Source organism: Centroberyx gerrardi, chromosome 21 (assembly GCF_048128805.1).
Source record: "Centroberyx gerrardi isolate f3 chromosome 21, fCenGer3.hap1.cur.20231027, whole genome shotgun sequence".
Classification (NCBI taxonomy): Eukaryota; Metazoa; Chordata; class Actinopteri; order Beryciformes; family Berycidae; genus Centroberyx; species Centroberyx gerrardi.
In genome coordinates this window covers 3165129-3237217 of record NC_136017.1, presented here as the reverse complement: position 1 = coordinate 3237217, position 72089 = coordinate 3165129, and positions in this window count along the sequence as shown.

The window sequence follows — 72089 nt, the reverse complement described above, 5'->3', positions numbered from 1 at the left end:
GGGATGATTTGACCCCAAACAAATCTGTCTGTTTATCTGCAATGTGTATATTCACTGGAAAAAACTGACAAACGTGTTGAATCACTTTATCTTGCATCCAGACTTATCAAGCTTATTTTAGAATTTCTTTTTTAGTGAAATCATCCTACTGATGGCAGATAATTTCACCGGTTTCAACAAATTTGACTTTTTCTCAGGACATTTACTTGTTACCGTTGGAGAAAGTTTCTTGTTTCCAGATTTTCTTCATTGTTTTATGATGATTTCTTGAAAGAAGAAGTCATATTGGCATGAATCAAGTGAAATTTACTGAAACCAGCAGATTATCTGCCAGTGCAGTGAGAGAATTTGACTGAAAATATCATGAAATAAGCTGATAGGTCTGGAAACAAGAGAAAATCACTGGACAGCTTGACATTTTTTGCAGTGTTCTTGTTTGCTCTTTGCCTTGACAGGCTTCCTCTGCTCTACTTTACTTTATTCTACTGTACTGGAAAAGCAGAGTTTGCCCTGCTATTAAACACCAATAACTGTGGATGAAGCCTGTTGTGGGAGATTTCCTCGACTCGATCTGACTCTACTGTAAACATTGTGTTTGCCCTCCAATTACTCACTGAACGAGGATGCTGTGAGGGTGAAATGTGTATTCGTCCCATCTTCTCTACTCTACTCTACTCGACTCTACTCTAAAGCCTCAGTGTAATGTTTGCCTTGCAATTAGTCAGCAACAGTGAAAATGAAGCTGTATGCGTGCGTGCTATCAGTTCTGAAAGCTGCACCGGGGCGACTTCGCACGTTGGCGGCCCCAAGTGGCAGCGAGAGGTAACTGGTTTGAATTTTGAGGACTTCAAAATCCCAGAAATCTTGTGCGGTGACGTCAGCAAATTAAATGTCTTCTTCTTGTTAGTTTGTAGAGGAGGTGGAGGCGGTGAGGAGGTTCGGGCATCGCTGGACGGACGGACCCTTTTGGATTTGGGACGCTCTTCTCTGTTTCAGCCCCTATTTGTTATTTAGACTGGTGAGACGGGTGCATTTTTACATTAAAAATCTCGCTTTAGTGCAGCTTTAAACTCTCTTAAATATGAAAACACAAGCAGCGAGCAGCAGGAATAAAACACAAGTGGGCCTGCTCCACCTTTTGGGAGGGCGAGCGTCAAGCCCTCGCTTTTAAAACGGCGCTCGTACACGTGTTAACAGATTTATGTAAAAGGTTAACGTCCTTGTGCTATTCTGCTCAGGCGCTGCCATTTTACCCCCCCCCCTCGTTGAAAAAAGGGGAACAGGCGCCCATTTCCCTGCCACCATTATGCTCATTTGTCCTGTCAAGAGAATGACAGGCCGGTTGACTCTTCCCCAGATACGACCATTAGGTAACGCTCTGTCATCTGACAGCGAGGCATTCTGCCGCTCCCTAAAAACCCCCTAATTATTTCCTTCGCCAGAGACAGGCGGCGGCGGGTAGGTAATTTTTAACCTTTCACGTGCACCTGGGGAACCCTCCTCCGGGGAGCCAAGGTGCCTGTGTGGCATTCAGTCATCAAAACATGACCTTTTATGGCCGTTCGGAGAGCAGTTGGCACCGGGTGCCACGCGCCGGCTAATGCTAATGTTGATGACTAATTTATGCATCAGCCGACCGCATCTGCAGCAAGTTTAGGGTAGCAACAATGTGTGATAGAGCAGGGAGATGGGAAGAGGGGAGGGGCGGGGGAGGAAGGGGGGGGCATCACCACAGAGCAAGCAGAGGTGAAAGGCATTTTGGGGGAAGGGGGTGGGGTTTTGAGACACCCGGTAGCCTGGCACGACAGGGAATTGAGGGGGCTAATTATGTTGCAGGGAATACATTCGGCGTGACCAGCGAGCCTTTTTAGAATTTGTCGAGCGCAATCTGACTAACGTGGCTGACCTTTACTTTTTTGCCCAAATTGCGGGAGACCAGAGAGCATGCAAGATGTGTGCATATTCTGTGACCTAATTGCCTTTTTTCTTGCGAGGGGGCGAATGTGGCGGCACCTTCTCTCTTTTTTTTTTTTTTTTTTCTTTTCTCCCCTGTCCGTGAATCTTTCAAAGTGGGAATCGGCAATTTAGTTCTCGTGTCAAAACGGCCTGCCCCTCTTATCGCGGAGACGTTTTAAGCGTACAGTAGGTGCAGCAGGACGTTTACAGTATATTTACACTCAGGCTTTACCGCTCGCCTCCAGGCAAATGTGTTTTCATCCAACTGGCCTTGTTAAATGAGGATTAAGAGCATTGTGAAATCCAGCCTTCATGAAACGGCAGCTTGTGTCCCTTCACACACACACACACACAGAAAAACACAGCTTTAACATATTCAAAGCCATATTCAAGCCTTTATTATGTATCCTAATGATATTTTTTTAAAGAATATAACACTATTATTCATCTATTTTTGGATAAAGTGCACAATTCCCCGCAGGAATCAATACAGCATCAGCCTGTCTATCCATCTATCTATTTATTAAAAAAGAAAATATTTTTATATTTCATCTCTCTGACCTTTGACCTCCTTACTATTTGCTGCTTGTGATGTTGGTGATCTAGAAATTGAAGCTTATTCTACTGATGCACTCATTGGAAGTCTGTGTGGATAAGAGCATAAGCTAAATGCCAGTCAATCAATCAATCAATCAATCAATTAAACATGATAGTTAACAATGGCATCAGCAGGTAAACATGTTCATCTCTCATTATCATATTTAGGTTTTAATTGTTCGCAGGATGAGGGAATAAACTTGATTAACGGGGGAAAAAAATGATTAAATCGTACATTTGTAAGACTTCATTCATCTGTCTTTGGAATCAAAACAAACATTACAATAAGCAATATGCGTCGTAAACACGTCTTTCCCCCCCATGATGCCGTTTTCTCCTCCCTGTCCAGAGCGAGGAATACGAATGGGCGAGAAGAGCGAACGCCTTCTGCTCCGTCAGGCTGCGGGAGAGCGATGGGCGAGCGACGACACAGACGTTTATGAGGAGGGAGCGTTGAAAAAAAAAAAAAAAAAAAAAAAGGAAGGCATGGCCCGGGGCTTTCTTTACAGTGAGCCGACAAAAACACTGTATGCACTCATAATCTCCCCCCCCCCCAAAAAAAAAAAAATATTCCCGCGGCCCCATAAATTGTTATTTACGGTGAGATGTTTCCTCGCGAGCAGACAAATCGAGGTGTTGCTTTTTGCAATCTGCGTAACGATGAGATGAATTTCACACGCGAGTCGAGCGAAAAAGAGGAAAATCAAGCTAATCAAATCAAAAGTAAGTGATGGTGCGATGCTGTTTGAGCAGCATAATCTGTATGAATCAAGCCGTATTCATGTTTGCAAATGTGTCAGACCAATCTTACTTCCCCCCCCCCCCCCCCCCCTTCCTTGCATTTGTATATTTATTGTCAGCCGGGGATGAGAGATGCTGATGAACACTTTGTTTAGACAAATCAGAAAATTACACCGTTTTATTTTGCCTGGAAAACATTAGTATTTTTTCTTTTTTCTCCCCCCCCACCTCTTCCCCCCCCCCCTCCCGGTTGTGTTTGATTTCTCAAGTTGCTCAGACACATGGAAAAAGGTCAACGCAAAGTGTTTCCCTCGGAGCAACGCGGCGCAATAAAACACAAAGTAAACACAAAGCAAGACGGATTCAAGCTGCTGTATGTTCATGCGGCCATTAGTGATTTATATTCTGTTTCCTAATCCCTCGTCCAGCCCCCCCATCCCCCCCCATCCTGCCATCCCCCCCCCCCTCCCATCGCCATTAAGCTTCGAAATTACACGTTCTATCACGACCGGGCTGCTCTCACCTGAGTATTGGATTACTGAAATAAAATATGAATAATTAATACTGAGAAATAGGTTCCTGGCAACAGCACTGGTTGCAATTTAATAATGAGCATTATGTTTCTTGTGTTTTTTTTTTCTCTTCTCTCTCTCCCTCCTTTCTCTCCTCCTCCTCCTCCGGTGTTGTTTGATCTTCTCGGGTGTCTCTACCAGGGGAGACGGTGGCGAGAGGCGGCAGGTATCATCTTCATCATCTTCTTCTTCTTCTTCGTTGGTTCTTGCTTCCTTGACTCCCTCCCTCCCTCTCCCCCCCTCTGGCCGCCGGGGCGAGAGACCTGCCTGTTTCTTTTTTTTCCTTCCTCCTCCTCTTCTTCTTCTTTTTTTTTTTTTTTAATAAGCTACCGTTAAATAAATTAGAAAATACCCACCCAGGGGTGATCAGACGACCACAAACCCTTGTCATCTGTCTCCCAGCGCTGCCAGGCAAAAGAGAGAGAGAGAGAGAGAGAGAGAGGGAGGGAGAGAGAGAGAGAGCCAGGGCTTCTTCTTCTTCTTCTTCTTCTTCCCTGGCTTGGTATTCTGTCAGAGGTGAGGGAGAGAAGAGCGAGAGACCTAGAGAGAGAGAAGAAGAGAGAGAGAGAGAGGCTCATTTTCAACCGAAGGCAACGTCGCCATCCCCTCCAAATTCCATACATCCATATTTATTTAATGCGGCGAGATGAATACATAAGGAAGGAGAGGAAGGAAGGAAGGGAAGGAGACGAGGAGAGGGAGGGAGAAGGGAGAGGGAAAAAAAAAAAAACTTTGCTACATATGGAGTGCTTCTTACAACTAATCAGCAGACTGTTGGTGATTGGGGCCGCGGGCGCCAGGTTGGCTCGAGCCGGAGTTAGCACGGTGCCCAGGTCTTTGCTGCAGGCTGCACAGGTTGGCCTCAACTCTGCTGGGGAGCAGATGGCGAGCCAAAGCTTGTAGTCACACTTACCTTCCCCACTAAATCCCTAATCCCTCCGTGGACGCTCCTCCAAGGCAGGTTTTTGGAGGCAGAAATAGGGGTTACAATCTGGACCGGCGCGGCGCCTGCCAAAACACTCACAACACAGAAATGCAAATTAACTTATTTGTGTTGTCCGCCGGCCAAGAGGCGCCGCTTCTTTTGCGAGTAATTAAGATACCTTGAAAAATATTTGTAAAAGATCAATAATTTTTCTGAAACGGACAAATAACAATGCAGGGGAGAGAGAGAGAGAGAGAGAGAGAGTGGGAGAATAGGATGGATGTGGGAGCGTTGTGGCTCTCGCGGCGTTGCGGTTTTTTTTGTGTGTTTGTTTGTACCTCCTGACCCCCCCCTCCCCCTCCCCCTCCCTCTCTCTCTCTCTCTCTCTCTCTCTCTCTCTCTCTCACCTACAGATATGAAAATTCGTCCCTCGGGCGCCGGCGTCGTCAACCCCCCTTCTGAAGCCGTTTGATTACTTTTAATAACTCGCCCATTAGCGGCGGCGGCTGAATGGGACCGGACGGCACATGACAAGAGGCGAGCGGCTGGATGTCCGACACATGAAGCGTTTGTGGCGAATATTGTTCCTTTAAAGCCAGCAGCTTGAAGCCGGAAAAAAAACAAAACAACAAAAAAAAACAAAAAAAAACAAGCCCCCCCCCCCCCCCGTCCCCCCCCCTCCTCCTGAATCAATAACTGTTAGAGGAGGCGTAGGAGCCTCGGTGACACCTTTCAGCTGTGCTTGTTGGCTGGTGCTTAAGCTGCGCGCTCACACACACACACACACACACACACACACACACTGTTATTAGCCTGGTGTCAGCAGCACTAAATGGGCTGCAGATGTTAATGCGCTGTTTTAGATACAGTGGCAGGAAAAGGAGGCAGAGACGGACCGATTTAGACGCAGAATCACAGAATCACAGAATAACAGAATCACAGAATAACTGTGACAGAAACATATTCATTAGTGATGAACACACACTAGAAATAATTCAGAGGTGGTATATTACAAACAGCACCAGTGAAACATAACGGATATATTTAAACCCATTTCAAAGAACCGTACACGTAGGTTTCACTTTTTTTTTAATACCGATGACGTTTCAAAGTTTTGTACATTCACAGCTGAAAACAGTCGAGTAATTTGTGTAATTTCATAGTTTAACACAGTTTGTGCACATGCATCTAATATCTACCACTTGTATTGCACATGATTTAGATTTAATATACAACTGTGAATACATTGGGTGTTAAAAAAAATCTTAAAGTTTATTGGAATAACAAAATGTGTTGAGTAATTCTGATTTGTTGACCTTTGACCTTTGTGGACCTTTGATTCTATTTTAGGATTTTTAATGTCATTTTGCACACTGATGACACCACTGAATGTCTCCTGGGTCTTTTTACCTTCTCCCCTCATTTAAATTATATAGCAAATTTAAATTTGCACTCTCCGCCTATGTGATTTTGATTGTATTGATGCTTATGTACATTATCTTATGTTGTTTGTGTGCAACTTTCATGATTTTAATCTCAATTGGACTACCTGGTTAAATAAAGGTTAAATAAAATAAATCAACTTGATATAACTGGATTGAGTTTCAATCTTATTTTTCTTAAAAAAGTGGGAAAAAATGGCCACTGTAATTCCACTTGTTTCCAATGCATCACCTCACAAGTATCAAGGTAATGTCTCTCCTACTCAAGAAGAAGAAGAAGAAGTAGGCCTACTGTTACCGTTAAATTTTACTTGAGTAGAAGTACAATTACTGATGTAAAATTATGCTAAAGTACAAATAAAATTACCTCATTTAAAATGTAGACTACTCAGAGTTAAATAGACATTGTTGAGCTTTTCCAAAGCAAAGGACAGAATTGAATATGTGATACTGCACGTTTTAGACTAGTTTGACATAAAGATGATTCTGAAATTCATGTCATCCAATCTGCGATTAACAAAAAACTAAAATGTTTCTTTGGTATTAGCTATCCAGCTAGCTAGACAACAACCAGGCTAACACAAAACCAAGAATACTGTGGCTGATGGATGTTAACGAAGCTATCAAGGATAAATTAGAGTTAGATTTGAGTTAGTTACAGTTAGTCAGTTTCCTCCTCATGCTTTAACAGATTTGATGCAGGTGTGATTTACAATCAGCCAGTTTCTGATGCAATTGGCCTAATTATGAGGAAACTACTAAATTTGTACTCTGTAAACAAGGATGGAAGCAAGTGATTACTTTACTCACGTTACTGTAATTGAGTAACATTTTATGTACTTGAACTCTTTTGGGTAATTTGGGTAAAAGTCAGTAATTTTACTTTTACATTAGTATGTTTTCACTTCACTCCATTTTAAATCCCATCCATCACAGAACAGATTTTGTGTCTCTCCATCAGCAACAGAAACTGGGCCAACAAATATTGGCCAACTGTGGATCCATTCACAGTGAACAACCAGTCAGCAAAGAAGAGAAGAGGAATCTGACTTTACTTTGTTTCTGCGCTTTATTTTGTCGTTTCTAATGTTTCCAGTTAAAAGAATCTAGTTGAACTCTGTCCTCTCTCCTTTTAGAATCACATGGAAAAGATTTTCCATCGTTCTCTTTTCTAAAAAAAAGTAACTTTTGCTCTGAGGACATTTTAAATGAGACACTTTTTACTTTTACTGAAGTGGATTTTTACACTGGTAAATTTACTTCTACTTAAGCAAAATATCAGCAATGTAACAGCACTTGTACTTCAGTAAGAGTAGTTTTAGTACTATTTCTACCCCATCTGTAAAATGGAGTGAATTACAAAACTTCAGTCAAAAAAATACTTAAGTAAAAGTAAAACCGCAGACTTTAAATGAAAGCAGAAGTAAACAAAAACAAAAAACGCTGCTCAGCTACAGTACGGAGAGTGGATGTTCCCCCTCCCTCGGTCAGCCTGTCATCTCCATCCCCAGCAGTTTTACAGTAAGCGTGCGCGGGTCTGAAAGGCCTCGGGGACCAGCGAGGCGGATCAAACAACCTCCCCGGTATCCGACCAGATGTCCTTACTGGGACGGGTTCAGATGGTCCCAGCGAGCGGCGAGGGAAAGGTCAGAGTCACACAGTGGGTTAAACTGGACCCATCATGAAACTGGCTCCGGGTCTCTGTTCCCCGGCGCCGCCCCGCACATCGGCAGGGATTATTTCAATTAAGACTCACGCTGGCTGAACGTGGGATTACAAGACGGGTCAGAGTGGCAGGACTCTTCTGCTGCTCAGTCAGGTGATATGACAAACCCCAGGGAGCGTATGGATTAAATATAACAGACACTGAGTGGTTATTATTGCTAATATAGACACACAGAAGTCGTCGGTCCAGAAATTATTATTATTATTATGTTTGTACAATGTAGACCATCAGAGGATAAGTTGTCTGAAAATGTATAATTATTATAATTTTTTATTATTATTGTTATTATTATAGACACTCAGAGGATAGATTGTTGGTCTGAAAATGTATTATTATTATCATTATCATTATTATTATTATAGACAGAGGTGAAGACATTGGTCTGAAAATGTTTTATAATTATTATTATTACACTTAGTATTAGTAGTATTAGCAGTACTAGTAGTAGCAGTAGTAGTAATAGTAGTAATAGTAGCAGTAGTATTAGTATTAGTAATAATAGCCTAATAGTAGTAATAGTAGTAGTAGCAGTAGTAGTAGTATTAGTAATAACAATAGTAGTAATAGTAGTAGTAGTAGTGGTAATAGTAGTGCAGTAACAGCAGTAGTAGTAGCAGTAGTAATAGCAGTAGTAGTAGTAGCATACACACAATTTGGTCTGAAAATGTATTTCTAGCAGGAATAGTTACAACACAGTTTCATCCATCATAAAAAGTGTGGTGATCTGTAATATTTCAACATATAGCCGCTTGTTTCTAGAAAATTCCTGAAACTTCACTGGAAACAAGTGAGTCTTCTTGAGTCTCAATTATCATATTTTTATTCAAATTGTTGAAAAAATAGCTTCCAATGCAAATCAGTAACAAACTGTTTCAAGAATTTACTCAAATCAAGAGACACTGTCCTGATACTTGCAGGCTGATATCAAACAAATACAATATGCAAAGGAAATTTAATTAAATTGCAGGTTTTACTGTGTTTTATGTAGCTGTGGTCAAGGAGGAACCTCCATTATATATTGGTATATTGCTGATATATTGGTCTAACCATAATAGATATAGATAGATGGGTAGATAGATAGAAGCCTCCATGTTGACAAGAAAGAGAAAAGAGAATTCACCTACGGGGATCAATAAAATATTACATCATTGTTAGGAAAGATATACTGTGTCAGTCATCGTCTATTACATCTTAAAAGCCATATAACGAGGGAGGAGGGAACAATCCCTGAGGGGAAATTACCTCACCGGCTCCCTGCTTTGATATGCAGAAATGTTCAGCCGCTGTTACTGGTGGAAATTAATAAGGGAGGCAGATGTGGAAAGTAACTTAAGTACATTTACTCAAGTACTGCACTTAAGTGCAATTTTGAGGTACTTGAGTATTCCCATTCTGAGACTTTCTACTTTTCCTCCACTACATCTCAGAGGGAAATCTTGTTGTTTTTCCTCCACTACATTTATCAGCTGGAGTTACTAGTTACTTTGCAGAATAAGTATAATAATTTACACGCAAAACATACGATAAGCTCATAAAATATGTTGCATTGTTAGAGTTGAAACTCCCCAACAGTATATGGAGCAGTTAGACCGACAACATTAAAATACTTCTAAACTACTAATTTAACTCTCTGACAGAATGAGGACTTTTACTTTGATACTTTAGTTCATTTTACTGCTAATATTTCTAGACTTTTGAGAGCAGAACTTTTACTTTTTTGGGTATTTTTCCATTATAGTATTGCTACTTGTACTTTTCCACCACTGAAGCGAGGTAAAAGGTATTGAAACACACTGAGCGAAGAACCTGTTTCTGCTCAGTCGATGATGTTTTGCAGGCAGAGGATCATGAAAGATAAAACCGGCCGACGAGACTATTAGCCTCTGCCCTCTCTGCTGTATGCATCGCATGATTTCGGACATGAATAGCATTACGGCCCCGGCCCGCCTTAGCATTCACGAGGGGCGAGCGGCGAGCGGCGGCGACTCGCGTCTGGCATTTCACCTGCGGACGGCTCGGATTGATTGAGATGCGTCGGAGGAGCCGGCGCAGACGGGGGGGGGGCGAAGACTCACCTAATTGGCCCGGGAGTCGGCCTAATTCCTGATTCTCGATGAGGCCCACATTTCAAAGTAGCACCCGGATCAATTAATGGACCGGTAATGTGTCTCATTTTCATACAAGGCGAGAGTCTTAGGTTGGAAAAATCAGATATCGGCCACCTTCGACTCGTACGGCGGGCATCGCTCGGACTGATGTGGAGGAGAATTCGATACGATGCTCAGCTGTCGGGAGCCGAGCTGGAGGATGAATATTTTCTGTCTGGCTCTTATTTCTTTACCCAACATGTCTATCATACATGATCATGCTGGGGACACGGGAACATCTGTCACATCTATTATCATCTATTATCTTTGACTTTGAGCCCACTGTTTGCTTCTAATCTAGGAATTTATCATTCTACTCTATTAGGAATTTAAGCAGTCACTATGTTGTTGTTGATAAACACCAATAGAAGGCTTTTAGGTGGTGTAACGCACCTTCTGGCGGCCATATTGGAGGTCTTCAGCTTTTGGGAAACAACTTCTGTGAACAGCAGTTTGTGTTCCCAAACGCACAACTAGTCCGTCTCAACAGAATTGAACAGACGGTTAATTTCTGTCTGTTTCTGACTGAACTGATCATTTCATCACTGATCCATCTGATTGATTTAGTGTTTAAATAATGTCAGCTTGTTAGCTAGTATCTGGTCACCATCACTGTCTTCTTGTTAACACATCTGATTAGCACACTAGCTAACGTAGCTAGTAGCAGCTAGCGTTAGCATGTTAACATCATATACCGATTTCCTACCCTGCAAAAAACGAACTGCTAGATAACTAAAACTACCAGCTAACGTATCTAGTAGCAGCTAGCGTTAGCATGCTCACATTAACATCAGTGTGTCTGCTGGCTAGTTAGCTAGCTAACAGTTTGTTCAGGTTAACTGAGCTGACTCTTCTCAAGCTACAACTCAGAGTGTTTTGGAGTAGAGACTAGGGCTAAAGACAAGACAGTTTACTGTGTCACAGTAACCAAATCCACCTTATCACACTATTCACTTTTACTGAGAACGTTACTGAATGGATCTACAGCCACACCACAACAAGCTGACTCAGCTAGCTCTCTGTTTCTAGCTGCTTGGTACAGATTTAGACTTTATTAACTAACACACTATTCTACAGTGTTCCTCCATGTTGGCACCAGACGTGATTGATGGGAGAAAGCCTCTACCTAAAGACCTGAAGTGTAAATGTAATGGACACAGATGCGAGCAGCGACAGGCCGAGCCTCGGCACACATCCAGACAGCCGTAACCACGCAGCACTTAAGGTAGAGCAAGGTACAACCCTCCTGTTTTCTCACCGGCAGGCCGCTTGAAATATGGATGAGCAGCCAGTCTATACATCATGTTAGCTGACATGTTATATTAAAATTTATGAACGACTTCATCAAAAAGCACTTTCTCCAAGACAGATTTGTCCTGACATCAGAGTTACATGGCTGGTTGAAGCCTCAGATAAATGTGTGTGTGTGTGTGAGTTCTCCTGTGTGTGCATGTGAGCCTCTGTACCTCTGTGTATTTGTGTGTGTTTGAATATAAACTTGTGCCATGTGTGTATTGCTTTTGCCTATAAATTCAGGGTATCTGCAGGTTTCAGAAAGTGAAATTTCAGACCTTTTTAATGCTATCTTTAATTAAATTTAAGACCAAAAAAACAAAATAATGGAAAAAAAAATGAAAGTTGTGAAACTACAAATGGGCAGAATAAGAAAAAGTAATAAAGGACATGAAATCCAACTGTGTTTAGTAAATTAACCCAGTTCTAATACTTCTAACAATTGTATTTAAGACATTTTAATATTTTTAATGCTTTAAATTGAGATGATTTAAAACTTTATCAGACTTTTTAAGGATCCACAGACGCCCTACTGCATGTGCACATGTGTTTTTATGTATTTTTATGAGTGTGTGCTCATTCCATTTAGATAGGATATAAGGATATAATGTGTGTGTCCTGATTTTTCACACTTTATGTAAGTGTGTGCATATGAGAGTGTGCGTTCTCTCTTACATTTTGGGTTGCTGCGTAATAAATGTGTGCATGCATTTGTTTGAGTCCGTGTGTGTGTGTTTGTGAGTTTGTGTGTGTGTGATTTTTGATTTGGGAAATGCATGATAAACAACAATGCCTGTATATTTGACCCCAGAGGATAGCATTAAAAAAGTGTTGCTTTAAAACTGTAATTTTCCAGTTTGCTCTTAGATGGAAGGCAAAATAACTTGAAAAATAAAAACACAGGTTCATCTCCAGTCCATGCATAATCAGTGACAACTCTCCAAGCAGAAAACCCACTAAGGAATAATAAAAATGTGATATTATTAAGAGGCGTTTGAATCTTCAGGAATAAAATGTTATCCAAAACATTTAAGTAAAGTAAAAATTCTGGTCCTAAAACGGCTAAAAACACGTGATTTCATGAACAAAAATCAGAGGAAATCACTCAGCAACCAGTTAGCGATTCAGTCCAAACTGATGTCAAAAGTGTGTGTGTTTGTGAGTGTGTGTGTGTGTGTGTGTGAGTGTCTCCCCCGCCCACACACACACACACACACACACACACACACACACCATCAGCACCAACCCCTCTTAGTCTTTGGGTTATGAAATAATACCTGTCATCTGCCGACTGCTGAACCCTGAAAAGGGGGCAGGTTTTCCAGGTCAGCCCGCCATCTGTCAGCGCAGCCCTCTCCTGTTCCCGCACATTAGCACCTGATTGGCTGGAACCGGCCCGGGGTGGGCGGGGCCATCCACAGCCCCGCTGGGACCCAGCAGAGGCAGTCACATACGAACACACTCACACTCGCACTCACAGACGACACACACACACCCATACTCATACTGTGTACGCCCATACACAAGTGGGACACACACACACACACACACACACACACACACACACAAATGTAAACAGTGGATATTAAAACACTATACACACTTTAAAATGTTCTAGTTTTATCACTTCGTTTGCAAGGAAAATCCATTAATTCAAACTATGTTCACCTAAATTTGTCATACAGTAAGAGGCAAAATCAATGTAAAAACAACAGGCTGCTCGTTTCTGACGATGTATTGAGGCGTTTTAGTTTTTAATGCATGGTCAATTTAAAAAAAAATTAAGAAATAATGGTTATGATATTCAAATTAAAGTGGAAAACGTCTCATTTAATGGATTTTCATTCCGTCAAATCAATAAAAACTAAGAAATTTGAGCGGGAATGTAGATTTTTCATGTCCAGTTTACTGAATATACACATGACTACATATGTACACACACACACACACACACACAGATACACACATCAAATATACATAACTACACAAGTGCATGGACACAAGTGCAGATATACATACTGTAAATATACATGCATGCACACAGACTTTCAAATACACACAAAAGCACACAAATGCATGCGTATATACTGTACACTTGAGCATGTGCACGGACACACACACACACACACACACACACACACACACCACCTGGGAGTGTCAGATATGATTATGGCTGTAAATGAAGCAGACTGGGAGGCTGCTGATCTCTCCCTGATCATGTGATCCAGCCTCAAATCACAACAACAGGAAGATTAAGGATTCACTTCAAAACACATTATAGCCATTTTGAAACCAAAAAAATAAAATGTTTGAATGTCTGATATTCAATGTGAAATACCGACAAAAACAGATGATTACACCCTCGAACATGTTGCTGTTTTGGAAGTAAAGGGGCTCAAAATAGTGAATAACTTCAATAATAGTGAATTATGAGTTTTGTTTTCATGCAACAATTCAATTTGAAAGGAGTCAAATTTTTCAACTCACTGGACAAGCAACAGGATATAATATGATATACAGAGTGATAGTGTAACAGTATTTTTCAAAACTTTTCAGGAGTTAAGAAAAGCCTTTTTTGAGTTTATCCAATGGCATCTGAAATGTTCTCAGCCCACAGAGGAGCATCTAATCCTTCATCTGAAGTGAAAAATCATCAGAATTGGAGTTTTAATAACACCTTCAGCTGAGGTGAAGACATGAAAATCACGAGGTTTTCACATGATCAAGTTAATTACAACTTCCTGCTGTCCTCAACTTTTATTTTAGCTTTAGTGAGCGTTTCTTCTGCAGTGCCTTTGATTTTTATTGATTTAATCTTATTTTTTTATTGTATGTTTGAAGAATGTAGGCTACAGTAAGTCAGACATATTGGGTGAGAATGAATTACATAAGATATCAGTTATTATTACTTACAATTATTATTATTATATAAACAAAATTCATTATTTCAGTACACATACTATACTATATGTAGTATATATAGTATAAACTACAAATATATGTGTATACATATGTAATGGCTGGGGAAATGGTGCCAAAGGTCATATGTTTAAAGTTTGAAGAGCTCGAAAATATAAATAAATACATTTAAAAAAAAAAAAAAATTTGAATAATAAAATAAAATGAAATTGATGAAAGTCATGTCAGCTAATTATTTTTTGGCAGTTTTATATATATTTATACGTATATATATGAAGTGTTTTTAAATAAATAAAATAAAAATAAGTCAACTGTTGCATCATTCCTACCACTTTTCCCACTTTCATGTAAATTGTAGTTGCAGTGTTTTTTTTATCCAGCCAGCCAGCTAGCCAGTGATTATATATAGGTATATATATATATATATATACATATATATGATTATATGATTAGAGAGAGCATCATTAAGGTTTATAGGTTGGAAGTGCTCTAAAATAATAATAATAATACTGAAACAAGTCACTAAAATCACAAAATCTGGATGCATGATGCAAAGAAAGATACTGTTCTGTTTTGGGCAAGAGTTTCAGAATCAGAGCTGCAGTTAAATGGATCAGCTGTGAAACTTTCTGTCATTTCTTCTGTCATTATGGCATTTCTATCAATTTTCACGCTTTCAGGTAAGATCTCTCTGCCTTAAAGAGCTGCTGACACTAAAAGAATTTCATCAGTCTGGTTTCAGTGGAGAGTTTTAGTGTCCCATGATGCTCTGAATGCTGCTTCAGAGGCTTTTACATCCTGAAGAGAAGGAAATTCCAGAAGAAACACTGCATCCTTTGATTTTTTTGACATGAAAATGGTCAGATTTAAAGATATTGAAGGTATTGTATATTCAAATATACATGAATTGTGTTTTTTTTTTCTATTTCCCAAATTAAACACACAGAGACTCGCAAACACACATGACACACACAGACATTATTATAGGAATTATTAATCTACAAGGGTTTCAGTGGAGAGTTTTAGTGTCCCATGATGGTCTAAATGCTGTTTCAGAGGCTAGGTAAGATATTGATATTGATATTAGGTATCGATATAGATATTGAACATCAAAATATATGGGCTACAATCAATGTATTGTATAATCAAATGTTGTTTTTTTTAAATAATGTATTTTTCTACTTCCCAAATCAAACAAAAAACACACACAGAGACTCTCATACACACATGCAGACCCATAAATGCACACACACTTCTCCATACACACATTACTCCATCACCCAAAATCTACGAGGGTTTCAGTGGAGAGTTTTAGTGTCCCACGACAGTCTAAACCCTGTTTCAGAGGCTTTTCCTCCCTGCAAATTTGTCATTTTTTCTGGCATAAAAATGGTCAAATGTAAAGATATTGAACAATCGGGATGAAACGGTGCGTCAGCTATCGGCGACTTGAGTGTGAAATCTCGGTGTGTGTGTGTGTGTGTATGTGTGTGTTGGCGGTGCGGCTGCGAGGCGTGACAGCCAGGCGCGGTAAACAGCGGTGAGGAGGTAACATGTTGTCGCTCGTGTTGAACATCTGACCTGGCTGGAACCTGCAGCGAGCCGCACAGCTGAACAGGAGGCCGTCTGGGTGGAGGGGGGAGGGGTGGGAGGGGGGGAGGGGGGGGTTGGCTGTACATGCTTGGCTACTTGCCCCGGTCCCATTGACCAGACAGCTGAACTAGAGAGAGAGGGAGAGAGAGAGAGAGAGAGAGAGAGAGAGAGAGAGAGAGAGGGAAAGAGGCAGGAGAGAGTGGAAGAGAGGAAGCATGTAGTATGTACATAATGTAGTATGATGTCTATGTAGTGGGTGTATAATGCAGTATATAATGTATATGTAGTATGTATATGATGTAGTGTATGATGTCTATGTAGTATGCATATGATGTAGTATGTATATAATGTATAGCATGTATATGATGTATATAATGTATATGTAGTATATATATGATGTAGTACATGATGACTATGTAGTATGCATATGATGTAGTATGTATATAATGTATATATAGCATGTATATGATGTATATAATGTATATGTAGTATGTATATGATGCAGTGTATGATGTCTATGTAGTATGCATATGATGTAGTATGTATATAATGTATAGCATGTATATGATGTATATAATGTATATGTAGTATGTATATGATGTAGTACATGATGACTATGTAGTATGCATATGATGTAGTATGTATATAATGTATATATATCATGTATATGATGTATATAATGTATATGTAGTATGTATATGATGCAGTGTATGATGTCTATGTAGTATGCATATGATGTAGTATGTATATAATGTATAGCATGTATATGATGTATATAATGTATATGTAGTATGTATATGATGTAGTACATGATGACTATGTAGTATGCATATGATGTAGTATGTATATAATGTATATATAGCATGTATATGATGTATATAATGTATATGTAGTATGTATATGATGCAGTGTATGATGTCTATGTAGTATGCATATGATGTAGTATGTATATAATGTATAGCATGTATATGATGTATATAATGTATATGTAGTATGTATATGATGTAGTACATGATGACTATGTAGTATGCATATGATGTAGTATGTATATAATGTATATATAGCATGTAGCCTATATGATGTATATAATGTATATATAGTATGTACGTATATGATGTAATATATGATGTATATGTAGTATGAATATATGATGTAGTATGGTATATAGTGATGTAGTATGTAGATGATGATGTGCATGGTGTATTTATAGTATGTATATAATGTTTGTATATATAGCATATGTTGTATATATATGTATTTGATGTAGTAGGCTATGTATGATGATGTATATGATGTACATGTAGTATATATATGACGTAGTATATGTTGTAGTATGCATGTGATGTAATATATGATGTATATTCAGTATATGATGGTGTATATGTAGTTTGTATATATAATGTAGTATGGCATACAGTGATGTAGTATGGTATATGATTTTTGAGACACACTTGTGATTAAGAGCTAAATAAATAAACATGACTAGACTAGATTAGGAAGGGAAGGAAGGAGGATGGGAGGGAAGGAAACAAGGTGGAATGGCTGGCAAAGTTTTACACTTTATAACACTAATGCTGCCTTCAAATGGAACTCGTGAGCTCGTGGTTACGACATGGGAAGTCGTGTACACGATATGCTTGGCGTTCAAGTGGTTAAGTCGTGAGAGCACCGCTGCTAGGCAACGCTGCAACGCTGCGTCTAGAAGCCACCAAGGCTAACAATTTAGCTAGCTAGCTAGCGAGCGGGTAACGTAATGCAGGAAATGCAAAGGCAAATGACAGAGGAAAAAGATGAGGCCGTTGGGAATATCAATATTTTCCTCAGACATATAAAATTACTAAGAAAAACTCTATACGACTAAAATTACAATATATTAACTTACCATCCACCGAAAAATGAACTTCCATGGCCTCCGCCATTTCTGAAAACGTCAACAAACACGTCACAACTCGTGAACTCGGAGCTTTCAGAAAATTTCCACTTCCGAAGTCGTGAATACCACAGGAGGGGGGCGTTCATATGGACTCTTCTCGTGAACACGGTAAACACGACCCCATTTGAAGGCACCATTAATTACTACACTACCCAGCAGGCTTTTAGCTAGCTGTAATGTTTCATCTCCTGCAATGGGAACAAGCTACAGTAGCTAGCTCGTTAGCTGCAGCTTCACAGCTACAGTGAAAAAATGTCAGCAGCCTGCGAACTTCTCCTAAAATAACAGAAATGTGAAAAATCATTGAAAAGCTTATGCTGCGTAGTGAGAGAGAGGAGAATCTCAACTCCATTCGTTGTTTTGTTCAGTAGCAGAAGACATGCTAGGCTACTTTGCGGTTGATGGAAAATCCCGTTAGCCACTTAGCCGCTAGTCAACAGGAAGGCTTCGGCCTACACTTCTGCTCCGGCTCCCTTTACTGCCGCAGGCCGTCCCATGGACACCTATTCAACGTCTAAATGTTAGATGGGTTGTCTCTTCATCTCCGAGAACAGCTGAGTTATTTCATTCTTTCAGTTCGCTTTGATTCACGCATGCTGCAAGTTTTTCTTTTACTCTTTAAAACAGAAACGGAGGCTGGAGGAGCAGGAGGAAAAGTGAACACTAACTTTCCACGGGATAACTTGGAATCAGCGGCAGGAATTTTAGCACAACAGGTGTCAGGATAGGAAAGTCTCTCTCACACTGGGTGCACATGTTAAGACACACACACACACACACACACACACACACACAGGGAAGATGGAGGCATATCACTGATCTGTATCTGTGTCCATGCAAACCTGCAAAAACAAGTTTACAATACCTTTCCAAAAATAAGCTTATAAGAAAGCATGCTTGTTCTCTCAGTCACGCCCAGTCATTCATTTTCTTTATGTTTATACATTTTCAGGGTCACATGGGGCTGGAGCGTATCCCAGCATGCATTGGGTGGAAGGCAGGGAAACACCAGAGACGGTTTAGAAACGAGACGGCGCAATGCGAGTCATTTCCTGTATCTGTGTCACGTGGGTTTCGCCACTGCCCCGCCCCTTTAGGAGACTAGCGGCAGATACTGAGTCTATTCACTCCAATGGGAGAAGTGAACGTGAGCACAGATTATGACCGATTCTTTCGCCCCACAGTCACCGAAGTAAATATTGGACCCATTTTTCACAAGCCACATATCTTCCGAACATTCTGACACTAAAATGGCATTTTTCAGACAGACAAATCAGGAGAAAATTAAGTTTGTTCGAGACCTGTTTCTGTCTCAGCAACACACTCTCGCGAGATCTGGCAACATCATCATATATCCTGTCGGTCTGGTTTCACTGCAGTCAGAGACGGTTTAGAAACATTTCATGCAATAAAATAACGTTGCCAAAACTATATTGAATGTGTGCTTCTGTTTTTTCTATACATATTTCGGATTAACGTTGTTTATTTCCCACACACTTTATCTTGTTCAAAACCAAACGTTACTAGTCTAGCGTTAACGTTAACCAAACTGTGTTAAAATTTTAAGCTAACGTCAACTAACGTTTGCGAACGCCACACGACGTTCACAACACTTCCAAACGAGGTGGGGGGATGGAGGGGGGGAGGCGACCACGCCCACTTAGGAGACAGGAAGTGTATACCATTTCATACCATTGGCGCAGCTTGTAATGCGTCATCTTGTGTGTATAGAGCATCTTTGGAAACACCATGGACAGGTTGTCAGTCCATTACAGACACTCAAATTCACACCTATGGGTAATTTTGAGTCTCCAATCCACCTGACTTTCATGTCTTGTAGGAAGAAACCCACTGACGCCCGTGTAGTTTTTATAAGAAAAATATTAAAAATTGCAGTTATGTGGCTTTTAATTCTGTGTTGTAACAGGTTTCAAGCGCCTGAGGGTTACAAAACTCCCTCAACACATAAATAACCATGAAAACTTCAAAACTAAAAAAAGAAAAACATAGAAAATATCAAGTACGTGACTTTTAATTTTGTGTTTTAATAGGTTGGAAGGGCCTGAAGGTTATGAAACTCACACTGAACAAATATAAACATGTTAACTTCCAGTTCAAAACAGAAAAAAACTCAAAATTGCAGTTATGTGACTTAATTTTTGTGTTTTAAAAGGATTCAGGGGCCTGAGACATGAAACCAACTTATCACAAAAATTAACAAGTAAACTTACAATTCAAAAAAGAAAAAAATATTTAAAAAATATAAGTTATGTGACTTTTCATGATGTGTTTTAACAGGATTCAGGGGGCTGAGGGATATAAACCTCACTCAACACAAAAACAAACCACTTAACTTTAAATTTAAAAACGAAAAAAATACTAAAAATATCAGTTATGTGGCTTTTAATTCTGTGTTTTAACAGGTTTGAATTAAACTCACTCCGCACATAAACTCCCACTTCAAAAGAAAACCGGTGAAAACTGTTGAAAAATGTTGCAGGAACGACATGCATGATGAAATGGTCTGTTTTTTTTTTTCCCACTGGCAACAGTCTCTGTCCACCAGCTCTCTCTCTTGCGTCGACACACACTCTCTCTCACACACTCTCTCTCTCACACACACACACACACATTAGTGGTGGCCTGTGTGCCCGAGTCAAAAGGTGCAGGCTTGCCATGCTCGCCGCCCAGGTGCAGACCGGATAGGGTTGCAGCGCGTAAACGGCTAATTCCGGCACGGCTGTGGGAACGCCAGCTGCCCCCGTATTTTTCAAATCTGAAATTGTTTTGGATTCGCGCGCCAACAGAAGGACTTGACATGCAAGACTGAAAGCAGCTCGTTTCCTGTGTCTTCCCACGTCAATAAAATAGCTGCCCGGTACCGTGGCGAAACCTAACTTCTGTTCTCCAACCTCCCCCTCCCCACACACACACACACACACACACACACACCCCACCCCCCTCCTCCTCCCCCTGTGTTTGATAGATGAGACTGAATGTATTTGAGCTTTATCAAAACAGAAAGACTCGAGCGGGAAATATGCATATGTTTGACCATTAAGCCTCGCACAATATTGACTGCGCCTTCCCCGGGAAAGTCAAACGCTTTCAAACTGTTATTTTTCTCCTCAATGTATGCAACCTTTAAACCCTTTACAAACTTCTGTTTATATCTGCAAACGTTTAAGATGTAACGAGCTGGACTTTCTCCACCATCCGCGCAACCTTTTAAACCTTTAAACCTCCGAACAACTCGCATTTATTCTGCTTCTGCAAATACACACTTGGAGTTCACTTCCAACACGCTGTAACATTTTGAAAAGACAAATAATTACTTTGAGTTCATCACTCGGTATCTCTGAGACACAGAGGATCAGTGTGAAAAAGTGTCTTTAGCAACCTGCTTTCCTTTTAAATTTAGATAATTTGCTTTATTTTGCTTAATGAGCCCAAATTCTTTTTTATTTTTGTTTTTTTAATTTGCTACTTTCTCATTTGACATGCCATTCCGTACATTCATTAATGTTTTCCTCATGTTTTTTACATTTAACACAAACAAAATATAAGGAAAAAGAATCATACTTGTAATCGCATATAAACTGGAGTGTATCGACTATTTTTCTTATGTAAAACACATTTGCATCCCACCAAAAATTCTAATTCTAATCCAAATATTGTCATTTTAATCCCGAAAGATTAGCAATGTGGCTAACTCTTCTTAAAAGGGACAACATACATTCATTGTCTATTCTTATTATCATTTACACTGATTTACACACATACACGACCAGTCAAAAGTTTGGACACACCACATTTTTCTTTATTTTTTACTATTTCCCACATTTTAGAATAACAGTAAAAACATCAAAACTATGAAATAACACAAATGGAATTATGCAGCGACCAAAAAAAGTGTTAAACAAATCAAAACTATCTTATATTTTAGATTCTTTGCCTTGATGGAAAGGCAAAAGGCTTTGGAAAGAAATTCATACATAGGATCAACTTCACTATTTATATTTGTCTAAGAAACTCATTTCAAGCATTTAAGCAGAAGCCTTTAGATCAAAATGGCTTTAAGAGAATGAAAAACACAGAACATTCAGTCAGGTGGGTCCAGACTTTAGACTGGGAGTGTATCTCTGGATGCTGATGGAAACCCAGTGTTGATATCCAGCAGCTTGTGAATTCCCCCCCCAGCAGATGTTCGTCATCAGGCGTCGACCTGTGAGATTAAACCGCATTTGAAGCCGTTACGCGCTGACTGACCTATGGAGAAGCGGCTGAACGGAGGACCACACATCCCCGCTGGAGGATTTGCAGCGAAGCTTTACTGCAGAAGATTTAGGCTGCAGACTGACGGATGTGGACTGAGATCATAAGAATGGCATTTTGCTTTCATACGCCCACACAATACTGCCGAGCCGCTCGTATTAGCATCCAGTTGACCAAAGGGTGGAAGTAACACATTGCAATTACTCAAGTTACTGTAATTGGGCAACTTTTTGTGTACTTGTACCTCTCTACGAAGCAGTAATCCCTTAAAATACCCTTATATTTACATTAATTCACCCCTTAATTCATGCAAAATCTCCTTAAAATGAGTGAAGGGAGTTATTAATGGAGGAGACTCCATGAAAACCACCTTAAACTCCCCCTTAATGTTTGACTGCTTACTTTCTAACTGAATGTAAAATTCAGGGAGACAAGAACTTTTCATTGCACAAAAGGCATAAAATAATCCCTTAATTTCTCCACAAACCAACCCATGAATAAATCCCTTAAAAACCCATGATACTAACCTTAATTTTTTAATGTTGTTATTTTTAATGGCTAATTAATGTTTATGTAATGGGAAATTAAGGACATTTCAGGGATCAAATTAAGGGGTTTGGTTTCATAGTGTTTAAGTTTTGAAGTCTGATTATGTTTTGACTTAAGTATTGTACATCACTACATTGTATTAATTTATGGAAAAGTATTGAAAGTAGGCTACACAATATTACTGTGTAGGTAGGCTACTTGATGAAAATCTCACTAATACATAATGTACAACAGTGTAACTTCACTGTTTTGCCATTCGAACAGTGTGTTACACTGTTGTACGTATATAGCTAATGTATTAGGGAGATTTCCATCAAGAACCTACACAGTAATATTGTGTACTTGCAATACTTTTCCATAGATAACGGTTAATACACAGGTTAATACACTGGAATAAGGCTGGAATAAGCTAATTTGTGTTAGCTAAACAATTTTTAGTCTTCTTTAGCATTTCATCAGTACGTCATTGTAAACTAGATCCGCATCAGACCTGCACAAGCATGTAGAGGAAATGTTAAGTTAACTAACTGTAACATTAAATGCTCAAATTTATCCTAGCAGCTTATAGTTAACATCCATAGCTACAGTATTGGTTTGTTTTGCCTGGTTGTTGTCTAGCTAGCTGATGTTTCCGTTGCTACTAGCTTCCGTTGCTAGCTAGACAACAAGCTACTAGCGTGTTGTCTAGCTAGCAATGGAAGCTAGTAACGGAAATATCAGAATATTGAATAATGAGGATGGGTATTTTCTTTTTTTTGGTCACAGGTCAAATAAACACATTAATTTTTGAAGATTTTGAAAGCTATAAAATCTTATCACATATTGAACTCCCTCTGCTTTTGCTGTTTTTACATTGCGTGGGAAAGTATGGAACAATGTCTGTTTTGTTAAGCAACTCCATAACTTTTACCATTATCTATTTTTTGGTACTTTTTCACCCCTGCAGTCGACAATCAGCAGTTTATCTGACCAGTAAATCCACTAATGCTCTCTCAAAATTTGGTTGACAAGATGATAACACTTTTAATGACCAGGATACTCTTTCTTCTAGAGATAATAAATGATGAACTCCCAAAATTAGATGCTAGTGACAACTGCTCTCACAAAATGATTGAAAACACAGAATTTAAACCAATTATGGGACTTTTAAAGGATAGCGGCTAAATTCAGTCTGTGGCTGACAAAATAACACTTTTAATGACCGAGTTCTTCGTCATCAGGTGTCGACCTGTGAGATTTACCACATTTGAAGCCATTGTATGCTAACTAACCGCTGGAAAAAATGCTGAAATGAAGATCTCACATCCCTCACATCTCACATCCATGTGATTTGCATTGTAGCTTTGCAGATTTTGATTGGAGACTGATGGATATGGACAACACATCACCACACAGTGCTACTAAAATGCTCATATTGGCATTCAGTTGACAATCAGCAGCTTAAATTTTCTGTATATTCATGGATGTTGTTTAAAAGTTTGACACAGTTGAGAAAGCAACACCTTTAATGACGGGATCCTTTGCATTTTAGAGATATTAAACGATTACGAACTGCAGGTTTTGTGGCATAATTAGATATGCAAAGTCTTGAAAAAGTGACAACTGCTCTTAAAAAATGATCGAAAAGGACAGAAATAAAACCAATAATGGCATTTTTAAAAGAATAGTAAGTGAATTTAGTCACTTTTAGTGCCTGGATCCTGTATATTTAAGAGATATGGAATGATGAACTCCCCCCCCCTCAACGAGATATAAAGTAGAAGCAGTTTAGAAATGAACTCTTCATCTACTCTTCATTTTCTTTCCCACCAATTAGAGCTGTCTGTCTGTGGTGGCAGAGCACCACATTGCACTCTTGGACCTTCGTCAACGGGGGGATGAGGCGATTCTCCGCTCGTGTGAAACGGTGCTGGCACTCTCCTCCGCTCGCATTCATCCCCCCATATAAACTCCTCTCTTTTTTTTTTTTTTTGGTTTCCTCCCCCGGCGATGCAGACAAACACAATAGTCTCACTGAGCGGTGACGATTAACACATAAAAGCGACACGGGGAATCTCGCTGCTAGATACTAGCGCACATGAGAGGGCATTGCATTCATACGGCGCCAAGAACTTCTGCGGGAGCCCCTTATATCTGATTGGTGATCTTTTGTTTCGGCGTTGCCCTCGATTCGGGGGAACGTGCCCAATCAGATTACTGAAAGGGAGGCAGAGCGAGACGACGATCGCTGTTTTCTATTTACCGCGTCTATCTCCAAACGGTTTCACTTAAGGCAGCCGGAGATAAGTCAAGGCGTCTCCATCTTCCCTTCTTCAACTTTTACCCTCCTCCATTCTTCCAAATCTCCCTCAAAAGTAGATCTGGTTTTGCATGCGGCTGCAGCACAGCGCTTTTAATCTGAAGCTGGATAAAATTCAAAAATCAAAGTGCCATCAGATATTCATATGAAGAGTTTTACATCCAAAATTACACATTCAACGTTTGACAAAAGTGACAAATACTCTTCCAGAATGATTTAAAAACAAATTATGGCACTTTTTTAAAGGGATAGTAGGTCAATTAAGTCGCTTGTTGGCAAAATACGAACACTTACAATCTGGATCTGATGTATTTTGAGAGGAGATTGAATGATGAACTTGTGGTTTTGGAAGAAACTGCAATGTAATACACACACACACACACACACACTCGTATACTCAAGCCCCCAGGCCTTTATTTTGGAGGCTGTTCTCTCGTTTGAATCTGTGTTTGTGTACTTTGCTCTTCTGTAAATCACTTCATGATGAACCTGTTTGTTCAAAAATGCTTTATAAACAAATTTGACTCGACAGCACAGTGTCTTACACAATCAAATAGCATCTCTAAGGTCTGCATGGACTACTGTTTATTCTGTCCTGTCATGTCGAATGTTAGAATTTTTGTAAAAATCGACTGGTTTTCTTTCTTTCAGTACTTCAACACACTAACAGTAAATTCTAAGGTGTGTGAATTCATGACAAAACACACCTACAACTTCCTGTTTCTCCTTAAAATTCACTCCAGTTTAGTTTCCAGGGACACCAGCAGCACTGAGGATGAGGCAAAACCTGTTATGAACGCTGCTACGGCAAGCTCCCGGGGTCAAAAAAGTGTCATTATATTGTATATTGTACATGCTATCCATATATTAGATATATCATTATATTGTAATGCTAAATACATTGTGTAGTTGGATTAGTCTGCATATTGATTAAAACATAGTCTTGTATTGCTGTATATATATTGTTTATGTGTGTATATTTCAGCATATATTATGCAGATATAGTATAAGAATACTGTAATGTTGCTTATATGTACAGTATATGTAGCTGTACTTGTGTTGAGGAGGGGAAAAAAAGATTTAGGAAATACTGAAGAAATGATTCTGCACAGATCATTAGTCTTAAAAGTTATTAAGATTACAGCCCAAAAAAAACAACAGAAAAATACAAATATTGAAGAGGAGTTTGTGGTAATTAACGGCGTTTCCCCTCCTGCAGTATTTACATTTTGATGGTCTAACAGTACAATTAGGGGTTTGGAAATACCGGCCGGTGCAGACGTGGTTGTCAGGAAGTGTGTGTGTGTGTGTGTGTGTGTGGAGGAGGGAGGAGGGAGGAAGGGGGTGGAGGAGTGTGTGTGTGTGTGTGTGGGGGGGGGGGGGGGGGAGGTTTGTATCCACTACCTCAAGTGGGATTTAGAAGCCAAAGCCCTTCGGATATGTTGACACCGCCACTGTGGAAAGAGACTGTCTTCCTCTTCTTTACTGGAGAGAGAGAGAGAGAGAGAGAGAGAGAGAGAAGATTTCAAAAGTTATTCACATATTGCCTGTGTCTTTTATTATTATTATGTATTTGTTTGTTATTATTTGATTTTAATCAAAATTGTATTGTTGTTGTTGCTCACATAACATTGTTTTATGCGTCTCATTGCCTTGGCAACACTGACATTGTCATTCATGCCAATAAAGCATTTTGAGTTTGAAAATTTGACCTTGAGAGAGAGAGAGAGAGAGAGATTGTTGAGTTCGACCAATCAGGGCTTATGTGTGTAAACTCCAAATTTTAAACATTTTCAGACTGTTGTAATGCTTCCTGGAACTGAATCTCAGACCAATTTAAAAACCAAAATAAGGAAACAAAAGCTGTAAAATATGAAGCTGCTGGTGTGAAAAAACATGAAACCAGAGAGTTAGATCATGGTGTCCAGTAGGGGAGACCAGGGCATGTTGTCACACTTTTTACTCATGGGTGTATTTCTCAGTAGTGCCTTACTACTGAGATACAATATATATATTTTCTAGCTAGATTAAGGTCTTCTGTAAAAAATGTCATTTTGAATAATTTACGGGGAGAAAAAGTTATTACTGATGAAATACTGTACCACGTGACAACTTACCCCATGTCAGGGCATGTTGTCACATAGACAGGTGTGCTGTGTTTGTGCACACAATTAACACAATTTCCTCTCAAGTATATACTATATATACAATAATAACATGAAAAACATACAACAACATACTTAATCGCAGAAATCAACGCCCACCACACACCAGGTAAAATTACCCCTCTCCCCTCACCTATCAGTGTTTTGACTTAGGCTGTTGTATTCAACATAGGAACCTCTTATTAAGAAAGTAAACATTTTTGTAATTGTACTTTTGGCTCTAAAACATTTAGTTTCAGAAATAAAGCCACTGAGACAACTTACCCACGTGACAACTTGCCCCGCTCTCCCCTACTGGAACATGCAAAATGTAAAAAATGCAATGAAAAATATTAAAAAAGTCTTTATTATATTTGCGTTTCGGCTTCCATGCCTTCATCAGGATACACAGAACAAATGTGAGTACTGGATTTAAGGAAGCACACACACTCAGGTGCAAACAATCAATCAGTGATCAGTGTTGCATCGTGGGTATTGTAGTAGCATAAAACAGTAATCTTACACCAGCAGAAATCAGAGGAATATATATTACGTATAATGATGAGAGCGACTGTCTGTAAAACCAGCCTGATTCTATTGAACATATCTAATGAAAGTTGTTAAATAAAATATTGGCAGAATAAGAAAAAAGAGACCAGGAAAATCATTTTTAAGACTGAATAACTGTGTTTAGTAAAGCAGATTGTTCTACTAACTCTGTTCTGGATTCAGCTAAGAAACCTGACATGACATGGTGAGAAAAAAAAACCCTCTAATAACTGGATTTAAGACATTTTAATCGTTTTTAAGGCCTTCAATTTAGACTTTTTCACACTTCAGCATGTGTGTTTTTATGCATTTGTCTGTATTTTAGTGGAGATTACAATTACATTTTAGGTTATAAACTAATGTGTGTGCGTGTGTGTGTGTGTGTGTGAGATACATCATTTTTGTTTGATTTAGGAATAAGAAAAACGTGATTTAAAAAAAATAACAGTTTATGTATATTTGAATACACAATACTGACACTGATAGCAGCCTGTGTTTTGCACAGATGTTCAATATCTTCACATTTGACCATTTTCATGCCAAAAAAATCAAAGTATTCAGTGTTTTTTTTCCAGAGTTTTCTTCTCCTCAGGGTGGAAAAGCCTCTGAAGCAGCATTCAGAGCATCATGGGACACTAAAACTCTCCACTGAAACCAGACTGATGACATTTCTTTTAGTGTCAGCAGCTCAAAAAACACAACTGAACAAATAAAAAATAAAATAAAATAAATAAATAAATAAAATGTCCTATCAAGGTTTTCCAGCCATCATATCAGAGGTGGACGATATCTGATTGGTAATAAAAGATCAATATCGGCTAAAAACCCATATATCAGTCTAAGAGAGAGAGATAGAGAGAGAGAGAGAGAGAGAGAGAGAGAGAGAGAGCAGTGAACAGACAGAGAGACATTTTCAAACTGTAGGGTGCAGCAGTCGTCTTTCAAACAAGACGAACCGGCCTGAAGAGACACACACACACACACACACACACACTTCACACACACACACGTTCATAACTAGAGAGGAGGAGGAGGAGGAGGAGGAGGAGGAGGAAGGAGGGAGGGAGGGAGGAAGGAGGGGGGGGGGGGTTGATGTATAATTACAGACTACATACCAACACCCCCGTCGTAATTTACATTACTTGATGTCACGGAAAAATATTAGATGAATATTGTTTTTATCGAGAGTAAATAATATACAGAGGCTCTGCGTTTAGAAACAGGAATCTGGTGGGAAGTGATGCGGGGGGTGGGGTGGGGGGGGGGAGTTCATGTTTACACACACACACACACACACACACAGTAGCCTAATAGCGCTGCTTGACCACTTAAGTTGCACTGATTATACCATTAACTGGCATGAACCTCAAAAACCAATCGCACTGCGTCACCGAGTCTCGGCCAATCACAAGGCTAGTTGCAGTTTTCAAACGGCGAATAAGATCCTCCTATTGGAGCCAAATGAAAGGCTGTTTTGATTGATTTTCGTCCCGTTTGTCTCCTAAACGTTACATTTTGGTGTTTGTTTATCATCTTGATTTGAGGATTCTTTGTCTCACTTGTGTATCTTTGTGTATCTTTCCTTCTCATCTTTTCTTTCCATGTTTTATCATTTGCATGCAGATAAAATAAGCAAAAGGAGAACTGACTGATATGGGTTCATGAAGGCCGATACCAGGACTGATACACTGCAAAAAATGACAAGCTGTGCAGTGATTTTATCTTGTTTCCAGACCTATCAGCTTATTTCATGATGTTTTTAGTCAAATTCTCTCACTGCACTGGCAGATAATCTGCTGGTTTCAGTAAATTTCACTTGATTCATGCCAATATGATGTTTTCTTTCAGGAGAATGTAACTTTCAGGACATTTTCTTGGTAAAAGTGAAATTGTCTTGGAGAAAGTTTCTTGTTTCCACATTTTCTTCATTGTTTTATGATGATTTCTTGAAAGAAGAAGTCATATTGGCATGAATCAAGTGGAATTTACTGAAACCAGCAGATTATCTGCCAGTGCAGTGAGAGAATTTGACTAAAAATATCATGAAATAAGCTGATAGGTCTGGAGACAAGAGAACATCACTGGACAGCTTGTTGTTTTTTGCAGTATAATTCAGTTCTTTGTGTTTTAGAGTTAAATTTGGCCAAATTATACCATTAATTTCCCAATTTCTGTAGAACCTGGGATAATTTTCTTGCTAAAATGATGCGCTGCTGCTTAATGCATACAAAGGAAACACTATTATGTATAATTTGACTAAAAATATCATGAAATAAGCTGATAGGTCTGGAGACAAGATAAAATCACTGGACAGCTGGTCATGGTTTGCAGTGCATTCACAAGTAGGAGTGTATAAGGTTTGAGAGTAATAGATTACATGTAACAGGGTTACAGTTGGTAACTGTAATCTGTTTACTGTAAAACAGCAGTCAGATTACTCAACTGTCGGATTAATCAAAATGCATTTTGAAGTGGAAAATGGATTTAATTTGTAAGATTGTAGACTGTCTGACATATTTCTTACACAACTTGAAAGACCGGTTGATTCTGGTGGTAAAATATGAAAATTAAAAAGTTTGTGAAGCTAAATGTAGCGGATGTTTTATCCCAAAATGAGATATTCACCATTACTTAGAAAATACTCACATTTTAGCAGATGTGATCATTTAAACATCTTTAAATGACTGCGTCTTTTAAATATTGAGTATAAAACACAAGGTCACATCTTTTTTTCTAGAGTGAATTTGTAGCATTTGCAAACAATCCCTTCATTTGCTCGTTTAATTGAATATTCTTTGGATTTTTGGGGGTGAAAACAACACAAAAGTAACTGATAGTAATGGGATTACATTGCTGAGTCTGCGTATTCGAGTGGATTATGACACAGATTGCAATTATAAAACGGTTTATTGATCTGTAAATGATTATATTCTGACAGCAGGCATCCTAAACTCTCTTTGTATGATGCGTTTCTTGTTTTTTGACTATTTTGTGACTATTTGGTTACAGAAAATTGAAATAACTTGTTCGTTTAAGTGCATGTTCTGACCCAAACTGACTGAAAGTAATCACATTACAGGCTGCTTCAGTATTTCAGAGGATTACACGACTGATTACAATTACAAGCAGGTAGCCGCTCATCTGCAGCCGCTTTCATTCTGAAATCCAAACTGCGTCGGGGAAACCATGCGAGGCGTTTTTTTTTATATGTGCGAGGCGTCGCCGGCTGTTTACTGCTGGAGTTATTTAGAGAGAGAGAGATAGGTGTTACGAACGAGACGGGAATCAGCCCCAAATCAGCAAGGTGCAAAGTTCAAGTGGGTTTCGGAATATTGATCTGGGAGGAATCCATGTCAAATATTTGGATTGAAGCTCTTAAAGTCTCCCTGGGCAGAAACACACGCGGCTTTTTGATCTGCTCGCTTGATGTTTCGAAAAGGTGAAATGTCAAGTTTGCCCGAGTCTTACTGAGTAGTTAGAGACCGAACTTACATCTCTGCGTTTCCTAACATACACACACACACACACACACACACACACACATATATATCTGCTTCACTCCACCAGCAGGCATCTGTAAATCTTGCAGAAATGAGAGATTACGTGACGCAGATGCTAAAAAATGTGTCGAGATATACAATTATCTGGACGTTTCATCTCCTTATTCGCTCCGTCTCCTCGTCTCCTCCCTCAGGTTGTAAATAAAGATCTGCTTTATGGACTCGCACTGCAAACGAGTCATATAGTCTCATATTCAGGCTTCGAATCTTATTTTTCTTAAACCGAGAGAAACATTCTGCAGTGAGGAGAGATAACTCCACTTGTTTCCAATGCAGCTTCACTTGTTTCAGGAGTTTTCTAGAAATGAGTGTCAGTCTGTTGAAACCAGTCAGAATAAGGCAGATTAAGAAAATGACTCTTGATTCTACTAAATTCTTCAAACAAGTCGATATGCATTGAAAACAAGTGAAAATATCAAACCTCACTGGCAGATTTTATCACTTATTTTAAGAAAATGACGATTTTAGGACTCCATAATCGACTGAATGACTTGTTAAGATGGAGATTTTTACTTTTCGTCTAACCCAGCAGCTGTGGGACAAAAGGAAAGGTAGAGTCTCTTTCATCACACAGTCTCCAAATAAAGCCGACATGGACGCGTGACATGAAGAAGACACATTAGTAAATAACCGGCGGTTGATAACGGTGAAAATGCGCCATCAAACGTACTTCATAATGCTTTACGGCCGCCATTCTCTGACATTTATATATCACTTTTTAGTGGCGGGCCAATGAAACGCCGGCTTTGAAATAAAGTCGGCCATGATTCATGTCTCGGCCGTGTCAGTCTTACATTAATATTATGACCATATCCATCATGTCGGCCATCTATAATGAACAGATGCTGTAAAACACAATTTGGCATGACAGGAGAGGGAGAGGAGGCTCCGCTCAGACGGGCCAAAACACACGAAGAAGAGACGACACGGCTTGTTTTCTCATTAATGTGTATTTTTTAAAACAGTAGAGCAAGGGTGGAAGGAGAGTAGGAGAAAACTACAGACGGATTAATAAATATATAAAGAAAGAAAGAAGGAGCCGTCTACTGAACTTTGCTATTAGAGTTTCTTATCTTTTCTATGGGTTTATATGTATATATTTGAAATTATATGGAGGTTTTAGCAGGTCTAAAGGGTCCTGTAGGGTTGTGACTGAAGGTTTCATTTCAGCTTTAGGGAGAAAACTCTCTGGATCAAATCACACTGACATATTTCAGACGTAGCAGCAACCTAAATGCAACTTTTCCCTCATTTTACCAGCGAGATTTGAAACAAACAATGTGAATTTACATTAGAAAAGCCCTCTAAGTATGGGAGAGAGTGAGGTGAAATATTGGCCAGTGTGAAATCCAGTGAGACACGACTGAACTGATCCCAGATCTGAAGGGAAAACAATCAAAATATGAAACATGGCAGTCTGATTTGTTGCCTAAATTCCTTTAAATGCATTAAAAGAAGATTCAAACAACTAAGAGAAAGAGTCCAATTTCTTTTTAAAGGGGAAAATGTGCTTCAGGAAAACTCCTACAAACACAGAGTTAGTAAAAATACAGTATATGTGTAAAAAACTACATGATATACAGTATATGTCCCCCCAAATCTACACCTATGTTCATGACACTCATTCAACACATTAAAGTCAATGGAAATGCATAATTCAGGTAAGAAAAACCCAAATTAAGCCTGTAAGTATGAGAGAGAGTGAGGTGAAATATTGATCTGTGTGAAATCCAGAAAGACACGACTAAACTGAAACAAAACATTCATCAAAATATGAAACATGGCAGTCTGATTTGTTGCCAAAATCCCTTTAAAAGCATTAAAAGAAGATTCAAACAACTAGAAGAAACGCTTTAAGTTCTTTTTAAAGGGGAAAATGAGCTTCAGTAAAACTCAGCTGTGCTTCTACAAACACAGAGTGACTAAAAATACAGTATATGTAGAAAAAATAGATGAATATATGTGTAAAAGCTATATGAAAATACAGTGTATGTTCCCCCAAATCTGCACCTGTGGTCATGAAACTCACTCAACACATTAAAGTCAATGGAAACTTTCAATTCAGGTGAGAAAAACACCCAAATTGAAGCTTTTCCACGACAGCAAACAAACCGACAGGTAAACAACTCCGACAACGCCATGATGTAATGTTTGTTTTTCCACATTTCCACATCAGGAAAAAAAAATAAACCCCAAAAAACCCTGCAGTATTTCAAAAAATGCTAATTTCCTAAATGTGTTTTTTTGCCGGCTGCGTCCGCACCGCTGATGATGTTTCTTCCGTCTCTCTCTCTCTCTCTCTCTCTCTCTCTCTCTCTCTCTCTCTCCCTGTTTGTCTTGTTTTGTATGCAAAGACACCTTCCCTCCCTTCGCCGCTCACGGGAAATTTTTGTATTTGTACGCCGTCTTTCTTCCTAATGCAACAAATGAGAAACGGCGATCCTCGGCCTCGGGAAACGTAACGGGCAATTGGCGCTCTTCTTGATACTCGAGCGTAAGCCTCGCCTTTTTAAAGAAGCGTGTTGATTCTCCATACTCCAATATTGACCGACTCTCTGTTTGATGTATGCACCCCCCCCCCCCTCCTCCACCCCCCCCCAACTGCCATGCAAACCCAATGTTTGGGCTTAACTTGTTAGTTCTGCTTCTTGACGAACCGCCGATGCCCGGAGATATTCCCGTCGCCGCCGCCGCGATGGACGGACGCTCTGTCTGACTGTCTGCCGGAGTTTGCACGCGCTCAGTGACGGGTGACGGATGATGGATGTACTGTAGTGAAAACTTTGTCCGTTTGTCACGCTGATGTGCGCCGCAGATTGTTTACACGGGGGAGGGATGAGGAGGAAACCGACTGTGGTTCAGGAAAAGAGACATACAGAGTTTGAAATGAAGCTTTTTGGCTGGAAAAGTCTCAATTTTCACCAACCGAAAAAGTTCCATGTGAAAAAAAGTACATGTGAAAACCCACATGTGAAGTCAAAGCACTTTTGAAAACAATTTTTTTTCACATTGTATTCTGAAGTCACATCTGACAGTTTTTTTTATACTCATAGTTGAAGGGTCTTTTTTTTTTCTACATTTTTCCTCAATTTTCTCAATGGCGAAGTTCATGTTCTGTATGAAAACCAATATATGCACATGTGGTTTTAATTCACATGTGGATATTCACATGTAACTTTTTTGTGAGGGTTTTATACATACAGTGTAACTTCAGTAGGAAGAACGCTCACCCAGCGAGGTGCAGGCATGAGGCTTTTGTCAGACATATGACAAAAAATCAAGTAACACACTCCGTTCTTTTCTTTTAATTTTGTGCTTTACTGATCTCACCAAACATTTTCACTTTTGTTTCGTAGAAATATGTCACTCTACCTGTTTTCTATGTGATTCTGTGTATGAAATCAGATGCTGTGTGACGTATTCAACAAGAAGACTAAGAGATTTAATTTAAAACTTACTCACAGAGCAAATTTGTAATTCATCATGAAGTACAACAGAATTCACATGAAAAGACACACAGACTGTTTCACATTTTGATATGAACCATCCAGGAAGTTGAGACGCTTCGTCTAGTGCAGCATAACAGGCAGCCAATCAGGAGCCTGTTTGACACACAGCCTTTGTTTTGTACGGTGGCCAGCAGGGACAAAGTTTGAGAACAGGCAAAAACCAAAAGACAGTGTGGCGCAGACCCTTATAGATTTATCTACTAAAGGCAAATGGTGTTTGGTGGGTGACAATCTGGGTTCTGCATATATTAATACTTAGTTTACATACAGATACTGTACATAATAGTGTTTCCTTTGTATGCATTAAGCAGCAGCGCATCATTTTAGCAAGAAAATTCATCCCAGGTTCTACAGAAATTGGGAAATTAATGGTATAATTTGGCCAAATTTAACTCTAAAACACAAAGAACTGAATTATACTGCAAAAAACAACAAGCTGTCCAGTGATTTTCTCTTGTCTCCAGACCTATCAGCTTATTTCATCATATTTTTAGTCAAATTCTCTCACTGCACTGGCAGATAATCTGCTGGTTTCAGTAAATTTCACTTGATTCATGCCAATATGACTTCTTCTTTCAAGAAATCATCATAAAACAATGAAGAAAATGTGGAAACAAGAAACTTTCTCCAAGACAATTTCACTTTTGCCAAGAAAATGTCCTGAAACAAGTTACATTCTCCTGGAAAAAAAAAGTCACATTTGTTGAAACCTGGTGAAATTATCTGCTAAAATCAGCTTGATAAGTCTGGAGACAAAAGAAAATAACAAGTTTGTCAGTTTTTGCAGTGTGTTAGAGTTTGTAAGTCATGTTTTAATGATGATAAAGCAAAGTTTTTGGTTCTGCAGCCTGAATTAGAACCATAAATGGGACCAAAATAGAGACGGATGTGACACCAAACTACTGCACCACTGCTTCCTCACATAAACCTATATGTGCATACTGTATGTACATATATACATGTGTGAATGGAGACATTGGAAACATGTGATGAGCTTGGTGGCACACTGGGCTGTGAGCGGGGGGGCGAGGCGTTATTACAGCAGCAGAACCAACACAACAGATAGGTATCTGATGCAGATCGGAGATAATCCCCTCTGAGACGCTGCGCTCACACAGCCAGCGCCGCTGCAAAGTTATTTCATGAGGAAAATATCCTTGTTTACTAAAGTGGCTGAACAGTGTAAACCTAATTACTCTGAACTAGGTCAGAAATCTGCTACCGAGTAAAGAGTAATCAAACTGAATATTTAATGGGAGATACACTGCAAAAACTGACAGACAAGTTCAGTTATTTTCTCTTGTCTCCAGACTTATCAAGATTATTTTAGGATTTTTTTTTTTTTTTGTGAAATCATCTTAATAATTTCACCGGTTTCAACAAATGTGACTTTTTTTTTTCCAGGAGAATGTAACTTGTTTCAGGACATTTTCTTGGTAAAAGTGAAATTGTCTTGGAGAAAGTTTCTTGTTTTCAGATTTTCTTCATTGTTTTATGATGATTTCTTGAAAGAAGAAGTCATATTGGCATGAATCAAGTGAAATTTACTGAAACCAGGAACCAGATAATTTGACTAAAAATATAATGAAATAAGCTTGATAGATCTGGAAAGAAGATAAAATCACTGGACAGCTTGTCATTTTTTGCAGTGAAGTGCATTTCACCCCCAAAAAAACCCTCTCTCTCTCTCTCTCTCTCTCTCTTTCTCTGTCTCTCTCTCTCTCTCTCTCCACCTCTTCTTAAACTCCTCTCTTATTTGCCGCCGACTTCCTGCCCTCCTGTAATTTGTTAATCGAATCACCTGATGGGAGTGGAGTTTCTGTAGTCTGGTTGTAATAAAGAAGAAGAAGAAGAAGAAGAAGGAGGGAGGGTTCTATTAATAGATCGGTACACTTGTGGCCTGCAGATGACAGGAAAAAGGGGCCTGTCATGAGGAATGCCTCTTTTCGTCCAGAGAGGAAATGAATTTCTTGTGATTTTTTTTTTTAGAAACGCCGCCCGCGGGCGTGTCGTCGTTTTCAAGGCTCAGGGAGGAGAGGAGAGGAGGAGAGGAGAGGAGAGGAGAGGAGGAGAGGAGAGGAGAGGAGGAGAAGAGAGGAGAGGAGAAAAGAGGAAGGAAAGGAGGAGAGGAGGGGAGAGGAGGAGAGGAAGGAGAGGAGGGAGAGAGGAGAGGAGGAAGGAGGAGGAGAGGAGAGGAGAGAGGAGAGGAAGGAGAAGAGAGGAGGAGGAGAGGTCAAGAGGAGAGGAGAGGAGGAGAGGAAGGAGAAGAGAGGAGGAGAGGAGGAGAGAGGAGGAGAGAGGAGGAGAGGATAGGAGAGGAGGAGAGGAAGGAGAAGAGAGGAGGAGAGAGGAGGAGAGAGGAGGAGAGGATAGGAGAGGAGGAGAGGAGAGGAGGAGAGGAGAGGAGAAGGAGAAGAGAGGAGGAGAGGAGAGGAGAAGGAGAGGAGAAGAGAGGAGAGGAGGAGAGGAAGGAGAAGAGAGGAGGAGAGGAGGAGAGAGGAGGAGAGAGGAGGAGAGGATAGGAGAGGAGGAGAGGAGAGGAGGAGAGGAGAGGAGAAGGAGAGGAGAAGAGAGGAGAGGAGGAGAGGAAAGCAGAGGAGAAGAGGAGAGGAGGAGAGGAAAGCAGAGGAGAAGAGGAGAGGAGAGAGGAGAGGAAGGAGAGGAGAAGAGGAGAGGAGGAGATGAGAGGAGAGGAAAAGGGAGGAGAGGAAAGGAGAGGAAGGAGAGGAGGAAGAAGCGTTGATGATGCGATGAGAGCTTTTCCGTTGCAGACAGCAGATCTGTCGCTTTTGAAAAAGCGATGCGAGACGGACCGGCCGCTTTAAAAGCGTCTTCACCGAAGTCCAAGAACGCCATTGTGTCGCCGTTTGATGTTCCCGCTGGAGCGCGATGAAGAACCTCCGCCGCCTCCCCGCTTCGGACGCCTCCCTCCCTCCCTCCTCCTCCGTGACGAGTTCTCCACGATGGGAGTCTCCCGCTTTGATCCGCCGCGCCAAAAAAAAAGGCCCGAGCTAACGTATATTGGCGGCGGGACGGGTTTCATAAGTTAGCTCATGATGATGCGCTGCAGTAAAGGGTTTCATCCGGGTCCGGCAGCAGCTGTGCTTCTGTAAAACAGCCGTTATTAGACACCTATAAACTCCAAACAGAGAGAGCGAGCTGAGACTGAGCCAAAACAGCAGCAATAACTCATAAATGATGTTTTCAACGGATAATCATCTTTGAAACATTCGCAGTCCGGCTCTTCCGTCCTTTCATTCCCCCGTTAGTGCGACTATTGTTCGCTGACACACTCCGCTTTAATTGGTCTTGAGATCTCTCCATTGTAAACGGAGCAGGGTGGGGCCGCTCGCACCGAAAATTACAAAGTCGATTTCCATGATAATAAAATCCGTCCAATCGGTAAAGAGAGCATGTGGTCTATGAAAGGATGGCTAGTTCCGCCAGCTCTTATTGGTGTAGTCTGGTTTGGCCGCAGCTCCCCTTGTTCTTGGAAGCGGTATCAAATGGCACATGAACACTATAATCGGAGCAATTTTCCAAACATCTTCAACTTCCACCGCACAGAAATGGATCCAGGAGTGCGGCAACAAAACCGGGCCTTATGTCAACTTCTGATTCCAAAACGTTAATGATCTAGATCAAAAGGAGCTTCAAAAAAAAAAAAGAGAGAGACTTACTTTTTGTGTCCTGCGTCCGTTTCAAACGCCGCCTTTGAAGGTTGAACACATGCCCAGAAAGCGGTTTGATTAAACAGGTATATGGGATGACAAACATATTGAAGACACTAATTACTACTGAACGCTCTGTGGTGTGAAGATGTGTGAAGATGTTGGGGAAAAAAAAGCAACCGGACGCGAGCAGAACGTCCGTTTGGCACGCGACGCACCGCCACGCGCAGAATTTATGGATTATTTTGAGATAAAATGAATTTAATTTCCCTTCACTGCAAAAAAAAAAATGCCAAGCTGTCCAGTGATTTTCTCTTGTCTCCACACCTATCAGCTTATTTCATGATGTTTTTAGTCAAATTCTCTCACTGCACTGGCAGATAATCTGCTGGTTTCAGTAAATTTCACTTGATTCATGCCAATATGACTTCTTCTTTCAAGAAATCATCATAAAACAATGAAGAAAATCTGGAAACAAGAAACTTTCTCCAAGACAATTTCACTTTGACCAAGAAAATGTCCTGAAACAAGTTACATTCTCCTGGGAAAAAGTCACATTTGTTGAAACCGGTGAAATTATCTGTCAGTGCAGTGAGATGATTTCACTAAAAAAATCTTAAAATAAGCTTGATAAGTGGTAAGTTGGTCAGTTTTTGCAGTTTTCATGGTGGACTGGATGTTTTTCGGCCTTCCAGTCTGCATCAGCTTTCCAGATCTATCTACAATTAATTTGAACATTTCTACCTTGTAAAAATTAGCTCTGCCTGAGTAATTACATCGACAAACTGCAAATGAATAAACAGATGTGTAATAAAGCATCATCATAAGACACTACACTACAAAACAACGCCATCTTAACAAGTCATTTAGTCTATTATCGAGTCCTAAAATCATAATTTTCTCAAAATAAGTAAGAAAATCTGCCAGTGAGCTTTGATAATTTCACTTGTTTCCAATGCAAATCAACTTGTTTGAAGAATTTAGTAGAATCAAGAGTCATTTTCTTGACAGCAGTGCAGTGATCTGCCTTATTCTGACTGGTTTCAACAGACTGACACTCATTTCTAGAAAACTCCTGAAACAAGTGAAGCTGCATTGGAAACAAGTGGAGTTATCTCTCCTCACTGCAGAATGTTTCTCTTGGTTTAAGAACAATAAGATCTGAAGGCTGAATATGAGACTAGATGACTCGGTAAGATGGAGGTTTTTTTACAGTGTAAGCCGTCGTTTTCAGGCGTTTGGATTTAAATAAAACCATAGGTGAGTCTCTCCTCTGCCTCCTCTTGGCGTTTGACTTTCGCCTGCCTCCTCCTCCTCCTCCTCCTCCTCCTCCTCCTCCTCCTCCTCCGTGATGTGGACCCAGAACGCTTCTGACACGTCTCCCCAAACACACTTCTAATTCGTCCCCCGGGCGCTGCTTATGACGCGCGCTGACACTGAAGGTCTGACAACACGACTTCTTCTCATCCTCTGGCCAGAGCTTCGTCGCCCGCCTCGCCTCTGGACCGGCAGGATCGGGGTGTCTTACGATTGAGCCGTTACCCCTCCTCCTCCTCCTCCTCCTCCTCCTCCTCCCCTCCTCCTCCTTTTGGGACATCGGTTCGAATTAACGCCACCGCCGTCTGCCTCTCAAGGCATCGCCGCTGACAGCCCGGGCGCTCACACACACACCAGGTGCTTCCGTCTGCGGCGAGGTGCCTATGACACCTACCTGTTTTTTACCCCGCGACCTGTCAAGGGAGCCAGATTTAATTAACGTAATGATCAAAGCAGGAAAAGCAAGTTTAGCCCTGAGGTAACAATCCCAGTGAGCCGCGCGCACGCTTTGCTAATTATTTAGCATTAAGGTAGACGGCGCTTACGCGTACATGACTACTTCAAAGATTTGATTGGGGTTTGGTTCGTTACAACGGCGCGGCGCCCCGAGGAGCCGGTGGTGACATCAAAACATCAGGCTGGATAAATCTGCTGGTGCGCCGCGTCTCGCTCTCAGCCACCAGGTAACCTTTCTTTATCCTCTGTGACAGCCTGTTCACAACAAACATCAGCTGCGCGAATTTAAATGAAGGGACGCGGGGGCAAGTTGAGGATGCTGACGACGAGAGAGAGAGAGAGAGAGAGGGATTCGAGTTTTATTTTTGGGCTGCGGAGGAGAGCGAGAGTGTGACGGGTCTGACCGCGGTTTAAGGTGAACTTTACAAAGATTCAAACTGGAATCAAACAATAAAATGATAGCGGTGGGATAACTCATGTTTGTTTAAAGGCAGCAGGGGTCATTTGGTAGTGATTGTGTTGCAATTCCTGCACATGTGGTTGTTTTTGGCCTAATGCTGCGTTCATGTGCCGGTGGGAAAGTCCGACATCTGGGACTTTTTGTCTCTGCTTGTCTATTTTGACAGACAGTAAACAAACGTGGCCATCCTGCAGCTTAACAAGCTAATTTCCCAACAAATGGTAGTTATGATGGCTATGTGCAATAAAGCTGCATGTGTGTTTAAGTGTTTTCTTACCACTGACACAAAACTAGCTTATTCCTCCGCATACAGAAAACGTGACTTTATTGTTTGTGTCAGTTACAGGCCACCGTAGCTCAAGGGGTCCGATGGTCGCCAGTAGAGGCTAATACAAGTCATGGATTATTTAATGCACCTTTAAAAGAAAAAAAATGGGAAATGAACTCGACTTGTTAACGGCAAATTACGTGTTGGTGGCACATAAAGTGGTAAAATTCAGTTTTCCCAGCAGGAAACGGACGGATGGGCGATGAGTTTGACTTCCCAGCTTGTACGAAGGAAATTTCTAGTTATATTTCTAGCTAAAGTTTTCCTTATTTAACCATGACTAAAAGCTTTTCACTAACCTTAACCAAGTCGTGTTAGTTTCCTAAACTTAACTTCTTAGCCAACCTTTGGAAAATAATTCAAGTCATGCTGGAGAAACGTTATTTTCACATAATTCGTGTCCACGGCGTGTAAATCGGTGTGTCAGAGTTCGTGTTTATTTCGCGTATTTGTGTGAGATCATGTCGGGCCGTTCCGTTGCATTTTTCCCCAAAAGGAAGAGGGAATTTCCGACTTTGCGAAAATCTCTGGAACGAACCCAAAGCAGCCGAAGCCTCCGCAACCATCTGATGGCCGGGGATGACTCACAACACACGATTACTTACGCTAACGTACTTACTCTCATTGGGTAGTTAGGTGTCTGTTTCTGCCCGCCTCGGGAGCCGAGTCTGGGTTTCCATGTGAGCGATGCAGGCTGGAGTGATGTGAAAAGCCCCTCTGCCTCCGAGGTGTCTTCCTCTCCTCCTCTCCTCCTCCTCTCCTCCTCCTCTCCTCCGCCTTGTCTTTCGTTCCTCTGTTCCTGACGATGCGCCTGAATCTGAATCTGCTGCCAGAAGAAAGACGGAAGATTGTTTTTTTTTGTTTTTTTTAATGTTTATCTGGATCGTTGTTAGGTAAAAACTCCTGACAAAACTAGTTTGGGAGTGGAAATTTTCACCTCAAGGGTTTCATTCCAAAAGGCAACACAGAAAAATAAAGGTGTTGAAAATTTCTGGTTCCACAAAGAACCTTTAAAGAACCATTACTGCTCTCCTTTGTTTTTGTTTATCTGTCCTTGTATCGCCTCATTTGCAATTGCACAATATAAACTATGGAGGTTTGGTTATTTTCCACATTCATGCCATCACCCACCATCCAATAACTAAGAATTAAAGCATATTAAAAGGTTCTTGAGAGGTTCTTTGTGGAACCAGAAATGGTTCTCCTATGGCATCACTCATGCACCTTTTATTTTTCTGCTCGTACCTGAGATTCATCAGGCATTATTTGAAAAAACATAAATGATTCAGCTCTCAAAGAAAGGAACTATTTTATTAGCAAATGTCTTTTAAAATGAGTCCTAACTTCAGTAATGAGCCTCACTTTCATGCCAGCAGTCAATATGAGAGAGTGGGAGTCAGTTTTTATTTATTTTATTTTTTAAATCTCATTTTGGAAGCAAATTCTTAATTTTCTTCCAAGGTAAGGCTCCAAAATTGTCCAAATTGACCATCGCTGATCTGATTTTTTTAACCAATTTTCAAACTTTGTTGGGTTCAACTGAAGCTCCAACATGTAAAAAAAAAAAAAAAAAGTTATTTCCAGGTTGTTGTGTTGTTGGCGGCGTGGAAGCGGGCCTCAGCCGGGTCTTTCCCTGCGGTGTCGGACATGAATAGACAGAAAGGAACAGACTGACACACAGGGCTCTCATTGAATCATGTGAACCAAGTGTGTGTGTGTGTGTGTGTGTGTGTGTGTGTGTGTGTGTGTTGAGGGGGATTTCTGATAGCCCCCATCTTGGTGCACAGACGTGGAGACAAAAGACGGCACTGTCTGCCACCGAGGAACTGCGACTTACCTCCAGGCATCGCCAACAAAAAAAAAAAAAACACCAAAAAACACCCCGACCTCCTGTTTTTTTTTTTTTTTTTTTTTCTTGGTTTTGGGACCTGAGCAGTTGCCATTGTTCCACTTACAATAAAAAAAAAAATAGAAGATACAGGCCCCCAGTAACCTGTTCACAAGCAGCTGGTGGCCACCTGTGGAGCAAGTCAAATTAGAGAGGGATTCCTACTGTTTCTGTTTATTGTCTGCAGGTTTGTGTGTGTGGTGCAGAGCTGTGGTGAGGAGGAGGAGGAGGAGGAGGAGGAGGAGGAGGAGGTGGAGGAGGAGAGGAGGAGGAGGTGGAGAGGAGGAGGAGGAGGAGGAGGAGGAGGAGGTGGAGGAGAGGAGGAGGAGGAGGAGGAGGGCCGGCTGGCAGGACAGCACAGAGAATCCCCCCGGAGCTTTTTCTGTTTTGTTCCTCCGTTGCTCACATCAGGTTTTGTTTCTTAGCTTACCAACAAGTCATTTAGTCTATTATCGAGTCCTAAAAATCTTAATTTTCTTGAAATAAGTGAAAAAATCTGCTAGTTGGGTGAGATAGTTTCACTTGTTTCCAATGCAAATCAACTTGTTTCAAGAATTTAGTAGAATCACATCTCACCTCACTGCACACTGCAAAAAACGAGTCCATCTTAACGAGTCATCTAGTCTCATATTCAGCCTTCAGATCTTATTGTTCTTAAACCAAGAGAAACATTCTGCAGTGAGGAGAGATAACTCCACTTGTTTCCAATGCAGCTTCACTTGTTTCAGGAGTTTTCTAGAACAGAGTGTCAGTCTGTTGAAACCAGTCAGAATAAGGCAGATCACTGCACTGCTGTCAAGAAAATGACTCTTGATTCTACTAAATTCTTCAAACAAGTTGATTTGCATTGGAAACAAGTGAAATTATCAAACCTCACTGGCAGATTTCTTCACTTATTTGAAGAAAATTATGATTTTAGGACTCAATAACAGACTAAATGACTTGTTAAGATGGAGATTTTTTTGCGGTTGCCTCTGCATATCGGATTGGACTTAGTTTTGACTCTTTCTGTATTGCGTTCTACACGTGGTTCCAGCGGTCGACGAGATGAGCTGCCAAATAGATCAGTGGTTCTCAACGTGGGGTCCGGGGACCACCAGGGGGTCCTTGAGGGGGTTCCAGGGGGTCCACAGCAAACTGATGAATTGTTAAACTTCAGCATTATTTCATTCACGAGAAGTTAACACAATTAGAGAATGTAGAAGAATGACTGTTTTGATCATAGTTTCTCTGTTATCTCTCTTCCTACAATACAGACAGTCATGCAATTCTGGACAAAATCAAATCTGACAATAAAAATATTCTCAGATTTGGGTCCGAGAAGCGAAATCTCATCAAATGGAGGTCCGTGGGTCTAATGTGGACTAAACTAGGGGTCCAAGATATGAAAAAGGTTGAGAATCACTGAACTAGAGCGGTGGTTGTCAAACTGTTTGGCTTGTGACCTGTTAAAACAAAGCGATGCCGACTTGCCCATCACAGGCTGCATATGCAAAATTCAGCAAAAGAAATAATTTCCCCTTTTAATGTCATCATCATCATATCATTTGATCATCAGAGGAGGCAGAGAGGCTGAAAACGATTCAGTATTTCACGAGAAACAAAGCAAAAATTGGACAAAAATCTGATGATAATGATAATAACATGATAATGAACTTGTAAATCAACTTGTGACTCGTCTAAAATCATCTCGCGTCCCACCAGGGCGTCCCGATCCCCGGGTTGAGAACCGCTGAACTACACGGTACCTCCCAGGACAAAAACCTAACCAACTTTTTCATTTCTTTTTCTTTTTTGTTTGATCTCAGTCGATTAAAAAACAAATAAAATAATCGCTGTGCGGCGGAAATCCGCGGGGCCCCGAGAAGGTTTCTGAACCATAAATCGACACCGGATCTCTCTCATGACTATCTTTAAATCTGTAAAAGATGAAGACAAGATATGACCTCTGTCCGTTTTCCCCTCAAATTATCCAATTTGGCCTTTACGAGCTCCCATAGCCCTGGGAGCGCCGGGTTCTTTTTTCCCCCCCGATCCCAACAAGAGACGCCGTTGTTTGCCGCCGCAGCCATTCGGCACGGAGACAGAAAACAGATATTAATCATCGTTTTGGACACACAGACAAAAAAAAAAAAGAAGAAGAAGAAATTCACTCATGGGTCACGACTAAATGAGTCAGTGCTGCGAAACACGGCGGCTCTTTGTGTCCGTTTCCCGTTCCCAGGAATGCGGCTCGTCTTATGACTGGAGGTGGGGTGGCGGCGGTGGCGTTTTTTGGGGGGGGGAGGGAGGGAGGGGGTGGAGGGGGGGAGGGGGGGAGGGGGGAGGGCGGTGGGGGGGGGGGGTTCAGGGAAATGAATGACATCACCGTTTCGACTCACATTTGAATTCTGACACAGTGGCACCTTGTGTTCCTATTCACTTCTTCACCCCCCCCATCTCCTCTCTGAAGCCTGGATTGTGCCTCTCTCTCTCTCTCTCTCTCTCTCTCTCTCTCTTTCTCCCCCCCCCTTCCTCAAAGAATACCTCCTTTTTCTTCTTCCCTTCCTCCTCTTAAGCAGCTGCCGGCGTATGAAGTGGAGAAAATGACACTCCATCTCGTGATGAATGGTACTTGACCCGCGGACCCGTTCCTGCGGGGCGGGGCGGGGCGCTCGGCGATGGCGGCGGCGGCGGCGGGCCCGCATTAACATAAGCCAGGAGAGAGAGAGAGAGAGAGAGAATATAGAACGGACCGCGAGCGCCAAGGTGCCGCAAATGAAGATTAAATGTTTGTTGATCAACCTCGGCGGTGAATTGGACAACCTTTACCGCTCTCTTTTCCCCCGTCCCTCCCTCCCTCCCTCCCTCCCTCCCTCCTTCCGTCCCGCTTCCCGGTACGACGGTTTGACACACATCCGCGGCGGTAGGGTAGGGTCGCCTAACTGAGGGCCCTTTTGTTGCATGATTAATTACTCCGAGCAACAGTTATGGCGGGATTAACAATTAGCTAGACCTGTCAAACAGTCAGTCTAAGATGGCAGACTAATTGAGCGGCTGGTTGGTCCATTGTGTTCCCAGTATAAGGCCGAGGAAGTGGGGACGGTTCACAAGCCTTTCATCTCTTCCACAGGCCCTAATACGGCGCCGGAGAAAAGGGCCCGCTATCAGGCGCGGCGAGCACGGGTAATTTTTCATGAATATTCATACGCTATCCCCCTCTATCCGCGGTGAACTTTGCAAAGTTACCTTCATGCCGCATGTTCTGGAGTTTCCGCTATTCTTGTTTTGCAGAGAGGATGAGAGAGAGAGAGAGAGAGAGAGAGAGAGGGAGGGAGTTCTAGAAACGCTGGATTTGAAAAGAAAAATGAAGAGCTAATATGTCTTTGCACCAAACTCTTGAATTGTTCTGGGTAATATATCATCACACCAGCAGCAGAAAAAAAACCAAAAAAACCCTGTCAAATCCAATCCAACCCCCGCCAAAAAAACAGAAGAGAAAGAAAAAAAAAAAAGACCAAAAAAAGTTTCTGGCGAGCCAAGTTTTGGACACACAAAAAAAAAAACCCAGAAACCTGCAAGGCCACACAACTGAAGCGACTTCCTCAAAGACTTTTTATCCGCGGTGTCCATGGGAAGAACCCCAGCGGAACAGCTGCAGCGGCGAGCCATGGCTCCTCATGAAAGGTTTTGCCTGGAGGCGGGGAGGCGGACGACTTGATCGCGAAGAAAGTCAATTGTTCCCCCGCTGAAAGGCAAAAAGCCCAGGAGGAGCTGCACCATGGTGTGTGGGACATATCAAAATATTTGACAGACTTCAGCATTATGAAAAACCTTCGTCTGTTTTGTTGTTTTTTGTTTTTCCGCCCACCAGCGGCCCGTCACGCTCCCGCCGGGACCCCCGACGGTCCCGTGTCATTGTTTGGGCCCCCAGAGTTCAAAGCGAGCCCTTCAGGATCCGCTCAGTGTGCGCTGACACCATGTAATGAAATTAGCAGTTGTTGCTAAACAGGTTTCAATCAAAGAGTCCGAGCCAAAACCTCCTGCCCACTGTTCATGAATCACCTCTTTCACTGCCTCAGTCTGCACATTGTCGGGCCGTTTCTTTATTTAATGAAGCGTTATTCAGCCAGGTAGTCCCATTGAGAGTCAAATGTCTGTCTTCCAGCAGAGACCCGGGCCAACAGAGCAGCAGCAGCAACACACACAGCTGCAGACAAACAGCAGAACATAATGCACATGAGCAGAAACACAGTCAGAATCTGAAAATAAGAGTTCAAAGGCAGAAATCCAGTAGAAGAACCTGAAGAAGCTTGAACTGAGCAGAATCAAAATCCTTAATATTCATTAATTGTGTTTTTTTTTTTAGAAGATATTAACTGTTTGGTGCAAATATTTTAACCAGAAATGATTATTATATATCATTGGAAAGCTATCTGGTGGTCAAAAGAGGATGTTTACAACCATAAACAAAATTAAAATAAAGGAGAAAATCCAAAAGACTCTAGATTAAACTGATGTGAAAACTGGACATAATAGCTTTGTATAGGATATGAATTTTCTGAATCTTTATCTCGGTGAAAGCATGAATATTCCTCCGTGACGTTTTGAATAAATAAGAAGCATAAGGAAATCGTCACTCGGTATTCAGCTGGTCTCAGACGAGTCTCAGACCCAGGTGAAGTCACAGCCATGAAAACCATGAAAAACAGTATTGATTTAAGCCGTTCTGCAGAGTTATGAAACACGCTGCAGTCGCCTCTTTGCTTTCATTTAGCGTTAGCGGCGTGTTTTCTGTTTTGTTTGTGCGGTTTGTTTACCGGAGAATCAAAACCGCACATTCCACCTTTTCATTTCACCTGGTGCTTCTGCTATTCTCCGAAAGCCGGGAATTATCCTTTAATGCACAACACATGTAGAGCTGCTGCATTCACAATGGCCTATACACTGCTGATTAGCATATGTGTGTGTGTGTGTGTGTGTGTGTGTGAGAGAGCGACAGAGAGTGTGCCTGTGTGATGCATGTGTTTACATGTGTGTATTCATGTGTCTGCATGATGCATGTGTTTATTTGCCCGTGTGTGTGTGTGTGTTTGCATTTTTATGTGTGTGTTCTTGCCTCAAGGCCTGTCTCCTGAGCCTGCCACACCATGCATGTCACAGCCCACACACACACACACCCACACACACACACACACACGCTCCCCTCACACCTACAACTGATGGCTTTGAATCACTGGCAACCCTGCTGCTAATTTATTTGCGCCGAGCATTATGGGAATTAATGTACCTGACATTCAATGACAACAGCCGGCGCTTTGTGGCCCTTTTTACATTTCGACACATTCCTACAGTGCAGATGCCCGCCTATTGAAAAATGTCCGTCTTCCCACCTAGCTGAGAAGAAAACACACACACACACACACACACACACACACACACACGCACGCAGACACACACGCAGCTCTGAACCTCTAGGTGCAGGAGGCTGTTAGCGGTGGCTGATGATAGTAGCAAAACATTAACATAATAATTAGTGTCTTGTAATTGTTTCATTAAAACCAGTTGTTCCATTTCTCCTCTTGTTCTCCCAGAAGACGCGAGACGGAGTTTGGACGTCAGCCAAAGGGAGGGTCGCTCCGCCGCTTTTTTTTTTTTTTTTTTTTTTTTACACCGCTCAAGATGTTTTCGCTGCTCGCCGGGAAGCCTGCCGCTCCCATGCTGCCCGGCGCTGCGGCCATATGTGGAGACAAAGCAGGACGACGCTCTGCAACCAGCAGTTTGGCTGAGGAGGCCGACAGTGACTCCAAAATGACTGATAGGATAAAGTTAAAACAATTTATGGCGCTTAAAAGGTAAAAAATGATGGTACTTTTTAAGCGATAGGAGGTAATTTGGGGCAAAAATTAAGAAAAATCATCAAAAATCAACTTACAAAATGACATTATTCCTCAAAAATGCATCTACTTAAGAGTTTTTCCTCTTAATAGATATATAATTTCAGAAAATCCTTTATTCTGATTTCACTTGAATGCCGATAATAAAAGCCTTGCATACAGCTAAATCTGGTTTAGTTATATTGATAAACTAAATATCAAATCATACATTCATACTATATATATTGTGATTCACTGAAAACACCACATAGTGTAATTATATAGGAAGCTGGTGTTTCATATAGGTGCCAATGCATACTTAGGCATGCAGTTATTGACACACACACACACACACACACACACACAGATTTCCACTGGCCCTCATTAACATTTTAAAGAGGAATTCCACTCATTTTCTCCACCTGCCAGTCAACATTTGTGGAAAAACAACAGCAGCTAAGACTCAAACCTGTGATGTCATTCATATTTAAATGATGTAGCCGATCCACAGTCAATGCATGAGAGTATTAATATACTATAAATGAGCTGTATTTTACTATAGAATGACTTCAGAACAACTAACTGCACCGTCAGTCACCTTTTCCCTGCTCATTCTCCAGGCAGCGACGCCACGTTTTACATCTTGATGACAATAAAGTTTCAGATTAAACGACAATCCCCCTTTAGCCGCTACTTAAACTTATCTTAACCACAAACTGAACACAGGTCAGCTTCCAAGGCAGCGTGAGGCGGCAGTTAAAGTCGCTGCATGAGACGTTTTTAACATCGTTTTTATCGCCAAACGTCAAATTCGACTTGGTGTCACACAGTGGAAAAAGCAGCGTAGAGGCCGACAGTCTCGTTTGTTTACGGTGATTTGAAGCCCCTTTAAACTTTAACTTTACATTCACAAATGACCACAGAAATAACATGAGATCTTCAATTAAATGACAAACCACTTACTTAAACTTATCTTAATCATAAACCATCAACAACCAAGGCAGCATGTAACATTTTTTACCATCATTTTTAACATCAACCGTCAAATTCGATTCATTGTCTCGCAATGTAAGATTTGGACATGGTCTAATTCATTTACAGTATTTATATTAATGTCTCAAAATGAATGTGGTGATGATTTATTCATGTTAAAGCTCATGTTAAACTTTAAAGCACCTTTAAAGTATGTGCTGTGACTGACTGGTGATGCATTAAACCTGAACACCAGTGGTGGAAAAAGTCCTCAAATCCTTTTAAGTAAAAGTAGCAATACTATAATGGGAAAATAATTAATTAAAAGTAAAAGTACCTGCATTCAAAAGTTTACTTCAGAAGTATTAGCAGTAAAATGAACTGAAGTATCAAAATAAAAGTCCTCATTCTTTCAGAGAGTTAAATTATTGAAGCATGAACCTGTCAGAAGTATTTTAATGTTGTCGGTCTAACTGCTCCATATACTGTTGGAGTTTAAACTCTAACAATGCAACATATTTTATGAGCTTATCGTATGTTTTGTGTGTAAAACCTTATTCTGCAAAGTTAACTAGTAACTCCAGCTGGCAGATAAATGTAGAGGAGGAAAAAGTACAAGATTTCCCTCAAAATTGCACTTAAGTGTGCGACACGCTGACCTGCTGCTGGTTGTTTTTGCACATGCAACACCCATTCATTTCTAATGGGGAGGTGTCAGTTTTCCTGTTTTCCTGCGTGTTCCTGAACACAACGCATTATTATTATGTATTATGTTGTTGTTCTGCAGCTGTTGGCACTCCACTCCTCTCTCTCTCTCGCAACGCAATACAGTTAGGAGGCATGGGAGGCGATGGGAGGCATACGTCTTATTGGCTAAGTCCGGAAGGAGGGGTGGGGGGGTGGGGGGTGAGGAGGAGGGGGTGGGGGTCGGGGGTGTGTGGGGGGGGGGGTGTCAGCCTGAGTCACAACACCAGATAGTTAGATAGAACCGCTGGGGATTTGACATTTAGTGTTTTTTTACGAACTTGTGACGACTGTCTCCCGCAGATCATTATCAAAGCATTTCTGTCTGTATAATCAAGATGAATGCTTCCGAATACAACCATGATCATTTTTTTCAACTCTGGAGGGGGGTGGAGGAGGGGGGGGGGGGGGTGGGGGTGGGGGTGGGGGTGGAGGCGGGTGCTTGGGCGTGCTTAACACATACATTTCCATTTTCCCAAAGACAGATTTGTTGGCAGCGCCGATATAAAGCGATAGACTCATGCTGACAATGTTTCTGTCAACTTATTGAATCTTCTGCAAAAAGGGGGCAATCTCGGAGGCATAGTGCAATCTAAAACATTGATAAACAAATAAATGTGAGAAATATGAATATGTTTGTTTGTTTGTTTGTGCTGGGGTGTCGATTTAGCCTTCCGCGCGTCTTAGAAATTTCCCCAAAGACTGATTGGTGTTGCGCACTGCAATTAACTCTGTGAGCACCATCTATAAATCAACTTCCTGACTCGCCATGAAGGAGGAGGCGCTGCTGATGTTTTTTTTTTTTTGTTTGTTTTTTTGGGAAATTAGCACCATCCGCCGTCTGCATTGTGGGACTTCCAAATAACGGCCTCCGATATCAGATATTCAGAAAACACGCGAAAACAAGTTTCAGAAAATCATCTTCATTCTTCACGCGCCGCGGGGGGGGGGGAAACGCATATATACTCATTTTCTCGACGTTTTGAGTGGTGAAGGCGCCAACCGTACGTTTTTTTTTTTTTTTTATGTTAAATGATCGGCGGTTTGGTTGCAATTGAAACACCAAACATCTCCCTCATATTTGCCCCTGCGCTTTCATGGAGATATGAGCCGTACGTCCCTGTCACCGCCTGCACAGAGCAGCAGCATTTAGGTCAATTATGGCTCCATTCAGAACCATGCTTGACTACTTAGATTAAGAAAAACACTCGTACACACACACACACACACACACACACACACGGTCCAGGCAGAGGCGCACAACCGCAATATTTCTTGCAACGGAGGCCCCGCATATCAAGAGAATGCTTTATTGCTTTACTTATTCATGTTTCATCTGCACTTCCTGATGTGTGTGTGTGCGTGTGTGTGTGTGAGAGAGAGTATATCTACCTCCTTAAATGTGTGTGTGTCAGTATGCGCGTATGATTGAACGGAAAAATAAAGGTGCCGACAATGAGTGATGTCACAGAAGAACCATTTCTGGTTCCACAAAGAACCTTTAAAGAACCATTTCTGCTCTCCTTTGCTCAGACTCCTGCAGTGCGTTTTTGTTTTTCTGTCCTTCTAAAGCCTCATTTGCAATTGCACAATATAAACTATGGAAGGGTGTGGTTATTTTTCACATTTAATGCCATCACCCACCATCCAATAACTAAGAATTAAGAACCTTAAAATGTTCTTGAAAGGTTCTTTGTGGAGCCAGAAATGGTTCTTCTATGGCGTCACCCCGAAGAACCATTTTCGGTTCCAGTTCGCACCTTTTATTTTTCAGCGTGTACCTGAGATTCATCAGGTATTATTTGACAAACATAAATGATTCAAAAAAGGAACTATTTTATAAGCCCAGTGTCTTAAAATGAGTCCAAACTTCAGTACCGAGCCTCACTTTCTTTGTGGAACCAGAAATGGTTCTTCTATGGCGTCCGAAGAACCATTTTCGGTTGTAGTTCGCACCTTTTATTTTTCAGCATGTACCTGAGATTCATCAGGCATTATTTGACAAACATAAATGATTCAGCCCTCCAAATAAAAAAAGGAACTATTTTATAAGCCCAATGTCTTAAAATGAGTCCAAACTTCAGTACTGAGCCTCACTTTCTTTGTGGAACCAGAAATGGTTCTTCTGTGGCGTCCGAAGAACCATTTTCGGTTGCAGTTCGCACCTTTTATTTTTCAGTGTGATGCATGAGTGCAGCTAGGCTACATCCTTAAATATGTGTATATGTGTGTGCATTCCCTCACAAGCGCTGCTGATAACACTAATCCTGTTTACTCTCTCTCTCTCTCTCCCTCTCTCTCTCTCTCTCTCTCAGATATACCTTCTGCGTCTCCCTGACTTCAAGGCGTACCCGTGGAGGGGAAACTCGGCCGCTGCCCCGAGAACCCGCCGCCGCGCTCGCTCCAGAACAAAGGCCGCCCCCCCCCCCCCCCCCATCTTCCATTCCCTCTCTGAATATGTAACGGTGGCGGTGGCGCTGGAGGAAGCCCCGCGCGGGAAATTACCAGAACTATCTGGGCAATTGACAGGCCTCCCCTGTGGTCAAATGCCCCCCCCACCCCCCCCCCAACCCCTCCACCTCCCCCCTCCTCCCTCCTCCGGCTTCTGTGGCTCCGGCTCCACAGATAACCAACAGGGAGGAGACGCACTGAGGGCCGACTTGAGTGTGGAAGAGGCTGAAAGTGTGACTGTGGTGTCGCTTTGCCCCTAAAGGCCGTTCTCCAGTGAAGGCAGAGTGGCGCTCCCCTGTTAAAGGGGCAGTAAGTGACGTTTTTACTGCCACGAATCGCAAAATGACCTTAATATATCTGAAGGGGGTTGATAGAGATGTTGATCAATACCGATGACCCGACGATTATTTGGCCAGCCGCTGAGATTTCTGGCTTTCAAAACTCACTTTCTGGCCCGGACTGTTTTGGAACCAGAATACTGAATGTCTCTTTCCCATCACAACAGTCACATTATCTTGGATCTCTTGTCTAATTAGCTAGCTTACTTGTCTCTACTGTGAAAATGTGTTTTTAGTGTCAATTACAGGCCACCGTAGTTCAAAGGGACAGCCTCTAATTGGTCACCAATAGAGGGCGATAAAGCTTATAAAATGACTTAATGTCCGTATTAAAACACTGTCGCAAACCCACCTAAACTCAGTTTACCTTTACGGCTTACACAGCTTTTTAGGCTGACATAAATCTCTGATATATAAATAAATACAGAAATTGATGGTATTTTTTGTAGCATGCAGCATCAAACCCATGTTTAGTCTGCTGCTATTTGTGTTTACATTGACACTCAATAGCCAGTTTGCTCCTTTTTTATGTTTCTGGTTTGTTTGTAATAAACAGAAGAAGAAGAACTGGGTAGTTATCATGAGCAGCGATAGCCACCATGGCTGAACAGACAGAGAAAAGAGAAACTCAAACTGCATCGACAGAGAATCCAAGCTCCACCCACACTGTTTGATTGACAGGTGATCTGTGGGAAGTGCAGTGCAGAAACACCACAGCGATGAGGCTGAGTGACAAAGAAAAATCACATATTACCTCTTTAAACTACATAAAGTCGGTGTTGCGATGTTTAACATTTGTTGTTTGTTGTTCAAACGTACATCTGAAGGTACAAACTCTAGGTGATGATATTTTGAGGCGTTTGCGGCTCCTCTGACCCGCTGGCACCGCCGCGGCCCTCCTTGGCCCGCCGTCGGCGTCGGGGGAGATCCTGACTCACAGAAGCCATGGCTGCTCCTCAAACCCGCCGGCAGATGCTCCCTCTCGCCTCGCTCCCCCCGCCAGCCGGCAGCTCGCCTCCTCCTCCGACTCGGTCCGTGCGTCTGTCCGCCCGGATCTGTCCGTCCATTCGTCCGTCCATCTGTCCGTCAAGCGGGCGAGGCCGGAGCAGCGGTCCTGAAGCCTCGTTTAGAGAAATACACTCGGGCTTAAAGAGGTGATAAGTGAGATTAAAGCTCTGTGTAGCTCTGGTAGAGTCTTGGGTCGTGTCTCTTCCTCCATGATAAAACCCCAAAAAATCAGTGATTCTGTGATCTGTTGCTCCGGTAGAGGAGACTGGAGAATTGTGTTTTTTTCTCTCTTTCCATTCACTGCCATTGTATGGAGGAACAGTCTGACAATATATAAAAAACTAGTCCTGCTGCTGAATTGTTTTTAAGTGAATCTCTTTCTTTATGTTTATTAAATCTTTCAGTCTGAACAAGTGGAACACTGAAATCTGATCGGAGGAAACTTTTGCCGATGGAACGAAGAAAATAATGTTTACCAATAATTGTAACTAGGAGAAAAAAAAATGGGAGACATGAGTTTGACAAAGCAGATTTGGGGGTTTTATCAAGATACTGCCAAAGTTCAATGGCACTTTAAATAAGAATAGAAGAGTTCTAGTCATGTTGTTGTAATTCCTTCTAATTGCCAAAAGAGGCCGATAAAGAGAACAGATTACTTAACAGGATTATTTTCAAGTTGTGCTTAAAGGAATAGTTCACCCAAAAAAACAAAAATGTGTATTGTATTTGAATTCGGTTTCCATTTTCCAAAACTTTATGCAGGTGTTTATTCAGGAACATGGAGGCTGAATAGTCGACAGTCATCGTCCGATAAATAAATCCAGTGCAGCCATGAATGAACGACAGTTGTTTGATATTGTTTATTCTGTATTTAATGTAAAACACCTTGTTGATAATGAACTTTGCATCGCTCACGACTCAATTTACAATTTTCTGCACATGACCAGCAACTGTAGGAACTTAAAATTCAATCATAATCCATTTTCTTTCAGGATTGATCTCATTTTGAAGAAGTGTATTGACACCGTTAGTATTTTTATGCCGTTTCATATGTTTTACATCAACATAACCAGCAGGTAATGTGTCTATGTCAAATGCAAACCTGATGTAAATCTATGATTGTTTCTTCTAAAAGTTGAGCTTTTATAAATAAACTTAATTTCTAAACTTTTGTCGTGATTCTCTGCGTATAAGTTATCGGTTTAGATCAAATTCTGCGTACGTTATCAGTTAAACAATAAAAACAATCAGGACCTTTCTAGAAACTAAGACTTTCTTGACACCCATCACCCTCATTTTAACCCCCCCCCCCCCCCCCCCCCCCCCAACACACACACACACACACACACACTCACTTGTTTATGAATAAATCATACCATTAACGACTGGAAGTTTGTTTTTCTTGTGAGTGTGTGTGTGTTTTTTTTTCCTCCCGTGGCTGATGAACCCTGGAATGGGGCACCGGCCATCTGCGGTTTCGTGTGTGTTTATCTGTGTGTGTGTGTGTGTGTGTGTGTGTGTGAGCCGCGGTCCAGCGTCCACTGGGGAGACTCGGCTGCTGCCCCACTTTTTTCGCTCTCATGTCGGACCGGGACCATCTGACGGGGCTAAAGACCAGTGTCACATGTCTATATTTGGCCGCCGCCGCCGCCGCTGCCAGGGCCTCGGCACCACGGTTGTTTTCCAAAACGCGCGGGGCAATCGATGATAATGAGGAAGGACATTTTAATTAGGGGCTGTCGCAACCTGGGGACGACATGCGGGCTCGGACGGCGGGGGGTGGGGGGCTTTGGAGGGGGGTAGGCGGGGGGGTTCTGGTCGGTGTCACACCTCCTTCTGGGAGAGGAGCTGGTGAGTTCTCACCATGTTGTTTTTGGGGTGGGGTGATTTAAATAAAGTTTGCATAAGGGGAATTCCAACGGTCGCTCATGATTAAAGGTAAAATATTGTTCAGTTTTCATGATTTTGTTTCCAAATCTCCTCTGGCTCAAGAGAAGAATCATCTTCTTCAGTCCCAAGTCAGTCTCAAGTCTTGAGGCACAAGTCTCAAGTCAAGTCCCAAGTCTAAATGTAGATTACCAAATCAAGTCCAAGTCAAGTCCATGTCATTAATGTCAAGTCTCAAGTCTAAATGTAGAACAGCAAGTCAAGTCAGAACAAATCAAGAGTCCAGTATCAATTTAATATCTTAAAGAAAACTAAATATCTAGGACTTTTCAATGCAATATGGTTTTAATAGGATAAAAACTTGGTAAGAGCATCATGAGTTTGATTTCTATAATCAGTTTCAACTTCAATAAATTCAATCATTCCATACAAATTCAGAAAACAGAATTTAAATTCAGTCGTCCGCTGGAACAAATCTCATCACTTTCAATCTAAGTCATTTACACAAACACAAGATCTCAAGTCAAGACTTTAGAAACCTTTTCAAGTCATCAAAGTACAAGTCAGAGTCAAGTCCCAAGTCACCAGAACCCAAGTCAAGTCAAGTCTCAGGTCTTCTCTTCATGCATCAAGTCAAGTCTCAAGCAGTTAAAACTGTGACTCGAGTCCAAGTCATGTGACTCGAGTCCTCACCTCTGGTTAAAACTGAGTTAAACTGAATTAATGTGAAGACTAAATCGTCACAATCCTGGCTCCTGATTGGCCGACAGCAGCGGCTCCTCTAACTCAAATGAGGTAAACCACTGAGTTGAGGCTTTCCAGTTCAAATGCTGCAAACCGGACCCTGATTGGACGGATTTCAGTCATTCTTTAGTGAGGGAGCCAATCAGGACCGAGTCCAGCTGTGATGCGTTTACTGGAGTTAGTCATGGAGTTTTGAAAATGCAATAACTTTACATTTAACCACTCAAACTAAATCACATTTTAACAATTTCTTTATTAAACATCTTTGGTCATATATGTATATAAGCGGAAATAAATAGAGGAAATAGAGGAAAATTTGAATTCTTGTTATAGGTCCCCTTTAATATGTGATTTTCTTATAGGGGGATTTACATGTTAATAAACTAGGAAAACTCAACTCATGCGTGCAATAGTAAAAATAAACTTTAAGTCTTACATCACCAATATCATTAGCAATCAGGAACCAATAGTAAAGACTGCAAACAAATATCCCTGTGTCCCTAAAAAGGTTTATGCATAATAGAGATATTGTAGGAAAATAAATTGAAAATAAATGTTGCATTAATGGAAAAAAGAGTACTTTATATGTACTAGTCTGCCCCCTATACTCTGCCTATATGTGTGTGTGTGTGTGTGTGTGTGTGTGTGCATACCTCACTCCCAACCCCAGACGAAAACAAAGTAGTAAGAGTTATTTAATATTCACCGTGAAAATACACACAGATACTCTGAAAGTTAGAATAACAACATGAATCACCGTTCATCCCAGCAATGAAAGCGTGAAAACAAAAGCAAAACAACTCCAACAAACCTGATCTTTCAGCCCGGCCCGAAACTCTTCTTCTTCTTCTTCTTCTTCTTCTTCTTCACCTTATAAAAAATGAAAACGGGGCTGAAAACCTGGAGAAAGCCAATGGCTAGTCGCACGGCGCGCTAATCAACTAAAGGCAACATCAGAAAGAATAGGTAATTTGGAACACAAAAAGAATAAGTAATTTGGAAGGCACATACCCAAGTGGCCAAATTATTTATGCCTAATGGAACGGGGGTGTGCATTCATTTGCAATTAACCGATCTGCTTTATTACCTGTCACTGGAAACGCTTGCTGATGCAGCTGAGAGCCTCGCTCTGCAACGCATTTAATTACAGTCGGAGGTACGGGCGCTTCCTGCTGCAGAGATCATGTTTTTATACCTTTTCCTCACAAAGTTTACATGAGAATTAAATATCCAGCGGCTTCAAAAGGTGAGAAGGGTTTTCTCTGCACCTTGTGTCGCTGAGAAGCAAATCTGCAAAAGTCAGTTTTCAGTTTCATAAGGATCAAGCTCCATGGTTTACTGAAAATGGCTGGTTTATGTATACAAATATAGTCTATTAGGACTTTCATTACAGTTACTACAAATTGGCTATTTGAAGAGTTTTGTCAACACTAAGATACAAGCACAGTTCATCACTAATAACCCTATGGTATGAATGGCTGGTTTATGTAGCTTTAGCACTTTCATATAATTTGTTTTGTTGCAAAATGTGAGTTGCACTTTTTGTAAAAAAGTGACACTTCTACAGATTGGATCCTCTGTTTTAGATACAGAGTGAGTCAGAGTCAGAGTGACAGATGATTTTTGTCCATGGACGCTTCATAATTATCATTCTATCAGTGTGTTTTCAGTACATTTGCATTACAAGAATGGACTGATTCTCCACTGCCTTGAATGTTAACAGGCAAACCTTTTCTCAACAGCTTGCATTGCTGAGATGTTTATCTGCAGAAGTCAGTTTTATATTGGTGTATTGGTTCAATATCAACAGTAAGATGCAAGCACAGTTCATCTCTAATAATAATCTAATGTGTTACAATTACATGTTCTGTTGTCTGTAGTCTCTACTCTTTAGTATGTAGTGTCTAGTCTGTTGTCTGTAGCATATTGTCTTTAATCTGTAGTCTCTAGTCTCTAGTCTGTAGTTTCTACTCTGTAGTTTCTAGTCTTTTGTCTGTAGTGTCTAGTCTGTTGTCTCTAGTCTATAGTCATTTTAGAACATTTGTTTTGTTGCAAAATGTGAGTTGCACTTTTTGTAAAAAAGTGACACTTTTACAGATTGAATCCTCTGTTTTAGATACAGAGACAGAGATACAGAGATTTTTCCCATGAATGCTTCGTATTTATCATGTTTTCAATGCGTTTGCAATTCAAATATGACGTTATTCTCCACTGCCTTGAATGATGAAGAGGCAAACCTAGCCTGTGTGTCTGCAGGTTTCAGATCTATGTAATGAGCAGGAGTGAGGGGGCGGAGCCGGCTCGGCGTGTCGGCGTCAGGGATTGGCTCTTTAAAAGCCTGCGGACCCGGAGGAAGCTCCCTTAAGAGCAGATCTCCTGTTAAGTATGAGCCGCACTTCTCCCTGAGAGGAGAAGTGTTGGAAGGACTCTGCTTTCTTTAAATACACCGCGCCGCCTGGGGAATATAACGGCTTCCATATATAATTAAGAGGAATACGGTGTTGGAGCGTTTGTGTCTTTGTGCTGCACCTTAATGGCTGCAACGGCACGGGCTTTATTTAGAAATGCTCATATAGAACATTTACATTTTAGATTTCATGCCTTCAGCTGCTATCCAGACACTCTTACAATGAGAGCAACAGCAGAACAAGCTTCAGTTTCTAGATCGCCTGCATTACAACCAATAGTGAGGAGTGCAGGGGTCAAAGGTCATGGATTTATTAAATTGAATTCCATTAAATAACATGAAATTCCACTTCTAAGAGAGTTTGTCTCGACTCGCTAAACATTATAAATCAAATAAAATCAATCATAATGTATGGATTACAATTACATGTTCTGTTGTCTCTAGTCTCTTGTCTGTAGTCGCTAGTCTGTAGTCTCTGCTCTTTAGTATGTAGTCTCTAGTCTGTTGTCTGTATAGTCTTTACTCTGTAGTCTCTAGTCTGTAGTCTTTAGTTTCTAGTCTGTAGTCTCTAGTCTCGAGTGTCTAGTCTATAGTGTCTAGTCTGTAGTCTGTAGTGTCTAGTCTGTAGTCTCTAGTCTGTATTGTCTAGTCTGTGGTCTCTAGTCTGTAGTGTCTAGTCTGTAGTCTCTAGACTGTAGTGTCTAGTCTGTAGTCTCTAGTCTGTAGTTTTTAGTCTGTAGTTTCTAGTGTCTAGTCTCGAGTGTCTAGTCTATAGTTTCTAGTCTGTAGTCTCTAGTCTGTAGTCTCTAGTCTGTAGTGTCTAGTCTGTAGTGTCTAATCTGTAGTCTCTAGTCTCGAGTGTCTAGTCTGCAGTCTCTAGTCTGTAGTGTCTAATCTGTAGTCTCTAGTCTCAAGTGTCTAGTCTATAATGTCTAGTCTGTAGTCTCTAGTCTGTAGTGTCTAATCTGTAGTCTCTAGTCTCGAGTGTCTAGTCTGTAGTCTCTAGTCTCGAGTCTCTAGTCTGTAGTCTCTAGTCTCGAGTCTCTAGTCTGTAGTCTCTAGTCTCGAGTGTCTAGTATGTAGTCTCTAGTCTGTAGTCTCTAGTCTGTAGTGTCTAGTCTATAGTGTCTAGTCTGTAGTCTTTAGTCTCTAGTGTCTAGTCTGTACTCACTAAACATTATGAATCAAACGTTATGAATCAAATAAAAGACAGTTCAACAAATCAGACTCATTCAGTCATAATGTATTGATCACCTTCACATGTTCTGCATCAAACACCAGCTGAAAGTTCCTTTAACATGTTATGATATTCAGTATTGATAATATAAAACACGATGTGGAATCTCAGATATTCCAGTTCCAATTCCTCAGCTGAATCGAAAATGATGAGTTCATTCATGAATTGACCCCAAACCCAAGAACTGAGGTTTAATAGAGAAGTGCTGAGTAAAGACATAAGAGCCAGGCAGAAAAAATGGCTTTTTGTAAAAAAAAAAAAAAAAAAAATCAGGACCAAGCAGAGGAGACGAGGACAGAGGGTTAATGTTCATGTTAAGTGTCTCTTGAAGTGATGAGGTTTCAATTTATTCGTAGTAAAGGTGACGCGCTCTCAGCTAAAGATTGTTTCTGAGACAGAGCGTCTCTTCTGTCAGCATGATGGCACTTTAAAATGTTTTTTTTTTTTTTTCCACATTAACCACCACCTACTCTGTTAAGAGGCAGTGTAATGACTGGGGGAGAAAATGAAGTAACCACTAAAAATATGCTGTTTATGTAAAAAGTAATAAGTAAGATAAAAAGTAAGATGTATATTATGACATGGAAAATGAGCTAACAAGGTGAGAAAAGTATTTTTTCATTTTGAGGTAAATCAAGTTTACTCTACTGCACTGACACACTGAATGATCCACATGAATAATCAATTCTGCTGAATGCTTTCCTGTGATTGGTTCAACTTTCTTTCAATCATTGTTTTGTTGTATTTGTCAAAGCCCGCCCACCTGGAGAAGAGGCGAGCCAAAATGAAGCTGTGAAAAATATCTGAAAATACTATTTGACACAAAGTTGCTGCTGCAGATTCCTTGCAACTGATCGAAATAATCTTCCTCTCATCCCAAAACTCATCATGTGACTCCGCCCGCTTCCTGATGACACGTCCTGTTAGTACCATGTGACGAAAGGATCCGCTCTCCCCTCTCCCAGCGCTCCTCGATCCGCCCGCCGCGTCGCCGTGGCGCTCAGTCAAACTTCAGCGCAGCTCTGGGCTTCGGCAGGAAACGAGCGCTAATTGCGTTAACGAGCTTGTTTGGATAAAGCTCTCATTCCTCCCTCCGTTCCCCCTCGGCGCCGCGAGCGGGCGTCTGCCTTCCAAACACCGCGGGTTAAGCGGGGCCCGTTTGGGACGGCCCGGCTGCGGCGGGGAGCGGCCCGGCCGAGGGTTTGGAGCATCCATCACGAGTAATAAAGCTCTTTGACACGGAGGTCCGCTCTCATCCATCATCGCTCATTTAAGATACAAGTTTGGCTTCGCCGTGACAGAAGTGAGGGATTATTGCCATTAGAGGCAGATCTTTTGTTTTGATGGCCCCTCTTAATGGGGTTGCATTAAGGGGAAGTCCTAGGGGCCAGTTTTTGGGTGATTAAGCAAGCAACACATTTACAAGTCTCTAATTGAGAGAACAATGCCAGGAACCTACAGAGTGCAGAGCCATAATGAACTGTGGCTCCCTGAACCCGCTTCATGATTAGCTAACGTTGCGGCCCGTGAAGACGCAACAAATGCTCTCCAGCTTCATGTTTCTCTAGCAGACGCTTCAGAAAGGCTCATGTTTGTTTTTTTATTGGCATAGGATTATGATAAGCAGATCATTTGGGGTTAAAGTTGGTGATTCATGGGAAACTAGATCCCAGTTTAGTGGAATTATTCAAGCAACAACTCCAGTCGTCTTGTTGCTGCAAACACACTGCAAAACCTGACAGACCTGTTCAGTTATTTTCTCTTGTCTCCAGTCTTATCAAGCTCATTTTAGGATTTTTTTTTAGTGAAATCATCTCACTGCACTGGCAGATAATTTCACCGGTTTCAACAAATGTGACTTTTTTCTTCCAGGAGAATGTAACTTGTTTCAGGACATTTTCTTGGTAAAAGTGAAATTGTCTTGGAGAAAGTTTCTTGTTTCCAAGATTTTCTTCATTGTTTTATGATGATTTCTTGAAAGAAGAAGTCATATTGGCATGAATCAAGTGAAATTTACTGAAACCAGCAGATTATCTGCCAGTGCAGTGAGAGAATTTGACTCAAAATATCATGAAATAAGCTTGATAGGTGCAAATCACTGGACAGATTGTCATTTTTTGCAGTGTAAAAAAAGAAGGACGTGTCATTTTCAACACATCCGGGTGTCCAGTTTGGGATGTTTCAATATGTGTTGCTGTTAACATATGAATGGTTTCATTTTGAGGGGAAAAAAAAACACATTTACCTGATGTTTACTGCTTAATATTTACATAAAACGGTGCCATTTTATCAGAAAAGGGCTCCAGATTGCTGATAGCTTCAATAATATTCAATAGTGAGTTCTGCTGTCATTCCAGCAAATAATGGATTTCCGTTTTGGATTGAAACCTTTTATATGTTGTGTAAGGAAGAAACACCAACATGCATCTATCTATCTATCTATCTATCTATCTATCTATCTATCTATCTATCTATCTATCTATCCATCTCTTTCCTTTGTTCACAGTGAAATGAAAACCAGGTTAAGTGGATCTTGTGATATTTCGATGGGTACTGCAGCTCTGTATTGCAGGTTGTTGTGCGCCGTCTCGTGCCCTAATTAGGGAGCGTGGAAAAAAAAAAAAAAAAAAAAAAAAAAAAAGGAGCCAAATGAAGCAGTAGTCACCTGAGATGAAGGACACATCCTCTGTGCCAGGAGACGCTTCACATTTGATTTTTTATTTATATTTCTGTGCCGTGCGATACTCGGGAAAAAGTGGGTCAGCGAGCAGATTTGCAGAAACCAACTTTGAAACATCCGTGTTGTCTGTCTGTCTGGTTAAACATAGTTTTGTATCCGATTCCCCGGTGCCAATTACTCATTAAAAATGTTTAACAACATTTTAATTGAAGAATTAATTACCTTCGGCTGGGCAAAATCCTCCTAAATTTCATCTGGGGAGTCATCAAATGTGCAGAGGAACAGCCCTCGATGAAGTGTCAGGGAGTGGGCGGCGGCGGCGGCGGTGGCGGCGTTCGGCGGCGGCGGCGTTTGGCGCGGAAAAATGACATCAGCAAGGAAATGTAGTCCGGTGTGATTAAAACGGCGAGACGCACACGGTGATTCATGAGTAAATGAGTCCGTGAGTTCATCGCAACGTGTGACTTTTTATCTGCAACGGCCCTGCCAGAACAAACACCATCCACACCCTCTGCATTATTCAACGGCGAGTTAGAAACAAAACAAAGGAGGGGAAGAAGAGAGATTTGAGGGGGGGGGGGGGATGCTTGGATACTACTAATATCACAGAAAACCATCAGCAAACCCCCTTTTGCATCTATTTATCCACTGAAACCTCACTGAAATCCTCCTAAGTGTTTAGATTGACGTCCGTTTCCCACTAATCAAGATCCTTTGTGCTGTTCGCTGCTTTAGCCTTCTGACTTACACCTCTCTCTCTCTCCCTCTCTCTCTCCTTTGTCTGTCTCCTCTTTCTCTCCTTGCCTCCTATTTAGCCTGTGCATTTGATTAGTTAATCGTCCCCTCCACCCTCCCCCTCTCCCCCCCCCACCCTCCACCCTCCCAGTCCTCAGGTGGAGGCAGAGCGCTCGGGCTTCTCATCCAGCCAAGCTGTTCTTTTGGAAGGGAAAGGAGGCAGCTGTGTTTACAGCCCGGGTCCTGGCGTACATTTAGCAGAATCTATTATTCATATCGCTCAGTATCAGAGCGAGATCTCCAGCCACCTGTCTCGCTGACAAGCTCACCCCCTTTTGTGAGCTTTCCGTTCGGAGCAAATTACGCTCGTCTTGATGAATTGAGTTTTTATGAGCGGCGCTGTAGCGGCCGGGGCCAGGGACCATCAGGGGCCCTGGGAGAGTTTTCTAGTCAATGGGCAAATGTTTGGAAGAATGTCGGCTCAGGAAGGCAAAAAAAAAAAAAAAAAAAAAAAAAAAAAAGGATGAGGAGTGGGTTTTACCTAGAGCTCAAGACTGCCACTGCAAAAAAAAAAAAAGCATCCATCCTAACGAGTCATTTAGCCTCATATTCAGCCTTCAAATGTTATTGTCCTTAAACCAAGAGAAACATTCTGCAGTGAGGAGAGATAACTCCACTTGTTTCCAATGCAGCTTCACTTGTTTCAGGAGTTTTCTAGAAATGAGTGTCAGAATAAGGCAGATCACTGCACTGCTGTCAAGAAAATGACTCTTGATTCTACTAAATTCTTCAAACAAGTCGATTTGCATCGGAAACAAGTGAAATTATCAAACCTCACTGGCAGATTTTCTCACTTGTTTGTAGAAAATTACGATTTTAGGACTCGATAATAGACTAAATGTTAAGATGGAGATTTTTTGCAGTGTGGTGCTGCAGGTGGATTTCTGTCCACTGATGTTTGCGTTTGTGTTTGTGCCAGTGTTGGAGGACGCTCTTACACCTGTCAGTGTTTGTCTCTCTTTCTCTCTCTCTCTCTCTCTCTCTCTCTCTCACATCCTTATTGTTATTTACCTCTCTCGCCCGCCGCCTGACGAGTGGTGGCCGTGATCTGAGATTTGAAGAGCGAGCTGCAAGAACAAAGGCTTCCTTCAGAATTGGTTTTCTTTGAGTCAGAGCTACCTGATGAGTCTGCCGGCGAACTATCTCCCTCCTTTGACTCTGTGTGAGCATTTTTAATTAACGGGGAGGTGCGTTAACTCATAAGAAGCGATGATAAGCACCCCCGATAAGTTATAACATGATTCATAATTTATAAAGATTTTTGCTTTCATCTTCACTAGTTTGCATAAAACTAATTACTCCGTAAATGGTATTCATTACAAAATATTTTTTTTCTCTCTCTTTCCACACAGACGCGTAAATCACGCAAAAAAAAAAAATTGCCATGGGAGCGGTTTGCATGCAGAGAGGAAAGGTAATGATGAGTTGTTAGAGGTGGTGTCAGGGGCAGACGAAGACGCAAAAAAAAAACCCCGTCTGTCTCCGCTTCCACCCCGACGAGGAAGCGATGGAGCCGCCGATTCATTATTTCGACACCCAGAGCCTGCAGCAGCACAGTGTCTCGGGCTTCGTTTAAAGGCCTCACACAGGTGACATTTTATTTTAGTGGCCAAAATATGAGAAATGTTCATCTTGGTTGGTTTGGTGCAGAGACAGCAGGACGGATACAGAGCGCAGACACAAAGAAGACACGTGCCACATGGATGGTCGACTGTACATATCACTCTACACATATTCATTCAACAGATAATAATAGATGAAAAGCCGGTGTAGATACAGTCTCAAACTCATTTATCAACACCAAAGCTGGACGGACACTTTGGATTTTAAAGCTACAATCTGCAGCTTTTCTCCTTGTGTTGTTAGTCCCGCCCTTCCTGCCCCTCAGTTGGTCAAGTTCCCGCCCCCGACACCTGTCAGTCATCTTGATGAGCCGTCTACTTTGAAATGATAGCTAACCTGGCGGTAGTTACACACAAAACGTGACAGTTTGGCTCCATTCATAGTCAATGTGGAGCGAATAACGGTGTGTAGACGGCATGACGGCATTATGTGAACCAGGCCAGCAGCACGATGAGAAGAGTAGAAAAAGTTTAATATTATGCAAATAGTGCGAGAACCAATCACATTCAAGCAAAAAGCTGCAGACAGTTTTCCTAGTGTGTAACATTACTGGAGGATAAAATACTTTAGCTTCTACCTTTAGCTTTGCTAGGCTAAACAAGTCATGTTAGCTTGCTAGGCTAACTGTCACATCACATCCAAACAGCTGTAGCCACTTAGTTAGCTAGTTGGCTAGAGTGAAGTACAATAAAGATTATGTTGTCCATATGGATGCTTATGGATTGTATTTGGACGAAATGAAAAAATAGACAAATACACAAGCAACGTCTTTTGATTTTTGACTTGAAGCAGACGGAGAGCGCAGCCGATCTGATGCTGATGTTCACCGTGTTTCTGAACGTTCAGCTTCGCTCTTCTTCTTTCTTTTCTTCTTCTTTCGTCCATTGTCGTCGTTGCTGCGACGTCCTGCTCTGCGGTTGCTAGCCTCACCTTGATCGACACGCCCAGCTCACCGCTGGCCCTGCCCACAAGACACGCCCACAGGGAATGATTCACGCCCCCAAAAAGCCCCAAACATCATTGAAAAGACAATTTCAGGCAGACGGTGGGGATTTAGGCCTGAAAACCGACTGATGATGGAGAATTAATCCTGTTTATTTATTGTTATTTTGGTTTAAAGATGTTGCGTACTGCCACTTTAAAACATAATTTGCTTGTCCTATCAAGGCATTGCAAGTGGAACTTCCCTTGAAAAGAAGCTCTTTTCATCCTCACACAGAAAAACATTAATTCTTAGTGAAGGAAATGCTAATTGCAATCTTTTGGCTGCACAAACTCCTCCTCTATAAACCTGAGAGCCTTGCAAGAGAAATTTCCCCCCCTGAAAAGAAACAGCAGCAAAACTACTTTACTTTAGAGGACTCCAGGAAATAAAAAAAGAAAAAAAGAAAAAAAAGAAAAGTGAGATGTATAAATAAACATGCCGAAACACATCGCCCGCCTCGCGAGTCTGTTTTCAATTCCCTTTCGATTAAAGCGTCCCTGCAGGAGCCGGTGAGGTTGGGTACGGGGTGAGGTGCGGAGACATAAATCAAAGCGGTCCAAGGAATAGTAATCCTCGCTGAACATTTTGGACTGATTGATATAAATAACATTGTCCTCGCCATCTGTCCAAAGAGGGACCTTTCCAGTTAGTGTTGAGCGGCAACGGCAGAATAATTAATGAATGGTGTCCTTTGTGCCGGTAATAAAGAGGAGACAAATTATGTTATAATCCAACTGCTGCTCGTTTGTCACAGCCAAATAAAATGTCAAATAAAAGTGAGGGGCCACAGTGTTTGTTTAATGGAGTGCAAGCTACCTGCTCCAGTCTGACAGCAGGGTGGGAAGGCTGTAAAAAGCAAAGTCTATGGGAATCCACTCAGTTTGAAATGCGGTATTGTGTGCTGATTATGTGTTGCACATTTAACAAATGTTCATCAACACGAATGAAGCGGTTTTTTTTTTTCCCCTTCCAAAATAACACCACATATCCATTTTGGAATAAGATCATTACCTGGAATTCATCACAAAACACAAAACATCCAGTCTGTGTTTGAATGTGAATTTGAAAAGATGCATTGTTTACTGATTTTATGCGGCACATTTCAACGTTTTATTTTTTTTAAATGAGACATAAATAGAGAAAAGTGATACATACTCTTACAAAATGACTGATAACACAAAATTAAAGCAAATTATGGTGCATTTTAAAGGATAGTAGGCAAGTCTTTGATTAACCAAATAACATTTTTACAGATTGACACCATATTTTAGAGACACTGAGTGGTAAACGTCAGGAAATAATGATTTTAAATACAAAACTGTCACATTTGGGACTAGAACTGTTAAAATACAGTCCAAGAAGTAGTCAATCCCAGGTATTGTAGTATTATCTATCTAAATAAATCGGTAGTGTCAGGGGTCAAAGGTCACTTGGTACTCAATGCTCATAAACACAAATCTAGATCTAGGAGAAGAGATTAATTCTGTTACCGCTCATAAACCGAATCACCAAACCACGAGCTGTATTTTTTGTTAAGTTGGAGCGTGTGTGATCTGTATGCGTTACATGAAACGTCTGCTCAGGTATTCATAACCTGAGATCAAGGTTGGATTGCTGTCATTGATCGGCAGAAACACCTAAATTGAATTTGTATCCCTCATCTCACCTCTCTTCAAACCCTGTATCATCATAATCGGAGGCCAAACCTGAATCTTAAGCCCCTGAGCAAGAGGCAATGTCCAGAAAAAAAAAAAAAAGCAGAAGCTTCGATATTCTATCAACAAATTGTGATTCTTATCACAAGTTGTGACTAAATTGTAAGAACAGGTTGACTCTGCCTAGAAGTTACTGGAGAAACCACAGAACCTGAATGGATGGAACGGCCCTTCCACTGTTTGCCATGGTAGTTTGGCTACTACTGCAGAAAATGGCGATTGTGGGATTTTAAGTGTTAGTTGCTATGGTGACAACACATCTCTGGGCATTAAGGCTGTAAAGTCTGTCTCACTGTGAGAACTGAGCAGATGAGTCTGTTAGCAAACTGTCAGAACTCAACTGGAAGCTAACGTTAGCGACGAGGCTAACGTAGCTTCATCACAGACTGTACTTCTCTCTCTAGCTCTTCTAGTCAACATTAGCATGTTAGCAATCCATGGCAGCAAGGAGACAGAGAAGCTGCTTTGGTTCTTGCTGTAAAACCTCTCAGCTCAGTGACTTGCTGTGAGTCGCTTTATACAGAAGCTAGTCCAACATGGCCGCCGCTCCGACCGTCCAGGAACGTTGATTTGAATGGGAATTCTATCTGTTCAAGTTCTGTGGGAGAAACCCAGTGGAGGAGTTGAAAGAAACACATTTACATTTTAGGCATTTAGCTGATGCTCTTATCCAGAGTGATTTAAAGGGGTAATACGTAATTTAAGACCTTTACAGACTTCTATTGGTGACAGTAGGAGTAGGCTACATCTCTCAGGTGTTCTATGGAGATAGTTTTTTTCCTCCTATGGTGAAAACAAATGGGATTTTTGGATCCTGTCTGCCAATTGTTTTGTTCTTAAAATGGGTGAAATAATGTAAGCAGAAATTACATATGCTTAAGTTATTCCATATTATAACATGTTACTGAAGTTAAAATAAAATATTTTGCTAAGAATCATGGTGCGGATGTTGTGTTATCCTCACCTCAAAAAGCCACAAAATGCTGGAATGCTAAGCTAAGTCTGGCTAGCGACTGTGTTTTTTTTCCATTGCAGCATCAGAATCACCTCAACTAATAAAGAAATGCAGAATAGAGGAACCGCTGAAAGCAGAAATAGTCCATATTAGCGTCAGACGCAGTTAAAGGCATTGATATAATTTTACACCTCTATTCATTTTCATGTTGGACTGAAAGGGGGCGGGGCCAGAATCCCTTATTTGGGCCAAAAACAAGAGTACAGGCCAGAAAGTCAGAAAATCTCAGCACCTAGCCAAGTAATCATTGAGTTACTAGTATTGATCGACAAACCTATCAATCCCAACAGATATGTTATGGTCATTGTGTTCGATGAAGAAGAAAAATGTTTCTTATTGCCCCTTCAAAGACCCCATGAAATGGCATCTTTACTTCCTGGAGTTGATATATTTCCATTAAAGATACCCTGTTTTCCAGGAAGGGAAAGTAATAGGAGATCATTTCCTGGGAACATTAAACACATGCTGTGTTGAAAAGTAACACAAATCCGACACATGGCTCGGACCTCATCCCGGACCCGAAGAGGCCTAAACAAAGAATGAAAAGTATTCGCAGATACTGATGAATCCCCCCCATCTTATTCACACAACAAGCTGAGGATGAAGTGCAAAGTGAACTTCAACTCTGGGAAAGTTGGAGAAGTCCTGGGAGGCGAAGGACGAGGGAAGGGCTGCCAAACAGCAGAGAGGGGGGTGGGGTGGGGGTGGGGGGGTGGGGGGCAACCTAGACAGGAGGGAGCGCTCTGTAAAATTGCCTCCAGGTCCATCAATCACCCTCCAAATTAAAGGGGAGGTGAGGCTTAGGCTTGGCGGATCTCACCGGCCACATTTGACACCGGGCTCCGACAGGCAGGCGAGGCTCAGATCAGACGCTCCGCACGCTGCCGATGAGGACATCACCCAGATCCTAAAGATCCTTTAGGTTCGCTCATTCCGCCCACGTCGGCGTCTCAGAGGGGCCGCGCATTATCCACACCAACAAAAGGAGGAGCCGCTTTGTGCAATCAACATCGTTCTGTACATATTAAACAGCGCAACATTCTCAACCCGGGTTCATTTTAATTAGAGGGGAATTTGATCACTCCCGTCTCCCACGGGCGCTTTTGATGTTAATAAAACAAGCTGTACCTTCGCAAAGGCAGAGCAGACGAGCCACGGGGGCGGAGGAGGGTGGAGGGGGGGGGTGGAGGGGAAAAGGAAGGGGGGGTGTAAAAGGAAAAAGTTCCCTCTTCAAGTCAAAACTATAGGGAGGTGTCAGAGGAGAGGCTGTGATCCGGCGCCGTGTTGGGAGATGGCGAACGAGAGAGCGGGTGAACTCCTGGACGCCGCCGCCGCGGCGCTCGGAGGGATTAGCGGGTGTCAGCGCCCCGCACCGCTACCTTTCTGTCTAATGAGCGGCGGAGGCTCGTCCCGTTATTGCTCTGACGCTTCGGTGTATCCGCTCAACGCCGATGTTAATAACAAAAGCATTAGAAGACGAGGATGAACTTGGATATCAAGGATAAAGCGAGTCTGGGAGACACGGGGAGAGGGTCGACTTGTATGCCGATGTTATTCATACTGGGGAGAAAAATCATTACCTGGTGTTCATCATTTCATATTTCCAAATCTAGAAGTGCCATTTTGTTATTTTGACAAGCAACCAGTTTTCTACTTTCCCTTTATCATTTGTTGTAATGCTTTTGGAAGATTAGGTGTCACCTTTTTCAAATGATATACATCTAATTTTGGTACACAAACACAAATGTAACATCAAAGATTTCGGACTAATATTACCTATTAACCCTATTAACGCCAACTCAACGGTTTCATTCCAAAGTGCTGCAGCCAATAATGTACAGAAACCAACAATAGTTATTTTTCACTTGTTTTAATGCTTTTGGAAGATTAGGTGTCCCTCCTTTTTAAAATGGGCATTTTTATTTTGGAGCAAAACTCGAATTCAACATCAAATGTTGCTTATTAACCCGACTAACCCTAACTCAATTTCAGGTAGAAACCTTGTATCTCACAAATGTCAGCTTTTCAGTAACAGCTTTGTGTTCAGATTGACCGCCATGATTTTTTTAGTTAATCCAGTTGGTTTTGAAAGAGTTTTCTCAACCTATAGAAGAACATGTAATCCTTCAACTGGAGTTAAACCCCTTTCTTCTGAAGACAAGGCTGAAAATGACAAACCCAAAATAAAATGGTCACTGTGACTACAGGCATAATCTTGGTCTTTCCTGAAAGGTAAGCCTTGGGAGTTTGTAATTACTCTAAGTATTCCTGACAGACTGATTGACTGACAGAGTAACACAAGCTCAAACACAGTGGAAATTGGTATTTTTTTGAGTGTAACATCAATGTTTTGAGTGTTTTGAGTGTAAAACATCAATACAAAATCACAGTTATTTTGGAGTTATGAGGCTTTCACATGACAGCAACAATATAGAGAGTTTCATTCAGTCAGAAATTCAAACTCACAGAAAATCCTATTCTCAAGAAACATTTACATAACTGTACAGTAAGCAAAAGTCTTAAGATGACTCCCCTTTGCTCCATGGCAGCAATTATTTTGCAAAAGCAGGTGCCACATTTTTCATTTTTTCCATCAGGAAACTCTTTACAACATAAAGGTCTGTGATTAGGCGTCACCTTTTTCAAATAGTGGACATTTAATTTCGGAACAAAGCTCAAGCTCACTTCATCATATGAAGGATTTCATCCCAAAATGCTGCAGTCAACAATTCAAAATCACAGTCTGAAGACGACTCATAACTAAACCTTAATGTGATTAATCCT